General features: G+C 41.0%; 2 long non-coding RNA genes across 2 annotated transcripts; both read left to right on the top strand.

The window, feature by feature from the left end:
* Nucleotides 1-37,481: 37,481 nt before the first annotated feature.
* LOC118685151 (uncharacterized) lies at nt 37,482-45,522 on the top strand. Its single transcript, XR_004979934.1, has 3 exons — nt 37,482-37,667; nt 38,016-38,068; nt 45,383-45,522. It is a non-coding gene; the product is annotated as an uncharacterized LOC118685151 (long non-coding RNA).
* A 236-nt stretch (nt 45,523-45,758) lies between these two features.
* LOC118685150 (uncharacterized) lies at nt 45,759-52,718 on the top strand. Its single transcript, XR_004979933.1, has 3 exons — nt 45,759-45,913; nt 48,049-48,158; nt 50,448-52,718. It is a non-coding gene; the product is annotated as an uncharacterized LOC118685150 (long non-coding RNA).
* Nucleotides 52,719-72,089: the final 19,371 nt, after the last annotated feature.

Raw genomic sequence — 72,089 nt, 5'->3', positions numbered from 1 at the left:
TGATATAAGAAAAGATATAAAGCTACTGGAAAGCATCCAAACAAGAACTTCAAAGGTGATGACTCTGGAGGGGTAGTCACACAAGGGGCAGATGAGGTAATTTGGCTTGTTCAGCCTGGAAAAGAAAGGACTGAGGGGAGACCTAATAGCAATCTCCACCTTCATCACAAGGGGAAGAGCTGGGGAAGACACTGATCTCTTTTTTGTGGTGCCCAGTGACAGAACCCAAGGGAATGGCATGAATGAGGTTTAGACTGGATATTTGGAAGAAAATCTTCCCCCAGGCAGTGTTGGCCACTGGAACAGGTCCCCAGGGAAGTGGTCACAGCCCCAAACCTGACAGAGTTCAAGGAACATTTGGACAACACTCTCAGATAAATGGTGGGAATCTTGGGACCTTCCTGTGCAGTGCCAGGAATTGGACCTAGATGATTCTTGTGGGTCTCTTCCAATTCAGAATATTCCATGATGCTATAAATACTTCCTACACTAATTTCTTTAATCGGGGTCCAAGAAACATTAGAAAGCCTGAAATATCAGAGACATGTCCAGTCTGACCATTTTTGGGGGGATCTGCTCCTGTAGCTGGTGGTCATAGCTTCATCCTGCGCATTCACTGCAATGCCTGATGACTGAGAAAATTCTTTCAGATGATTGTCTTTAATTTCCTCTTTCTCCTCCCAGCTCTCAAGTATATTTGTGTTCAAACCAGGGTTTGCTCCTTATCATGCTCACATCCTCTTTCCTCCTCCTGTTTTATAGGCAGTGAAGTCTAAATGGTGAATTAGTGACATCTTCATTATTATGGAAGTAGAGTGCAGTGCCATCCAAATGATGTTCCCTGTAGTAGTGAGCAGAAGGAGAAGTAAGGGTGGGAGACATAATGATCGTATTCCGGTATAAACATCTGAAACGACAGACAAAAATTGCTGTGCCACATCCAGGCTTTTCCTGTAGCTTTGTTTCACCAGCTGAAAACATCTTGGAGAGCATTTGCTCACTTCAAGACTGCCCTCCTTCCTTAAGGTGCAGCTGAGTTTTTGCATAGCTGCTGAGCTATGTGGCTGGAAATAGAAACTGGTGCTTCAGAGAGCTCAGCTTGCTGAGGGGATCAACTCCAGATTTATAAAGAGCTCTTCCACCATGGTTCACACCTTCCTTAGGGGAAATGCCATAAGTAAAATTGCCCCAGAGCTTACCAGAAGAGTAGGAGCCACATGCTGCAGGGATTTGCTGCTCTTCCTTTCTCATGTAAAGCAGGGGAAATCTTTCAGTATTGGGTTGTTTATTTTGTCTGGTGGCATTTGAACCACAAAGGACAGGGTGAGTGAGATCTTAAATAATGTGGTGGTTCAGGCAGCTTGAAGGTGTTGAAGAGAACTGTGTGAAATCAGTTTGCAGCATTTTAAAATGTGGTTTTGGCAAAGCGAAATTGGCAGGTTCATTTCCCATCCCATAAAAGTTGTGTTTGAGCTCTGTATTTGTCCAAAACTTGAACGTCTCTGTGGACATCAGACAAATCTTATTTCTGGAGTGAAACTGGAGAATTCTCCTGTCTTCTCACTTTGTCCCCATCTGAACTTCCACAGGCACACCGGTGTAGCTCCTGGAATGTATGCTGAAGCCTGCCGCTGCATGTTTGCTCCAAAGGGATGTCCTTGCCATGCTTCACCCTCTTGGCAGACTGGGCCTGGTTCCAGTGAGGAGCTACAGTAGAGCTCTTTTGCTTCTCGATGCACCACCAAGTGCAAAAAAATTTTGAAAATGCTGTGCCTGTACTCAGCGGAGTTTGCCCTTTGTAAAATGTGGGTCTTAGTTTGCTCTGGGACAGATGATGTGCATCCTATAAGCTGTCCACTGGAAGGAATGGCAAATGAATAAAGCACTCTGATCCCAAAAGGCTTGCTAAGTTAAGGGGTGCTGGCAGCTGGGAATAAGGCAGTATTGCTGCAGCACCTCCCAGGCACCAGCACCATTCCAGGGAGAAGCTACAAGTCCCTGCACCCACAGCACATACATCCATGCAGAGCTGACCCTCGGTCATGAGGTACACAGACATCCACATCTATGTTTCTATCCATTAGCACTGCATCCCTGTGCAAACTGCATCCTGCCTAATTTTATACATTTACCCTTTTGCAGTCATTTGCTCACTTATGATTTGAAGCCTACAGTTCTGAAAATGTGCAAGTTTACTTTTTAATTCAGAGTTAGAGGAATTTGCTTTATTCACTTTTCACCCACTTAGAATTTTTTATTTCATTTTTTAATTAGAGGTCCGATTTTAATTAAAATTCTAATATTGTGCACCCTGAACAAAGCTTTAGTTTGTACTCAGAAAAAACACAGGCATATAAAGCCAACAAATATGATAGAGGGAAAACAATTGGTCACTTATAAGTAGGGAGACCTCTGTGTGATATCATCTGCCCTTCTGCTTTGAAGCCCCAGGGTCTTGTTTCAGGAGTGCTATTCATTGCTAGGTGGGACATGCAAAGGTGCTAGTGCAGCTGGCAGTCTCCCTCTGCAACCCAGCTCTGGCAGGCGGCCCTCATGATGAATTTCCCAAATATTTTTCCTGTTCCTCAGGAATCAGAGACATGACAGAGGGTCTGGCAGAAGGACAGCTGGCACAGCTCAGAGGTGCCAGAGCTGTTGTGGTGACCATCTGACCCAAGGATGTGTTGCCTGGCTCTCTCAGCTTCTCAGCTGCTCTCCCAGCCTCCTGCTCTCCTTTCTCTTCATGTGACATGTCCTCTTCAGCGTATTCATCCTGCCTTTGGTGTGTCATGGCAACTGTGTAAGATGTTTTATTAGTACTTTTTTTTTTTACCCTGCAACTGAACCCAGTCTCCTGGGAAATATGGGCTGAGCCCAAAAAACATTTGTGTGCCTGCCAAAATGTCATTTTTTGAACCTGTGGAGGAAGAGAAAACAAAAAAGGCAAAAAGATCATGTTCTAGATACAGCCACATTTTGTGGCTTTCATCATGTTTATAATTTGGATATTTCTCCAGTAGATAAGAGCTGCTGCAGAAGCAGCATTGCAGAAGTCATGGCACATGATGCTGGAGGAGACCTTGTGATATCACCAGGCTCTGTTCTTTACCTACACAGAAGTAGTCATTCCTGGAATAGACCAAAAAAACTCAAAAGGACTGAAGGCTGCTTTGCATGGTGCTCTTTGGACTTGTCTCTATAAATTCAGTCAGACACAAACACAGGGGGAAAAAAAGCAGAATTTTTTATGTCATCAAACTGGATAATAATCTCTTGTATGTCTTGTATATAAATATTACCAGGCCCAGTAAAGGAAAAATATCTAACTGTCCTTATCATGGTCCTTCTCAGTTTCACACTCGACACAGCTGCGATGACACAACTCAAGGTCCACCATTGCTTCAGCATTCAAGAAGACCATGTTTCCATGTTTGCTTTGTCATCCTGTCTGATTTTCTTGTGGAACCTGCTGTTTTCCTGCATGAGTTACTTGACACATACCAATGCCTTCCCACCCTAGAGCTCCATTCACTGGAGTAGGCCACAGTTTTGCAGGAGGTATGGGGTACCTTTTGTTGCTTTACTTTTTTTTTTTTTTTTTTTTTTTAATCTTTGTGATGTGGCAGCCTTAATGGAAACCCAGAATTTGCTCTCACCTCAGATCCTACAATGGCCTTCTGAGTGTGTCCCATAACAGGTAGGCAATATGGCAGACAGTAGCAGAGAAATATCAGGTAAGTCAATAAATTCATGGCAGGCAGCATAATGTCCCAGTGAAATTGCTAGTAGACACTCCTGGCCCATCATGTGAGAGAAACTGCAGCCCTCAGGGTGATAGCAGGCAAATTTTGCTCCTCTGCCAGGAGAGACTATTAAATACCAGGTTGGCACCAACTCATGTTTTTGGGAAGTAGGAGAACTGCAGGAATCAGAGCTCCTGGAGGTGGTTGACTGCCCCAGCAACAGTGTCATGTGCTGGAGATGCATGAGAGGGGGAGGACAAGTCACATTTTTTTCAGTGAATCTAATTGCACTGAGTGGTGGCTGGAGGGGTCCTGCAGTGCATTTTGTGAGAGTTTACATAGTTCAGGATCCTCTACCACTTAGAATGGAAAAAAGAAAGCCAATCTGTTTGATCAGGCCTCTCCCACTCGATATGTGTATTGGATTTTACATTAAAGCTTTTAACAGCTACGTACACATTTGAGCTGGAGCTATTGTTAGCCCATGTGATGGATTAAGATCAAGAATGTTAATGTTATCCAAAGGAACGCTTTTGAATGTATATTGCAATTGTATAAACAGGGTCACCAAAGCTAAATGGGATGTCAATGACCTATGAAGATCATAAAGTAAACAAAAGATCTTAAAATAAGCATGTAACCTGAACATGTCGGGGATTGTTGTATATCAAAGGCATTTGCTTATATAAAGTAAGGGAAAATTACTTACAAGTAATGTTATTTGCCACAAGTCTACCTCTTGCCTGCTCTGCAAAGGAAACCTATCCGAAGGGGCTGGGGTATGTCTCCATCTACCAGGAAGCACGGAGCAGAGCCTACATGCATAATAAACATGCTTAAATCCCAGGGTGTAGCAATAAGCTGTCATTGCTGGTGAACAGCAAGCTCCTCCGGCCCTCAGTGGAGAGGGAGGGAGGACGACACCAACAAGCACTGCTGCCAGGAGAATTTCAGAGCCCTTGTGACACAGGGAGACCATGGCACTCCATAAGACCAGCCAGTTGAGTGGGAATTAGCAGACACCAGATGATTGAAAAGAATGGGAATAGAGTAGGAGCTTATTTTTTTTTCCCATCAATCCATTAGCATTCCCCTTCTTGCTCCATATCATTGTAATTGAGAAGTAGGGGCTTTTTTGGTTTGCTTTGCTTACTGGGCAGTCCCTAAATAATTTCTGGGAGTGGGATGTGAATCCCTCCTTCAAAATGGCCTGAACTAAGTAATTTCTTGTGAAAAAACAGGGTTAAAATCAGAGGATTTGCCTGGAGAGGTTCTGGGGTCTTACTGTTCCATCCTTAGTGCAGTTGGTCATCCCACCAAAATGCAGAGCCTTTCATTTTGGTCATGGATTGGTTCCCTGTACAGGCCATTCACTTAACTTGATGAATCTTGTGGGTTCCTTCCAACTTAGAATATTCTGTGATTCTGTGATTTGTCCTCACTGAATTTCATTGTACCACCTTCAATCTGCTTCTGCAGTTTTGAGTTCTATTCCTATCCATAAAGTCCCTCTCAGTCTTGTCTCTTTGCAATTTTAATGTATTGTATCCCATTAGTTTGAGCACTAATGTAAATAAATTCCAGGGCTGGGACTACTCCTGGAGAATGCTTCTGCCATTGCAACCAGGTCTTGAAGACAACACCTTTCTGGAAATGGCTTTAAGAAATAGTCTTACACCTGAACCCAAAATAGTTCTATCATGACCCTGTTTTCTTGACTTGCTTATGAGAATGTCATAACAGTTTACTGAAGTTATATTGTCGTGAATGGCGGGAGAAATGTGACACACTATATGCGTGAATAGTAAATTTCGAAGTTTATTAAAAGCTTACACATATTTATATTGGTGTTAATGAAGCTTATACATATTGCAAAAGCTGAGTTTATTATTGGTTAAAGCACACTTAGATCAACTACACTTCTATCTTCTAACAATTATTTTGTTTCTATGTTTGCATTCTTCTAACTTTTTTACTTAAGATAACCACATTTTCTGGCAAGTGATTTTCTCTCTCGTCTTCTCGTTTCAGAAAAAGTCACTGTGATTTTTATCAGTAATTAAACACTAGTTGTTTAATTCTTAGTTTGTTTCTCTTATCTTTATCTATTAGTATCACATTGAAATGTCTTTTCTCAACTAACTAATTATCTAAAAAACTCTCTACATTATATCACTCTTTCTGGACATAAGAGTATCTTCTATTGGTCTGATAGTATTTGTTCTTGCAAGAAATCTGTGTTGGCAAGTTCACATTCCCTTATTGTCATCTAGGTTGTTTTTCGATGGTGTAGTTGTTCCAGATTTTTTTCCTAGCAGGCTAAATTACTGGTCTGGAGCACACCGTCTCTTTAAAAATTAAAACAAAATAAAATAATAATAAAAAAAAAAAAGACGGAGGAAAATGATCCTAAAAGACCTCCCCTTGCCTTCCACAAGGCCTTAGATTAGCATTTGAGAGATGGGCACAACTAGTTCCTTAATTACCAGAGGTGATTTTCATGAAGACCACAAGACCTGGAAGCATCTAACTTATTCAAAATTTCTGTGAGCTTATTCTACTATGACTTCAGACTGGGAGTTTACCTATTTGCTTCTAAAATTATTTGTTTGGAGACCTGAATTATGGTTGATCCCAACACAAAATGATGCAAAGCAGACTGGAAAACACAGGGAATTAATCAGCGATTTTTCCTTCCTATGTTACTATTTTGCTGGCTTTGCAGAAATCTTGCTGGATAGGAGGGCTGCAAGTGAGGCTTTATTTAATCCTTTAATTTCTGTCATTTTCTGCTAGAGAATGATATTTAAATGTCATGCTGGGTAACAGCGTGGATGAAATGGATCTTGGTACCTGTTACAAGGAAGGTGAAAGTCCTTCTCCCCAAACGCCTGGGCACTAGGACCCAGGGGTACAACTGCTCCCAGACGCTGTCAATAAATTGTGCCTTTGTCTGCAGTTCTGACCCTTTACCATATGTACCCTGCCTTGCAGTCCTGACAGGGACTAAGCTTGCAAATGACACCCTGAGACAGCACAAAGCTGCCCCTTAGGAGTAAGAGGCTGTGGAGTTACTATTCCCTGTGCCTTGTTTCTTCTCTTCACATCTAGTAGAACTTTCCTATGCCCTTCTCTTTCCTTCCATCAGGGGTAGGAATCTGGGGTCTTGGTGCCCTTAAATTCTCAGGAAGGCCAATATCCAAGTGTTTTCCTGCCACTTCTGGGGTTTTACGGCCATTTTATCTTCACTGAACAGATCCCCTTGTGGCCTATGCCTGATGTCCCACAGCTCTCCCCAATGGAAAGTGTGCCAGTGGCAAAGGAGGCCTGGGAACTAGGCTGTCCACTCTAATGTGAGCATAAATCTTCTTCCAGCTCTTGGGAGAGAGTTATGGATATTTAAAGTGGCTGTTTTGGTTGCCAGCTGCCCAGCAGCATCCCTCATTGTTCCCATGTTACCTCTGTGGGTTTCTTTATTTTGGGGTTATTTGGTTTTTAGTTTGTTTCAGAGAGAGTTCATTTCCATTTACCTTTGGGAATTTTCTGTTAAGTTAATATGAACTGGAATATCAACATTTTAGAAAAATGACATAGAGAAACATGGGCTAATTTCCTTGTCTACTGGAAAAAGAGAAAAGTTTGCAACATTGGTAGTCCCTTGCTTTTATTTTTCCTATTAGATATGGGCATATAGTTTTGATTTCTTCCTTAGGTATATGTACTAATCTACCACAAAGGAGTGAAAATGGCTCATATACAAAATGATCCTTGCTACTTGAGCAAGCTCTTCTTAGCATGCAGAAATTCAGCTGTTCTCCATCTCAGATATTACAATAGTAATCAGCAATTTAAAACTCTTTCAATAATTGTTAACCCAAAAGGTTTTGTTTGTTTGTTTATTGGCAGTGACTGATGGTTATTATCAGCTTTGAATGACATTCAGCATTCATTTTGCAGCTCTGTCTGTTTTCAAATATTTGGGTATGTCCTTGTTAGGATGTTTTCAATGCAATTCTATTCACAGCAATTCCAAAGCACGCGCGCTGTATGTGATCAATTAATCACCGCTTGTAATCAAAATTTTTTCTTAACATGCGGAAACACAGACAGTAAATATGCCTTAAAATGTCTTTGTTTTGTCAGGAAACGACCTCCCAATGTGCTTTAAAATATGTAAATAGGTTTGTGCTCTTTAATGAAGCTCTGTGGTTTGTCTAAAGGGACTTGTATGGAAGAGATGTAGTGACTAACATTTTGCATGACTTAATATTAGGGCTGTAATTTTGTGTGCTGTACCTTTGATCCACTTGGCTTCAGGGATTCTGACAGTGAATGTGATGGCTACTGTCTTGAGTTTTTAGAACTGGAAGCAGCAGGTTTACAAAAGGAGGAGACCAAAGAAACTTCTTGGCTGAATAAACTGCTTCACTAGATAGTAGAAATTCAACACATTTTTTAAAACTGGTGCAAATGACTTTAGAGCAGTGCTGGTGAAGTTAAGCATCAAGCTTCTTCAAGTGTTTCTGTCCCTTCAAGGTTGTTACTGCTGTTTTTGCATGATGTCTACACAGTCATTTTTCTTGAGAAGAATCACTGACCTGGAGTAAACCAGCTATTAAAACTGAAGGTGAATTTTGGGGTTAAGGTGAAGAACTGTTTGGGAGAGATTCGATTATTCCCTATCTTGCCATCATAGGGTTTTTCCTGTTTGTTTGTCTGCATTATCTTCAAAAACATCTGGTGTTGGCCTCTGTTGAGACAATACGATCTGCAGGTTAGATCCTGTGTGGTCTTGTCTGTTGAGAAAAAAGGGCATTTGGATAAGTTAAGTAGCTGGGAGTCACCGAAAGGACTGGTCTTGAAGGGAGTTTTCAGCTGAAGATGGATGAGCTCTCCTGCTTCATGGACCCGTTCCCCCTGTTACCTGATTTCTTTGACATGCTGGCAGTTGCCCTAGCTGGGCTCTCGCTGCGAGACAGTCAGCACCACACTCACAGCACTGCAGGAAAAATAAACCCATTAAGACCAAGCACAACACTTGGAAAAACATGCAGATGTCTTTTTTTTCCTTTTTTTTTTTTTTTGGTGAGTTCTGAGTTGTGCTTCCTCTTAAGCTTTGCATACAAAGACCTTTTTGTGAAGGTTGTCAGCCTTTGCACTAGATTTGGCAATTTTCTTCTGACTCCGCTATCTTAGAGGAGGAGAGGAGAAAGGGCTGATGACAGGAGCCCATTAATTAAAATTAGATACTGTTTTAATCTTGGTCACTGTCTTGAAACCATGGCAATAGCAAAATGCCTTGGCCTCTTTTATTTTCTTCTCCACCTGATTACAACTAGAGAGGTCAGGATTTTCCCTGTGCTGCACCACCATCCAAAAGCATTGAAATGGGAGTCTCAAGAGATCTGTTTAGACTTTCTGGGTTGTCCAGGCAATTGATACCATCTGGAAGTCTGGCTGGGCAGAGGATTTCAAATCTGGACCGTGATACTGGCTTTTTAGTCTTCCATTTTTCTAAAGTAGTTTTTCAGTGGGAGTAAATGATTCTAATTGTATTGAAGGAGCTTGACTAATTCACACCAGCTGGGGGACTGGCCCCTGAGGTCTGGGCTGGTCTGTTCTTTCTGTGTAATTTTAAAAACTCACTAACTTTTTGGATAATACTGTAGAAATGGAAGTCTTTGGCTGCTTTGCATTCAGTTTGAGATGGAGCAGCACCTTCTGGGAAAAATGTGTATTTCCATGGTGGCTCTGGCCAAGTAGATGTTTCCACTTAGAGAAATGAGCATCATTTGCCCTGTTCCACTTCCATCCAGGAGAGGGATGATAAGCTGGTGGGTTGAAGCTCTAGCAGCACATGTCTGATGGTCCTTGCCGAGAAGGCCGAGTGTGTAGCTATAGAATGAACAGTAAGCAAAACACATGTGGTGGCTTTAAGACTCCAGGCTGGGAACTGGGCTGGCAGAGTGCTTTTCACTGATTTGTACAGAATCTGCTTGGTGGGCATAGAACCCCCAAGCTGGAGGGGCTGAGTTTGGGAAGAACCATGACCCTCTGATGTCCCAGCATGGTATTGGTGCAGCACACATGTTTCATTCCCTCTTGGAAACATCTTGGAATTGGGCTTCTCTGTTCCAGGGTGCAGCGAAGTCCTGAGCTTCCAAGCCTTCCGATTTCTGTGATCCAGCAGAACAAAGTGTAGAAATCTATGCATAATTTTTGTGTACCTGAATACCCAGCACATTGGAGTTATCTTAACACAACCAGAGGAAGGAACATTGTGGTTGAGGTGTTAATACTGAACAGCGTCTTTACTTTGGTCCTTTTTTCTTTATTCTGCTTTAGCTGTAGGATCCTTTAAAGGAGGAAGAAAAAATAAAATACGCTGCTTGTCACTTTCTCAGATGATACTAAATTACCTTTCTGTGAAAGAAGGAGTTGATTCTAGGTAGCAGGACTGAAACTTTATTGTTAAAGTCAAATCCTGTTTGTTGTTTAGGCCAGAGGAATAAAACCATAAATATACACAAGTAGGAAAGCAGGAGAAGAGGGAAACTAAAAACCGTGATAGACAAGAAAAGTCAGTTTCTGATGATTGCAGGTCACTTGCTGCAAAATCAGTGGGTGATATTTTTGCTTGTTGTGGGCTTTAAAGGAATCAGACCAAATGCTCAGCACATGTATACCCTGTTCCATTGTACCACTCTCTACCTAGGCTGTTGTCTTAGCTTACCTCCCATCAAGGACTTGCAAGAGAGGATTTTTCCATGGCTGAACAAGCTTGACCTTTATTAGGCAGGAGGTTAAGAGGAGAGAAAATGGAAGATAGAAGAGAGAGACCTAGAGTGACTATTAATAGGAATTGAGGTTTACATCTCAGTTGCTGCTGAGGGGTTCAACAGAATCTGATAATCTGTATATCCTTACCTAGAGCAGAGCTGCACTGACAGGCATGCTTCTTGTTTTCTTCCCCTCAGGTGGCTGGGCTGGCACATCTTTTAATATCTGCAGGCAATGATTTATGGCTGAGTACCAGCAGCAGAGATGGCAGGATGCTCTGCAAAATTGCTTGCCATTCACTGAAGATTTGAGTTGTAAAGCACCTCTTGGTAATGCAATCTCCCAAAAGCTTGGAAGCGTTGTTCTAGCAGAGCTGGTCATAAAGCAAATATCAGCTCATCCTAGCTGTGGGCTAGCTTGTCTTTGAGCCAGCTTGGCCTTGGAGACTGCAATTCTCTGGTGGTGATGATGCTTCTCATCACTGCCATTTGTATTTGCATCTGGTCCTTACTCATATACAGGCAACCCCCTCCTTGTGACCACCACATTGATGTGGCTAAGAGGATCCTCTGACCTCACTGCACATTTTTAACAGCCATGTAGTTTCCTCCATGAAACCCATCAAGTTGTCATTACTTACTTCAGTTTATTTTTGCAAATCATTTTTACATAATATACATGTGTATGTTCAGTGCTGCCTTTCACCTGCTTAGGACATGGAAAGACATTATTTTGAACTTCAGAACAGTCCTTCCTCTGCATAAATATTTTATAAAGCTTGCAAGGGTCTTTTGGGGTTAGGAATGATTTGTTCTGTCAATTCAAAATGTTACCTAATACCAATAAATGTTAATAAAGAGCTTGTAACTGGCATCATATACCAAAGCACTGTGCATTCATTAAAAATCACCTATGCAAGTGCAAGGCCAGCCAAAATAATCTCCTAATCAGTTATAAAAAGTCCACAGTACTTGTCAGGAGTTCAGTGTGGGGCAATAGCATTGAGAGTTGTGGTTTCTGGCTGAGGCACTAAATCTGTTGCACATGGAGACAAGCCAGAGAAAGAAAGTCCTCTCTGGGACCCAATCTTTCCTATGTTTGGGGTGAAGGAACGGGGATTTGAATTTGAAAGATGGCTGGTATTCTGGGTTTATCACTGTTACAAAAGGAAGAGTATATGTCAGGGGTCTACTGTTTTGTGGGGACAGTTTTGTGTTTTCCAAAATACCTGGCTCCTTCAGTATGCCAGAAGTCTCCCTGCACGCCACTTCTTATGTGAGTTCAATGGTATGTGTGATTTGGCATTCATAAGGCTGCAGAAGGGATATTCAGGGTGTTATGTATTTTTCCAAAGGCAGTCTTCCCACAGTGGCTGAGGTCTTCCCATGTGAGGTAAATCCTGACTTTGCCTGTTGAAGTTTCTTCATGGCTCTTGGATGGTAGAGCAAAGCTTTTGCAGTGAGGAACAAGCCACTCTATCTTCCACGCTCCAGCTAAGTTAGTATTAAAACTTAATTTGTTATGTCTGGGTATTTAGGTATTTAAAGACCCCTTTGGCCAATCATCACTCATGAGTAAGTATGCCATCTCTCTGTGCACTTAAATGGAAAAGAAGTTGAAGTGTCTCCAAAGAATATACTTTTGACTGAGGCTGGAAAGCTTACATGGTCACTTTTCAGGCAGTTTTTAATATGAGATTAGATCAGGAAATGCCAGAATGGGGCTCATGAGGTGCATTCTGTAATCAAAGGGGACCATACACCTTTTTTCTAAATGCCCAATTGCTGTGATGATTTATTAACCAAGCAATCTCTTTCCATCTCAGAGTGATAGATGTTTATGTCCAGTGTGATTATGTTTGTTCCTGTCCTGATGGAGCTCCGAAGTCCATGTGACATGGTGGGACTGAAAATGCCTTATTACAGAGAGCATGCCAGGCAGCAGGGGACAGTGCCTAGTGCCTTAGTGCCTTCAGAGCCAGTGCTCCTTAGGGTCAGCAGCAGCCTTGACCTTTGGAACATGGTGTTCCATGCTGCGGTTCAGATCCAGAAGGTCATCTATGTCTTGCAGCTCCTTTCCACTGCTTCTTTTTTTTTTTCCGCCTGTCTGTGTGTTCTTGGGAGCTGTGGGCTGGTAGGGTTTATTTAGCTGTCTTCACCTTTCAGCCTAGGGCCCTTTTTGCAAAGACAGCATGAGATGTGTGTTGGGAGCCCTGTTTTGGCAATGTGTCAGGTTGAACATGCCATGTGTCAAGAATGGTTGCACCCATGTGGTACCAGCTTTCACACTGGTTACAGCCAAAAGCACAGCTCTGCTACGTCTTGGAGATGCAGAGTATGACTCACATTCCCAAATGTGTGGTCCTAAACTATGTATTTGAGCAAATGATGTTGGTTTGGCATTTTTAAGTTATATACATGCCTACCCACCAGTTGAGGCAGTCTGAAAGTTCAAGTTGTAGCTACTTTGGTTTTGCCAGTCTATAAATATTCATGGTGCTTCTTTCCTTGCACCAATGAGAAAAAAAAAAAAATTAAAAATTATTGTCTTCAGGAGAGCAGTGCAATATACTTAGGCATAGGCACTCCTACAAACTAAGATGGGCTGAAGAAGGCTTAGCCTTTGGTTTATGAGGCAAAGGTCAAACGTGACATGTTCCCAGATGATGGATTGTCAGGATTGCTTTGCCAAACCATGTTACCAAAATTCTAGTTCTTTGTGCATCAGCACTGTACTTATTTATGTTGTTTAAAAGTGCCAGAATGAAACCTGCTGCCTCTGCTGCTTTGTGTGTTGAGTGTAATAAAATATGCAGTTGGTATGACTAGATGCTGGCTTTTGTGCAGCTGCTCTCATGTTTTGTTTTCATTTTGTTGAGTTTTATACCCTTTTCTCAGCAAAAGAGGGTTGCAATATTTGTGTAGGCATCCATGAGGGGCTTGTGGAAAAGACACCTTGATCCTGGCTCTGTTTTTGATGGTGCATGGGTGGGATCACTCCTCCAAAGTCAACAGTTAAGTCACAGGTGCTGTGAATCCTTAAGATCCCCGTGCTAGAGCACAGGCACAAGAAGTTGGGAGTAGTTATGTTGAGAAAACTACTTATAACTGCATCTTCTTTAAATACAGACAGAAATGCTCCCTACTTATTCAGCAGCTTCTGCAATGTACTGTGGAAGTGGCAATCCCTAACAGGACTGAACAAATGGAGCCAAATTTAGAATATGCACCAATGTTGTTTGGACTTCCCCAAGTTGCTAGGCAGAGAATATTTACCACCCTCTTAACACTGATTCCATGTTTCTTGCCTTCCTCCTACTCTGGGCTTGGCAGACTGGAGCCAAACCATCACCACTCTCTTTAAGAAAGTTGCCCTAGTTTTCTGCAGGAACATAAGAATGACCCAAGTCGAGCTGTTACCAGACCAACACATGAAAAATCCATCAGCGTGAAAGGAGTGCATAAAGGAGAGGAGTGGAAGAGATTTTCCCTGTAGCTTGTCACAGGCTTGGTTATGATGTGCTTGTTGTGATGTCTTGCTCTCACTTCACTACTGATGCATGGGTTTTTTTGGCTAATGCTGCAATGTCAGCTCATGAATTGATGTTCACCATGCTATGGTTTCCTGTGCTCTGGTAACACTTCAACCAGGTATCTGAATACCACAGGACTTCTCAATTAAATTGAAATTATTTTGCAGGACCATCCAGAATAAATACTTCTGGACAACAGAACATGGTTAGCAATATGGAACATGTGATTTATTTTTTTAAGGAACCAATACGGGAAAACGTTTCCACACTGACAAAAACAGAACAAATGTAGGTCAGTGTCTGAAGGAGATGAAAGAAGCCAAGTGTAATGAGAGCCTATTGTTTCATGCTGACATATGCAGGAAGCTTGTGGAGAAAGAACATCAAACTAAAATGTGAGGAAAAAAGAATAGAAGGCATGAAAATCATCATACTCAAGAAAACAAAGAGATCAGAAAGTTAAGGGGCATGCTAAGAAATCTGCACTGGGAGGCTAAATAAATGAGTTTCATATTTCCCCTTCTTCCTTCCCTTCAGTTCCGGGTTTCTCTCTCCCATTTGTCTACTAGGTAGCAGTTCTTCTTCCTTCCAGGAATACTTTGATTTTTTCCTTCCTCTCCTGCAGATGCCAGGGCCTAGAGAGATCCAGATGGCAAGCAGACCAGCAAAAAAGGGCCTCTTTACTATTTCATTTCTCATCTTCCTCTCAAGTTAAAACACATGAAAGATCTATTGAAAAGAACAGACAAGTCTTATTTACTTTTTAATAAGTAAATTTAGTTTATGTATTTAACAGAAGTTAGTACACTGTTCAAACAGCTGGAATAAATATGAAGAAGCAATTTAGATTCTAATTCTTTACTTTGTTCACTAGTCTTACACTGATTTTCTCAGATGTCAGAGGCGTTTTTCTGACTTGGGCAATGGGCATAAGGAATTGGCCCTTCATGCTAATTATTTCTGCCACCCATTGTCATATTGAAACATCTTTCATAGCTCTGGCCAGCCAGTGCCTTCCCTAAACTTTCAGTGGATCTAGGAGGCTTAAATCTGTTCTCAGCTCTGTGCAGAGAAAAAGTGATTCCTTACCCAATAGGGCTGCACTGGAATGAAACTGCTGCAAGAGTACATAGTTATGTCCTGTGTTTTCACAGATGAGGCACTGGTGTATTTTTTTTTTTTACCAACTATTTCCTTTTCACATAGCTCTTCCCACCTCTTGTAATAAAAAAATATATTTGTGGGAAACTATCTGTCTGAATCCTATGATACCCCATGGACTTCAGTCATGTCATCCAGGGGCTCACCCAAGGGGGACTGTCCTGGTCACTGTTCAAGTGTTCCCAGGATTATCCCTTCCCATACCCTTGCTTAAACAGGATGGATACCAAATTTCCACTCTGTCACTATAATGAAGGGCTCCCGTGGCAGTCTGATGGATGGTATGGGTCTGCTCCTTGTGAGTGGAAAATTCATGGCACTGTGAAATACGTTGTCTGATGAAAGGTGTCACAGGGCCATTGCTATCCCTTAAAAGTTCAGTAGTTTCTGACAGTAAAATTGTGAGTCCAAGCAAAGAACAAAAAATCTCCTATCAGTCCTCCTTACAATATGTAGACATGAAGCCCAGATTTTTCGGTTGTGTTAGGGCACAGGGTGATGATGACTGTTTCACTTAGTGATACATTTGAATTGGTGATTTATGCAGCCCAACGTTGACTTTCATTTAGCTCATGTTACAAGCAGAGTAATTCAGTCCTTAATGAAGTGTACCTCATATGACATATTGAACATGGGATCTGACAATCAGTGGTTGCAAACCAGCCGAGGTTACATTTTCTTTTGTCATTGAATGTGGGCTGGCAGTTCATAAACTTAAACTGAGGCATGCAAACCGATCTCTCTCTCTTAAGTGGTGCTGAAGATGAGAGACCTGTGTTAAAACAAACTTTCCTCATTCTTTTAAAGGCAAAGGATGGAAAAAATCTTCTGCATGAGCTGCGTTATGCATCTGAGAAAATTGACATTCATGTGTGTATATACACACACTTATTGAGTTTTCTACTATGTGAGTATATAGAAAAAAAGGTGTTAACAAAAAGATTCATGCCCTGAACTATGCAAAACTTTTTGAATTGCGCAGTAGGCGAGTGAAAGAATTTGATCTACATGTTCCTGAGCAGACAGATCCAGCTCTGAAGTAGTATAAATTACGCTTACATCAGCTCTTACAGGGGTTCAGGGCAAGGCTGTTGGGTAAGCGATAGGCAGCACAGCCTGGCTGGTTTTGGGGGCAGCTGGTGGGAGGTGTGAGGGGGCCTTTCTATGCATGCATTGGAAAGGAATCAACAGAACAGCTCTGAACTGTAAATATGCAAATCTTTTTTATATTTATCTTAAGAGATTCATCCTTATTTGCCTGTGGAGAAAGAAGGAAAAGTTTTGAGTGCTTCCAAGAGGCAATATTTAAAAATGAGAAAACCTGTGCTGCAGCAGGCTAAGTCACAGCTTTGTTTTTCTCAGTGCAAAAAGTTGGCTTAAAGTAGCATGGCAAGTGTATTGTTTTTGTGTGCAAGTCTGCTTCAGACATCTATATCATCCACTCCTTTCCTTCTTCATTTTACAAAGGTGTAAAAGGATGCTTTTAGTATTTGAGTGTGAGAGTAGGGGAAAGAATGGAGGTAAGCAAAGAACATCAGCTTCTGGGCCACTAGAAAATGATATATTTTCCCTTTAAAAAAAAAGGGGTTGGGGGGCAGAAAGGGCGGATGTTATGTCCTAGAGTGTTTTCTGGGAAAAGGAGGAAAAATGAAAGGACAGGAATAAAAAATTGTAACAAGGGAGAGCTTGTCAGTCTGTGCTACAAGGGAGGAGTGTGGGAAAGATGCTAGTTTGGGTTAAAATAGCACTGCAACTGGACAGCCTGGGTTTTAACTCTGCCTAACGTGAAATTATTCCAAACTTCCCCACCAGCTTGGACTTGAGGTGCCAGTACCCTGACCAGTAAACTGCAGGTCCAAAATCGCCTGGTGGCCTGTGACAGCAAAGTCAGGTGTGGGGGGCAGGGTTGCTGGTCATAAGAAATTAGAGTGCTTTCATTCAAAATAGGTAATGTACTGTTCATTTTTGGTGCTTGGCCCATGGAGCTCTTGATCTTATGCTAGTTTGTTTTTTCGTTTTTTTTTTTTTGTGGGGGGGGATATTCTGAGCACTCCTTGTCTAGGAAGGGAATAGGGTTAACACGAGGGAAAACAGGCAGAAATTGCCACCGTGAAAATATTCAAGGGTAAAGGATTTCTTTGACGAAAGAAACCTCCAAATTAAAAAAAATACAGTGAAGGATTCTCAACTTTCAGGCTTATATAAATTCTTGTTGAATCCATTGGATCTTAAGCCTTAGAATGTATTTGATGCAGTATATTTGATACCTTGATGTTTTTGTAACTCTGCCATGAAAAGAATAGCAGGGGACAGGGATGGAGGATTCAACCCCAAGATCATGAGATTTTATTTTAATATTGGGCATGACATGGATTTCGTTTTCCAGGAAGAAAATGCACTATCATACCTCAATATTAAACTGCAAAATGGTCAAATAGGTAATATTTGATGTATCTGTGCATTACTAACTAAATAGCTGATTGATCAAGGGAGGGATCTTTAAATTTTTTGTAGAGGACAGAGTAATCATGTAGAAACCAAATACTTCACAAAAAAAATTAAAACAATCCCAGGAATAGACCACAAAATCCTAGGTTCCAGTTCAGCTCAACACTATACAGTTTCATATTTGATTTATTATGTTTTAGCCTGGGAGCTTCAAAAGTGTCTAAAAGTTTGATAGGCAAACCCCAGTGAGATTCTCCTGGCTCCTTTGAAAATGGTAGGAATTTTCTATTTACAGCATCACTAGTGATCAATGGAATTTTTGGGACAGTTCAAGAAATATTAAACAGGCTGAGTTTGCTCTTTATGAATTACTCTTGTGTTTATTCAGCAGCTCATTTTTCATCAAAGCACAGTATTAAAATTTCACTTGTTTGTTATAGGGTTGTCAGAAAGAAATCTATTTCCAAAAATATACATTTCCATCTTCTCGTACCCTTTCTTCTTGCTGTAGCTAAGGTTATGTCAACACTCCCAATGTAAACCCCCTCATTTCAAGGATTAGTAATGATGGCATCATCAGCCCACACTTAAAAATAGCAAAACCATGAAATAACCTCTCTAGGATTGTGTTTTGAAACAATTGTTTTCAGTGCCTTTGCTTTTTGTGTTAAGCATCCTTCTACATCCAAAGCAGTGGCATTCAGTTTCTGTTCAAAAGTTATAGTTGAAAGAAAGAAATTGTGTTGGCCCTCATATTTTCATGGCAGCATTAAAACATTTGTGTCTCAAGTTTTAACTGGATGCCCAACTAAGACTTAAAAATCAGTCCCTGCTCAAGCTCAGTAACTTTTTCCATGGTGTTGTTTACCACGCATAACCATAGTAACATCACAAGGGTCCATGCCAGGGCTCTTGGATGGTGTACTCTTCCTACTTGTTGCCATCTTTTAGATCCTCCTATAATATATACATTTAAAACAAGTATACAGCTGTATATTTGCTTAAACTGCAAATGTTTTGGCATGTGCCATGGAAAAATAAGAGCTAAACCCTGTATGAGTCTTAGGAATGCCGGTGTGATGCTGTGGAGTTCGTCATTCACTCCTCCTTCCCTATCTGCCTGGTTTCCCATCATGGAATGGCTTGAGCCGTGGAACAAAGTGGTCATTTTAATTTTCTCTGCCCCCTTTTTGGTACCAGCTAAGTGGATCAGAGAGAAGGTCCTAAAGTATGGCAGAGCTGCTTCAAGGTTCATCTTCATAATGCATGGCTTGGACATTAGAATGTGTTTTGTGTTCTGGAGAGCTCAAGGCTGGTCAAGCATTCCCTGGGGTCGCAGCCTGCTACAGGTGACAAAACTGGTTCATAACACAGCTTGGTTTGGTTTACATGCAAAATTGCATCTCAATTTTCCCACTCAATGATAAAGGACAGCCATTTCCGGGCTGGCAGAGGTAACTTATCCTTGGCTGAAGGAAGTCTTCTGCAGTCAGAGATCCTGGTGTGTCTGTGCTCTGCATGCAATCAATTACTCAGCTGGATTTTGTACAAAAATGGATTAAAAGAGGCTGGGATGGTGATAATTAGATCAACAATTTCTAATGCTTCTGTTGCCCTACTTTTCAAAAGGCTGGGATCGTACCATTAGAGCAGCAACAGCAGAGGTAAGGAGTGCCCAGTGTTTATCCTTGCCTCAACAAGACTTCAGAGCCAACACAGTAAATTTTCATGGACCTCATTGCCAGGTCCAGTTATGACACTGGTGATTGGGCCACCAGGTCTCTCCTCATCAACCTCCAGTTGAAGGTGATTGTGAGAGCATAAAATAATAGAATAGACTGGTTAAAGATTTTTCACAAGACGTTTTTAAAGAAAGAGGCAGCTTGTGATAGACAGTGGGCGCTGGTGACAAGAGCAAGGCTTGAACAGAAGAGTAGTGAAGAAAAGAATGAAACTTTAGGCCAGAGGAATGCTGAGCCTACTAGACAATTTTGGTCTTGGAAACACCTGATCAACAACCTTGGGAAATGATGGAAACTGTTGGAAACTGCAGGTGAGGCCTCTTAAAACACCAAACTTTCCTGGGAGTGTGGAGGCAGGAGCAGGTATTTTGAGACAGGATGGGAATGTGTAGTCATGTAACTAAAGGCTAGTGTCAGAGGAAAATAACACCTCACTGAATACCTGGAGGCTTGGGTGAAAAAATAATCATAGGAGTTGGAAATTTTGAACCCAGTTAACTTCCTAATCTGAGGAAAGACAGGGAGGGCAAAAGCAGCCACCTGTCAGATTTGCTCCCAAGGAGTGAAGCAGGGTCAGATTTCATGATGGTGTGGACCTGACTCTGTAGCCACTGGGCTGAACCAGTCAGCTTGTACAAATGTGCTTCTGAATGCCAGTTTGAAAACTAGTCTGGCTTTCAAACATTCCTGCTTGCTCTCCTTTCTTCCATTATTATTGTTTTAAGTCAAAGATGTAATTTCTAGATGTTCTTGACTGATGCATATCCAGTGCTTTGTACGCTGTGCCTGGAGTCTCTGTGATTTTTGCATGACAACAGGATTACATTTATACAATTAATTAACATTTGCTTGACCACTTTTATCCAATTTCATTCTCTAGCACATAAAAGAGAACCTGACATAAATTTCTCTTTCAAAACAATTGACTTAGCAACTGCTGACCTTCTGTTCTGTCATTCTGAGGATTGATTGGATATTGTTGAATTGTTTCATTCTGCAGTAATTAAACATAAAATTAATTATGCTAGTAACCTATTATTTCTTTGAACCAAGGACTAAGTCATTTATTTTTGCTTGGTTTACACTGTGAGTTTTAACATCAGACAGCAAAACCTTGCTGTTACAAACAAACTAAACAGTATAAAGGGAGCAATTTAATAACCAAAATAAAATATAAAGACTTCTAATTTCCGTACGGCTGGCCTATTGCATTAGGTTAATATAATTTGATCTATAAATCTTTTAAACCTTATGATTTTGTAATTTAAACATTTCCTGGATGGCTAATCATGCAGAGAAAGAATAATAATAATAAAAAACCCCCCTAACCTAAAACAAAATACAAGCCAAAAATATACCTCAAAAGTAGATTAAAAGATTAGATAGGAGGAGCGTTTGTTGAACACTTGGTGAGCCCTCGTATGTCTGGATATTTCTGGTGCTTGCTGCTTACACAAGTCTGTCTGCGTTCAGTCTGGTGCTGATGAAGAATTTCCTTTGTTATGATGAAAGTGTTGTTAGATATTTACATTGCTGGTATTTGGTGTAGAAAGGAACATCAGAATGACAAGTTGATATTATCAAAATGTATGTGCTCATAGACACCAAAATAGTATTTTGTGGTTTTCATTAGCATGGCCCATATTAATTTAATTAACATGATTGAAAGTTATGCTATACCATGAAGCAGATATAGAGCCCAGGCTTATTACTCCCCCATGGGCTGTAAAATACTATGGCTGACAAAAGGGGAGCATGTTTGTACGTGTGTGTGTTTCTAGCTGCAAGTTCACCTGTGTGCTTTGTTCCAGAGCTGGTGGGGATGGTGTGGTGATTACCATGCACAAGGCAGAATGTGGGAAAATAAAAATGGGTAACCATCCTGCTCCAGTGGCAGGTGAGCTTTTTCCAGGATTGTGTGCCAAGGCCCCTGTGAGGGGTGGTTGTCCCCTTTCAGGATCACCAGCAGCTTCTCAAGGCTCTGCCTCCATCACCAGCACAACCTGGGATGTTTTAGACTTCATGTTGGAACACTGCAGACAAACCTTTGATGCTTGTGATTGCCAGCATGAATTCTGGAGGTGGCCTTGAAGGTTGACTCTTCATACTCCTGATTCCAGTTGCCACCAATAGGGCCATCAGTCAGGATCTGCTGCTGTGCAGGAAGAAGGACATCAAGGAAAATGCTCTTATTCCTTCGTCTCCCTGAGGTTTTGGGCAGCTGCCTGCTTTGCTTGTACCCAGAGTCAGCTCTGGTGGAGTCCTGTAGCATCTCCAGGTTGCTCTGTGTATGTCTCTTTCTTTGTTCCTCTTCTGTTTCCTCTCAGAATGATTTTTGCTGGCAGCCAGCTTTTCATGGTGCTCGAATCTCTCTGAACTAGAGCTAAACTCCTGTGCTGTGACAAGGCATACGTCAGAGATGTGGGAATCTTGAACACAAATGACTTTTTAATTGTATGACTCCACATAGCCCATTGCTGAAAGATGTGGTGGGCAGGAGAGAGCAATCCTTTACAGACCAAACACAGATACCAATATATGAGCCCTTTGTTCTTGCTCCCCTGCCCTAAGGCTAGCAATACACTCAGGTCTGTGGACATCAAGACTAATTTGATCACACTTAGCCCAGTGAAACTATATTGACTTCAGTGGAGACACTGCTTTCCAGTGATATAAATGAGAGCTAACTAGTTCTTGAGGCCAGTAGCTATTACCACTCGGGATAAGAGCAGCATGCAGCAGTGACGGCTGCCTGTTCGTCATCAGCTGAGAAATGTCTGCTTTGTGGGCATGTCTTTCAAGGCTCATTTGTCACCTTTGTGTGGAGGAATTTTGGCCAATGAGTTGTGTTTCAAGTGTCTGAGCATTTCTGTGGGAATGGTTTGATTAAAGTCCTGCCGTCAGCTCATTGTTCAAACGTGCGGTCTCACTGCCTGCAGGAATAATGTGGAAAAATTTCTGAAGGATTCTGTTTCCTAATAATCTGTTTTTTTTTCCAAGGCTTTGACCTGTGCTCACTCTGTGTGAGATCAGTCATCCCTGTCTGTACTAAAGGATCTTCAGTCCTCTGCAGGCTCTGCTGGCTCCCATCCGTTCCAGTCCCTGAGCTCCATCTGTGCAGATGCACCTTGCTCCTTGCTTTTTAACCTTAAAAGCTTTATTTGTTCAGGGTAGTCTCAGAGATGTTGTTACTCTGTAACTCCCCATTTGTGAGTTTTCTGTGGAAAAGCCTGTCCTGGAATCTTTGTCTGTTTGCAAACTCACTGCTATAATTTAATTCAATAAATCAGATTCTCAAAGCTTTATCCTTACCAAGAGAACTGTAGGGAACTTTCTAGCATCCTTTCTGGATATAGGTATCCATTTTTTCAGCTTTCTGTATCCAGCAAATAGCTGGAAGCCTCTTGAGATAGTTTAAGAAATATTTTTTACAGATGTGATAGATGAAGAAAATATTCTGCAGCTTCAGGATCTCCAGTCTCAAGAGCCATCTCTTATGCTTAGAAAACCTTTTACATGACAAAGCTTTGCAGCATGGGGCTGTGAAGTTCTACCTGTTGTTTTCCTAAACACTATAGCCCAGATAGTGCTGGTTTTGATATATTTCAGCCTTTGGCCTTGGCATCTTGAAGGGTGTAACCCTGATGATCCCTTCTGCAGCCAACCAGCAGGGTATAGAGAACTGAATGCTGCGCATCCTTGTGCCCACCTGCCCTGCACACTCTGTTCCACACCAGCCTGCTCCAGCTGTGCATAAACAGCTCAGCAGTGAGTTATGTGTTCCAGCTGACTATTGCTGATTATAAACCTGGAGTTATTTTTCATGGCCAGACTTTCTGAAGCTGCTCTCGGTGTCTTACTTGATGATGGGAGGAACAAAACATGTTAGAAGTTTTCTCACAGGGAGTTTCTTGCTGCTCCTTATGGAGCCCTTATGGCTTTTAGGATAAAAGTCCTGACTCTGGGGCTGACCTGGCCCTGATTAGAGGGGGAAGCAAAGCTTGAACCAAGGCACGCACATTGCTGAAGTCAGAAATGGAGGCGAATGAGATACAAAATAATTTTTAGCAAATATAGGTCAAAGTAGGTTTGTACCACTGTCTGAAGCTGGGGCAGGGAAAGTAAAACTAACACAGGACAAAAGTGGTAGGAGAGCGGTAGTAATAGTAGGAGGAATGCAGAGTGAGAACATAGTGATTTCTATACTTTTTCTAGCTGAAATTAGGAGTTGATTTTTGTTGTTATTGGATAAATGACTTCAGGAAAATACTGCTTGGGATGACAGCTGAGTTTTATGTCAGAATGATGACTACGCATAAGCACCGAGATAAAATCATCTGGTGTTTAGACTTTATTGTGCCACGTTACAACTTCTCAACCTTCTTCATATCAGGTGTTTTGCTTTCTTGCTTTCTAGACTAAGTTTGCTTGCTTGTACTGATGAGGGTGTTGAAGATTGTTTCTCCTAGCCCAACCTCTGGACCACTCAGGCAAGCAGCTGCTGCATCCTTCCTCATGGTTCTCATGATGGAAAAGCTCATGTTACATTTTACCACACATGTTTATGGAGATGAGAAACTATGCCAGTTTATTCTTTTCTTGCTTTGTAATTAGTTTCTTTCTGATAGTGGAAACTTTAGGAAAGAGCAATTACAACTGCTCTGAGAACAAAGCACCTGAGGTTTCCCTCTGATGGCTCCAGGAAAAGGGGTGGCTCCAGGAAAAGTTAGCTCCAAATCAAACAGTGATGTCAATGGTGCTCCATAACAGACAAAAAGAGACCTCAGTGTTACCATGTGGCGTTGATGTTTTCAGATTAAGATGGGAGGATTAAGGAATTTTACTCAGCAATTTGAGATGCTTTGTAAAGAACGAAGGAGATTTGAGTTGCTTTGATCTCAAACCACATGTTAGTGAGAAAGCAAACAGGCCCTTAATCCTGACAGACAGCAGAACTTGACATCAGTTTGTCCCTGGAGAGGTGACCAGGAGTTCTTCATGCCCACTAAAATGGTAATTTTTTCTTTTTTTTAGGAGTCTTCTTGAATCCTCACACTCAGGGCTGCACACATCCATGTACTGCGCCTAACCATTTTCGGAGCCTTGTGCTCCCCAAGACAGGACAGCATTTAAAACCCCACACAGAAGGTGACAAAATGGTTACTGAATAGGGCTAAAATATGTTCTAACTTAAGGTCATGTCTTTAGTCTTAAACAGGACCATGCCAAGAATAAAAAGGAGCTGATAATTTTCCTGTTTGGGACTTTGGCTGGTTTCCTGTAGCAATAAAAACATAGCAGTCGACATATAGACAGCTGAGTATATACACGATTGTATACTACCCTCTGACACAAATGTTAATGTCTTATATAGATCTTCGAGATTCTTTTAAACATCTAGTTACATTTTGGGGTCATGTCCTCAGAGGTCATTGATGTAAGCATGTTTGTAGAAAGAAACAAACAGCTCATTGAATTTGGTTTCCCGTTTTAACATACATCAGTGAAATTAAATACACGACATTAGAATGTCTGGCAACTAACCCATTTTCTGATGTATAAAATTTGACTTTTCCCCTCTGTGTTTATGTCATAGCTAATACACAAAGATAAAGTGCATATACTATACTCTGCATATTTACTGAACTTTGGCAAGTCACTAAGAGTCAGTACTCAAATCAAATAAGAACCGCCCGATTTATAAAACACCCTTCTAAAATAATTTTATTGTATTAAAAAGAAACTCTAGGTTGATACAAAGCCAATCAATAACTCATGCTTCCCACTGTTCAGCAAATATCAACTATCCCTTTATAATCTTTGTGTTTTGTCACCATTGCAAACCTGTTGTGAAAAGCTGCCCTCATGTATTACTTAAATAAACAGTGTAAATGCACCCAAACAAGATTAATCTCTGTACATGCTTATTTTTTGCAGGCACTGAGTATCAAAACATCTTAGTTTTGTAAAGGGATCTACTCCAGGTAATTAGATTCATCTTCCAATTTGTTCATCCTTGATTTGCAGCTGGCATTACTTTTTTTTTTGCATTATTCTGCTGTCACCTAATAGCCTATACACAACAATTTAGGTGGAAGGAAAGCAGAGTTGGATTTTGTTCAAAGGCTTCTGAAAGATCTCCCATCTTCCTCCCAAAACTGCATTTGTATGTGAATAATCCATGATGTGTACAGGGCTGATTTAAATTCTTCTTGCTCTTCCAAATTTCCAGAGAGAAGTAGAAAAAAAATAGTTGGGTTTAAGGGGCTAGGAGGTTTGGAAGTGGCTAGGAGGCAAAGGAGAACTTGACCTTCCTTTTAAATTATCATATGAAAATTAAATTGGTAATATATAAATTCAAGAGTCTTATCAGTATCACCATTTATTCCTTGTAAACAGCATGGGAAACCTGGCAGTGGTGTAGCAGGATCTGAATAAGAGAATAGCAATTTACTAATTCCTTTTTAAAGACTAACAGAGTCCCCAAACACAGCTTTGGCACCCTGCTTGATTCAGTTGCTTCATGCTTCTAGGAAGGTTTATTGACTATATAAGGATCAAATAAGGGGTAAGCTGAAATCAGAAACACAGTATTCATCCATTTAACTGTGCTATAATAGAGTAAATTCAGGGTGACTCAAGGGACACAATGTCTTGTAAAACATATGTACTTAATATAAGGGTCATAAAATTTATTAAATTAAAAGCTAGGTTAAAAATAGGAAGAAAATTTATGCTGCTGTCTAAATGAGCAATAATTTCCCTTTGGCCTTTCCACCTAATATGGGTTCTAGGTTTTGTTGGGTTTTGGGTTTTTTTGGGGTTTTTTAATAGTTAACTGGTAAAATCTTCATTGTTCACATGTGAATGCAAGTCACTCTATCAGGTGAACTGGTATGCTAAACAGAGAAGAGGAGGTGTGGCCAGCTGGGAGAATATATTGCATCATGGTTTACCACACATGAAAACCTGTAGGTATACATTTATCATTTTGAAAGGAAGAGTCACTTGCTCCAGGTCAACAATGGACAAAAAATCTTTTTTAGCCTTATGGCTGAAAAAACCAAAAATTTTGTTATATCTTTCCACAAAGATGCCCCATTGCTAGTGGGATGTCAGCCAGGGGCCTCTTTCCCTAGGGATTCAACCATGGGTTGTGTAAGAAGACCCTCTTTTGTGAATGTTGAAGGGTTACTTGAACAAATGCTCCAGGGACTGTGAGACACTGAGAATCTTCTCCTGTCCTTGACAGATGTATCAGCAAAACCAGGTGCTCAGATGAAGTCAATGAAATTATCCTGCAGTCCTGCAGAATGACAGCAGAATTTAGCTCTTCGATCAAGACAACCATTTTCTATTAGAGATGTTGGGGAGGTGGGGTGGAAATCAAGCGTTGTGACCTAAATCCTCCTCTCTAGCCCCTAAGAAATCAAAGTGATGCTGGCCATCCTTGACTCATGACACTGGCCAGATCATTCGTAGCTGAGAGCTCTGCAATGTTTGCTCAATGGCATAAGTCATTAAGGAAGGCTGTGAAAAGCTTGTGTGTGCTAGAAGGCTACCCTTTTTTCCATGTGGTTTTAGACACACCACAACCAGCCTCAATTCCCATCCCCTGTGTGCTATGAAGGCTTCTTGTTTGTTTTTTTTTTTTTTTTGCATGCTGTTTAAACACTTCTGCACCCAAATCTGTTACCCGTGACCTCATTAAGTTGCATTTAATCACACAGAGATGCCCATCAGGCCTAACCCCATCATTTCCTGGGGAATTTTCCCCTGATTTACTTAATAGCTCTCAAACACTAAGCGGGAGACCTCCGGGTGCTATTCCCTGAGCATGTTGGTTTACTGGCATTCATACTGTGTTTTAAATAAACACTGTTTTGCAGGCCCACTTGTTTTGAAAAATAAACTTCTGGGTAGAAAGAGCTAGTTCACATCAGAGGCAGATTGGTAGCGATTTGGCTCTCCCCAGCAGATGGGAATAGGTCAGGCTTTTGGGTTTTGGGGGGTGGGGAGGGAAGAAGATGTCACCCTTCCTTAAATAGCACCTAGCATTTCACATTCCCTAGGGAGAAGAAAAGCCTGAAACCAAAGTGGTAGCTCTTTAAAGGGGTGCTTTGGGAAGAGGGCATGGTAATAGCCCTGCAATGTGCCCCCAAAGGGCATCTCATTCTCCATCTCCAGGGGTGTGACTTTGTCTCTTCCTCACCCCTGTCTTCTGCTGGACACTTGCTGGTCCACAACCTTCATCCTCATGCTGAAAGGCTTTTGGAAGAGTAAAGACCACTGCCCTTACCCTGACTATCCTGCCAACTTAGTAACCTATTCCCCTGCCCAGTCTGGGATGGGAACCATGAGGAATGAGGGAGGTTTATGTCCTCTTGGGCAAGGGTATCCCATGTGATTAAAAGATTTACTTTCTCCCTGAACTGAGGGTGTTTTTAAGAAAGCAAAACTAGGAAGATTCATCGTGTGTGTCCCCTCTTTCTTCTGGGACTCTCAATGTGGTTATCACAAATCCTTGGACAGTGGGAATAACAAGACCCCTTTGACTGCAAGTCCCACAGTGGACTAACCAAGAGGGGACTTGGCCAGTGGTGGCAGCTTGCTGGGACACCAGTGGGACAGGAAACCAACAAGGTTGTTGCACTTGTCCTGAGCTGGATCTGGCTGACTTGAGGTGGAGCTGCCCTGCCAGCAGGGAAGTCTGAGCAAAGCTGCAAAGTGGTGTTTACAAAATGGTTGTCTGAGAAGTATGAGATGAAGATCCTCCATGCTCAGTATGATTATATCTATATCATCTATATCTATATATCTAAATATGCACAGGTATGTTTGTTACCCAGTAGTTTGCTGCCATTTAGAGGAAGGAAAAGGGCAAAAGGGCTTAGGAGGTTCTGCTTTGAGGACCACTCTTGTGCCCTAGTGCTGTATCCTCTGATCTTCCATAAAATACACCAGGCTTGGTAGCACAGTGTGCAGCCAGTGGAATGAATGCAGGTATTTTACAGTGGGAAATATTTACCCCATGCAGTATCTTACACTGTGGCCTTCCTCTGAGAGAGCTCAGTTTGATCACCAGCTCCGAGCAGTACCTTGTCCTGACATTTGCACAAGACGTATTTCAGAGCTGACATTTCAGTCCTGTTGATAGGATCACAGCATATTCACTTCACCATGTTTGGGGTTATTTCTTTCTATTTTGCTCCACTACAGATCTGGGCCACGGTAGTGGATAAATGGGAACCCTCCCCTATTCGCCTGCATCACTGTCTTCTCTTAACTTATTGAGACAATTTATGAGGTGAATGGGATTAACGACATCCAGTTATTTTCTTTGGTCATTCTCTATAGCCAGCATTGTCAAAAATTGCTACTAAAGCCGTGCCCATGCTGCCGTGCCTTGGGAGGAAGTTTGGAGTGGCAGTCCTGGTAAAACTAGGTGGTTGGCATGGGTGCCTTTATGATTCTCAGATCAGAGGTATATGTCAAAACAAGGTGTTCAAACTTCTGAAAAGACAATCCTTTGAGAGCTCTGGGGCTAGGCTACAATGTGAATCATTTGTCTGTGGGAAGGGTCACCAATTAATTAGCAGTTTTATTTAAAAAAGAATTTAAACTGGCAGCCCTTCTGAAATTTAAGCACATTGTTCAGGGTGTAATTATAGATGAAATATTAGAGAAGTGGACTAATTACACACAATGCACTTGAGCCCAATTAAAATAGCATCTGCAGTGAACGTAGGGGTATTCTCTTTCACTAATAAGAAATACTTTCTTAACAACAGAAAATAAAATAGCTAAATTGGATATGCAGTTGAGATTATAAATATCCTATTAGCATATAAAATGAGGATTAACCTTATTTAATCACTGCTTGCTTGATCATCAAAAGTCATGTTTCACCTCTATAATGTAGCTGTATCCTCTTTGAAGAAAAAAAAAGCAGCATATTAATAAATTTGGCTAATTAGGTGCTTTTTCTCATCTGCTCAATGGAGCTGGTGGAGCAAACCGGCTGGCCCTAAGAACTTGGCTCTTTCATTTCTTGAAGTTAATTTCTCGCAGACATCTATTGATGAAGTTGCAGGGTTTAAGCAGATTTGTATGTGGCATTCTGTCCTGTATGGCTTGGTGGGTAATCACATCGAGGGGGACTTTGAGCTGTGAAACTGTTGGGAACAGAAGAAAGATGGGGGTAAAGAAAAGAACCTAAATTACAAGTTTTACCCGGTGCAAAATAAAGTTCTGCATTAAATGTCACAGTGTGAGGGCCCATTCTAATGTCAGTTACCCAGGAGGTTGGAGCAACTTGGTTTACAGTGGGTCTGTCCCCGCCGGTGTCCCTGGGAGCCAGCTGGTGCTCAGAGGAGGCTACGCTCCCGGCGCAGCAGGGAGAGGTGCTACCCGCCAGCTGGCGACTTGGCTGTGCAAAAGCTGGGCAAGGGGGCTGGGGCAGTGAGTGAAGCAGTCTGACCTCCAGTCTCTTCTATAAATATTCAGCTGACCCAGGATGCACAAAAAGAGACAAGCTCTGAGAAAGAAGAGGGCTTTGAATCCATTATTTTTGGATATTTTCTGTCCATGTCCCGTAGGGAATGAGTCCTGCAGTAGTACTGTCTGTTATATCTTAGGATTGCTTGGCAGGTTTCAGAGCTGGCCTTATTTACAGGGCTGTTCTGTTTCTGGCTCCATCACAACATCCTTCCGTTGGGTCTGTGCATGGTGGAAAATTATACTAAAGCAATGGTGGGGCAGGAGCAATCCTATGAAATATGGGCATAGTTTGATCTAACCCCGTGCAGCTCTGCTCCCTGGTTGTGTACTGTTTCCATTAGTGCCTCTGTGTTTTCCTGGCATGAGGGCCAGTGGCTGATAGCTTGCAGAAGCTGAGTTTTAAATGTGCCTGTTGACATATTCCCAGAGGAAAGGCTTGAGCAATACCATCCTCGCTGGGCTGAAGCAGGGCCCTGCATCACTGATGGCACGCGTTTGAGGGCTGGTAGCTGTAATATGGGCTCGTGGCTCCTTGGCTAAAGGTGAATGTTACCCCCTGCAGTTTGCCTTATTCCCAGGGACCATTTCAGCTTTTATTCCATTGTGTGTGTTCAGTTTTGATCTAAGTGTGGACCTAAACCCAACCAAAATGAGCCCAAATCTAGTCTCTCAAAATACTTGATACTGCAATGCCTAAAATGAATAAAGTGATTTTCTCAGCAGTAGCAATGGTGAAAAAGAGGATAGAGGCACAGAAAATCCTATATTTAATTGCAGCTTCTCTTTTGTGATTTGTCTCCACTAAGCTACGCTGAAGCATCAGCTGCCTCTGTCCTGTCCCTAGGCAGAAGTGTGAATTTTCCACAGATACTAGTCAAGTGCACTGAGGGATGGTGGTTTTATTTATTGTATTCAAGGAGCCACAATTGGATGTTTCACAATAAACTGGGCTCAGCCTGTGATTTACAGTAATGGGGAAGAGCACTCTGCTGGCATGGCCCTGGTGTTGCCAAGTCTTGTGATGGTTGCAATGATTTTTCCTTACTGCCACAGAGCCTGGAGCAAAGTGTTCATAAGCATTTCAGCTTGCTTTTTTCTCTTTTTTTTTTTGTTTTGTTGGTAGTGGCAATGGAAGGCTTTGTTTTCTTGTATTAAGAGCAGCCTTCCATCCCTTAGGGCAGAACAAAAGAGTTTGGAAGCATGTTCTCAGTGTCTTCACAAAGACTCAAAAGGCAGTATGAATTTTTTTTTTTTAAAGGAACCCCCAGTTTGTTTTCCCACGATTGGTTTAAGTCACTCTGGCATGAGTTCATATCCTTTCTAGCCTGATTCATGGAGACTGGAGAAGGGCAGCAGTAGCAGAAGCAGCAGCAGCTACCTCCACAGGGCAGGAAGTGGGGTGACACAACCAAATTAGGTCTGCAGGGGAATTTGGAGCTGATAGGGTAGATATACACCTTTTGTTGCTGCTGTTCCTGTCTTTAAATCTTGTTATTACTTATATTTTTAGGGCTTATACCCATTTTAATCTAATAAGCTGGTAGAGGGTTAAAGGAACCGGAAGTGTAAGTGTAGCTCAAAATATTAAAATCAATCTTGTGGTGGTCCTATTTCAGTGCTTTTCAAAACTCTCACTTCCAGCAACTCCTGGCTGTGGCACAGGCCATCTTCTCATTTGTAGCCTACCACTCTCCCCCTCCTCTTCTTTTGGTTCTAGAAATCACATTCAACTAAATCCTTCAGAGAAACACAGGAGGCAAATTGAAAGTGACTGGGAATAAAATAGACTTTGCCATGTGGGGGGATTTGAGGTGTTATGCTGTAGGGGAGGGCTGCGGGTGAAGTGACTGAATCCAGAAACATATGGAGAATGGAAAGGTCTGTGGCTGATCGTAACATCAAAAACATGAAATGAAGTCAGCTGCCATAGTAGAAATGCAAGTTCAGGGACTCTGCTGCAAAGAAATTAAGGAAAATACAAGTGGGAATAAGAAACATTTTTCTGGCTTTCATGGCTATTTGTATGGCAAAAAACCTCTCTTTGGGCTCTGGTTTGAAATTGTTTGTGTTTTTTTCACTGATGCTATAGCCTTAAATCATGGTAATATTCCTGAGCATAGAAAAGATAACTTTGGGGACTCTAGTTTCAGCAACAGGAGAATTAACCACTGCTTTCAATAAAGCTGCAGCCAAAATCCTGCCTTTTTTTCTTGCATCCTGAGCACTGATTCATTAGGCAAAGACAACATTAACAGCAACTTCTTGCCTTGCCAGGTGGGCCAAAGAGTTAAATCAAAATGAAGCTGGCAGTTGACTTTTATCCACTTACATCAAATTAAGGGAACTCTCGGCTCTTCATGTGTTTTTATTCCCTGCAAAGAGAGAGAGTTTGGGAAGTCTAAAATCCCCGAGTGCCACAGAAATGTTAGATTTGGGTCTGATTCCCTTCAAAGAGATCATTCATGTTGCTTGCTACTCAGCCATCAAAAATGAAGTGGCCCAATTTCCAGAACCACTCGGCAGCCAGCAGCTCCCTTTGAGATTTTTCTCGTGCATGCTCAGACCCTGGAGCAAGAAGAGCTACTGTCCCTTCTGTACTGCAGAGGGGAAAAATTTTGGCCATTTCATTAAGATGCCTAAATTGGGCTTAGAAGTAATTTACAATCCTAGTTCTGGCCACCATGATTTGTCACTTCTCATCATTCCCTCCAGTTCTTCAGGGAGGTTTACACAAGCAATTCAGCTTCAGCATGAAGTTGCTACATTACAGATAAAGGGTCCCGTTGCGATGCTGGATTGTTTTATGGGGGAAAGCAGAAACCAAGATGCTTCAGTGGGAGGGGGGAGAAATAGGTCTTTCCAAAGAAGATCAAAGGAGGCAAGAGAGGGGGACTGATTTTCAGCAAGAGGAGAGCAGGGCTCATCTCACTGCCTCTGTGGTATAATTTAAGGCTTGTTCAGAGACCCATTGCACAATTTCTCCTGTAACTGGATGGGGGGGGGAGTGTGGGGAGGAGAACTTGGTTAAATTCTAAATGAGTATTTCTTCAAGCGCTCCAAGGAAATATGTTCTTTCCCCGTAGAGCCTATACATTATTTTCATGTAGTAATGGGGCCTCACATTTCCTGGAACTATCAACCAGACCTTAATTCTCCTCACAAGACATTCCTTTAAAATTGTGAAGCTCTCTTAATCAACCTTTGTATCAGCAGCAAATTTGCAGTATGACCTAATTTGAAAGATGTCTTGAAGTGCTGACTCAAAGGGTTGGTGAATAAAAGCCAGTCATTGCCGCCGTGACACTAATGTGATGCAAAACAAAATCAAGTTGCATCAGCTGAACATTAGTTTGCAAAAAATATTAGTGATTGAAGCCACTTGCTGGTCATCTTTTATTTATACTTGTGAAATTTATATTTCTCGGGGTCTGAAATGGCTCTAAAACAAACTTCTGGAGGAGAAGCATGAAGAGACTCTTAAATGGTGAAAAATCCCAGTAGGATCTATACATCTAAGCTGCATCATTTGCACTTCATAATCTCCTCCCTTTTATAGAGCAGGAGGCAGACACATTATTTTAGAACTTTTATTAAAATATTTATACAGCAACAGATGAAAATTCTCATCCTAATATGTCTCTTTGCATTTTTCGATTACGTTCCAAGTCTTTATCTTTTTTTTCCTTCTCTAATTGAAACACAGATGATACTCCTTCATTCTCCGGATAAGTAACTGTCTCAAAATGACTAGCAGTTACTTTGGGACTCAAAGACATAAAAAGGAAAGAAGGGATTTGGGCCAGAAAGTGTGTGGGGGAAAAAAACATCCCTCACAAAGCAAGGAAACCCCGTTCCACTATAGTTTTATTTAACATCTCCAAAAAGAAAAAGTGAGTATAAATTATTGAGGGGTTTTTTGCTATAATTTTATGGCAACATTGTTTCAATTATTTTTTCTTTTTTTCCCTTTAGCTTCTCTTTTACATGCTTTCTTAAGGAAACTTATTTGAGCTAGAACAACCTGGCCAGATAGGAACAGAGTGCATTTCTTTACTGGTTTCTGAAATATTGGCAGCTAATTTACACTCTGAAGGGTTACTGAAGAAGCAGTGGTCTAGGGATGAATCAACTCAGCAGAACTATTTTTCCCTGCACTTTTTTTATTATTTTACTTTTAAATTGAAATATCAATAATGCAAATCATCTATGTGCTTATAAAATGTCTATGACTTTCCACTGTAGTGTCTGAAAACCAGATACATACAGATAGACAGAACAAGGGAGACAGGCCATTAATTTAAAATTTAGAGGACCAATAAGTTTTTGATAGCAATGGGTTACTGTGCTAATGATTATTTAACTTGCTTCATGTAGGGTTAAGTGTGTATGGCTATGCAAAGTGCAGTGCCTTATTGAAGTGAGACAATTTTGCCTCGGAAATGTTATATTCAAAGCACAGGGAGGAAAGCAGCCAGATTATAAAAAACAGTTAGTATATGATGGCAAATTTCAAGCAGCTGAGAAGCAGAAGCTGCTACAGTTATAGAAGTAAATTTTGCTACTGCAGGAAAAAAACCAAAACTTAAACAACCGTACACAAAACTAAAATACTTCTGAGTTTCTTCTCTGCTTCTTCTTGGAAGCTATTTTAATATGACTGTATTTATTGATGTGTGCAAGCACAGAACAGGGAGCATGGCTGGATGTTTTATCTTGCTGTTTATTCTCCTAATTGTTCTCATCCTTTCTTTTGGTTTGCCTTAATTTTCATGTTTTTAAAATTTTCTTGTCTTTTACTTATTCTCAAGATGCAGATTACCACAATAAGATACCGTGGGATCTGGGCTTTGCTTGTGTCTTTCTGAGCTTGAAGGGACATCTTATTGTAGACATATAATTCAATACTGTACATACTATTCAAGAAAACTCTGATGATTCAAGTAAATGGTAATACCACTTCTAAGTTAAAAAAAAAAAAGCTGAAAGTAGCAATAAATGTTTGATAGCCTGTAAATGATTTACAGATTTTTTTTTTACTCCAGCACTCTTCAAGTACAGTATGTTTGTGTTTTTTATGTTGTTTATTTTGTCTTTCTAAAGGGATTGCACTTGCTAACCTCACAATTTTGGGTTGTTTATTCTTTATGTGGCTGACTCCTTAACAGCACTGCCATTTGTGAGTGTTTTGTGTCCTTCAACCCTCCTAGGAAGTTGTAGGCAGGAATGCTCTGAACCCTCTAGTAGTTTTCTATGGGGAGAGGATGGCAAAGTAACAAATAATGATCTGGAAGTTAGCTTGAATTCAGAGACAAATACTAAACATAATATATCTACCTACCTGTAAATATATAAAAGAGATTTTTTTCCTAAAAAAGAAGTAAAAAAAAATGCAATGAAAATTTATGACCTTAACATTCCTTCAGGGTCAAGCAATTTATCAAATTCTCTCACTTTCTGGTTTCAATTACACAGCTATTGTGGAAGGAACTTATTTTAGCAGGTTCATTTGCCTCAGTAGGGAATACAGGACTTTGGCCTAATGCTTCACCTTTAGTGCAGGCCATTTGAGCCTTAGAACAAATACCAATCATCACTCTTAGGGGAAAAAAAAAGTAAAAAAAAATCTGCATCGGTATGGCCTATTGGAATGGGGTTTCTGTCAAGGTAAACGGTTGTCGGCAATGACTGTGGTAGAGTGGCGATAAATCCCATTTTATTGCTGAAAAATTCCAGCTTCTCTCCATGCCTGACAGCTCCCCACATTCTCGTACCCATTTGGGCAATTTCTGTACTATGTCCATCTGGTTCTTATTACCTCTCAACCTGCCAGTGTCTGATCCAGAAAAAGTGCAGGTCAAAAACAGGGGAAAGAAACCAAGGTGATGGACAAAACAGAAAGAGTGATTGAGAGACCAAGTCACGCTTCCTGTTCCTCCCTCCCCAGCCAAAAAAATATGTGTTTGAGTGGAATAAACAAACTTAAGGAAGGTTATTAGCCTAATTATGAAGTTGCTGTCAATGTCCTTAAAATACAAAATTAAATAAATATTAATCTATATGCTCCAAGCTTTGGTATTGCCACCAAATTTTTGCCCAGGACACTGATGACAACTGTCTAAGTAAAACCTTTCTGGAGAAACAGGAAAAGCCAAGACTTCAAATTCTTAAATCTTGGAGTCCTGGTGTGACCATTTAATCTGCAGCCTTTTTCACGGTGCCCTTGGAATTAAGAAGGACGAGACTTGTCTCCAAAGGTTCATTTGGGGGTTGCAAATTGTTTTAGGAGGGCATCAAAAGTATAATTTAATTGCAATTTCAAAAAAAACCCCAACCCAAAGTAAAAGTTATGCTAGCTTCTTGATAGAAAAATGAGAAAGGAAAGTCTTTATTTCCATGCAAGTTTTGTGCATACTGCTGAACTCAGACCTAAGTTAGAAAGTCCTCAAAATCCCCTACAATAAGTAGAGAGAAATTTGACAATTAAAAAAAAAATTAAAAATTAAATTAAAAAAAAGTAAAAATAAAATAAATTAGCCCACAACAACTGAACTGTCAATAAGTCAAAATAAAAAAACCCATAAGAGCACTTGCTCTCCTCCCAGCTAAAACTATTTTCTGTGGCATTTGTCAAGGACCCCCTAGTGCTATCAGGAGACATGCTGATCCCCTTTCAATCTCTCCCTTCAAGGGAGCCAAACGAATTTAATTGCAATTTCTGTATTTATTCTACCTGGAACACCTCATTTCCCACCCAAAATTTTGCTGGCTGTACTTTTTTTCCCCGTAGATCACCACTCCTCAGGATCATCACTCCTGCGGTCTCACGTTAGCTTACACAGTCTCTTCCCACATTCCCTGAAGATGCAAGGGAAATTAGACTTAACCTTTTGGAGCTAAAAAATCCTAAAATTCTGACTGAATTCTAAGGAGCAGAAATTTCAGAGTATGCCCTACCATCTATTCAGTGATCCTTGGGGAGGAGGGCTCTTGAGCATCCCATGCTGGGATGGGATACACGGTAGGATTTGCTGGCAGGTGTAATGGTCTGATCTGGTACCAAAGGGCTTGAAATTGTGGAGATATTAGGAATTATGTCCCCCCAGTTTGCACAAACCTTTTGGCTCCCAGAAGCTCAAGATGGGGCTCCAAGAGTGAAACAAGACACAGGGGTACAGTTCTCAGAGGAGCTGGAGGAAGACGTTGCCATTGAACAAGGAGACAGGACAGAGAATGTGTAGGAAGGAAAAGTTGGGGAGAGTTCAAGATTTTGCTCCAGAATAGGTGACCTAAAAACACCATGTGCAAAATGTGACATGCACCTCACCACCTGTCCTTGCAATTTCTCCCTCTGATGCTGGTGCATCCATTTAAAATGGGAATTTGGAGGAGATTGCTTTGGTGGGAAAAGTCTTCCTCTCTGCTACCTTTTGGTGTCAGTAATGGCCCTGAGAAATCTGACTGCCTGTGCTTAGGATTTGCTTGCATTTGTCATGGATTATATTATTATTTGTCATGGATAGAATAAGATTTTTTTTTAAGTATTATTTTCTGCATGTATTTTTCTTTGTTCAGTTGTGGGGGGCATGCCATGCAGATTTAGATGCCAAGATATAAGAGGGCCGTTTGAGACATCTTGGCTTGAAGACCAACTCAGCCACACTGCTTGGTTTGCCTGTGAAGCCACTGAATACAAAAGAAGCTGATATGAGGGAAAGCCCCAACTTTGACAATGAAAATATGTCAGCATGAAAATGGTTAATGGTGAGTATTATAGCTTCAAAAGAGCCCATTGGCTACCCCTAAAGGATGCCCTGCAATTGTTAAACTCATCAGATGCAACTACCCTTCCTCAGCTAGCCCTTACATTTGTCTGGCTAACAGTAAAAAATACTATAATAAATCGGTAACATATGTTGCCAGACAAGAATAAGTGATATAAATAAAGAGTCAAGAGACATAGCCCCTCAAGAATAATGTGTAAAGATTTAAACTTCCAATGTATTAGTTAAGCTAGGAACATTTTAGGAGGAATTTGAAAGTGGTGTTCTGTTTGTTTATATCATTCCTTCTCTTTTTTTTTTTTTTCCCTCTCTTTTTTCTTCTCTTCAGATTGCATTTTAAATCAAAATGTTCTCCATGACTGACTGCTTTGCAGCACTAGGGTAAGTCCCATTTTTCCACAGCTTAAACAAAAACTATGCCTAAGAAATCTATGCCAGAAAGGCATTTTGCTGGGTTTTGGTTTAGGAAATAAGCATAATGTTGTGGGGAAGACATCCTCTTTTTTTTTTTTTCTTCTTTTTGTTATTTTTTTTTCAATCCAAACATAGAAAATTGTGCATATGCAAACATAGCTGCTATCAAGAAAGCCAATTCACTTTAAACGTGACAACTCTCCAAACTAGTAATGCATTAACAGCTGCAGCATTAAAAAAGAAAATATAAAACCAAATATGCTTTGAGACTTGGCTGGATGTTTTATTTATCTTTTACTTTTATTGAGACATCCTTTGAAAAATGGCATAAAATAAATAGTTTTACAAAGCAACAACATAATCAATCTCTAAATGAGAAGATAAATCAAGGATTTCATTAACTGCTGGTAGCCAGTTTAAATTGTAGTCTTGTCCATAATGTCTATCTATCTATGTATGTCCAAGTTATATTAAAAACCTTTAAATGGCTTTGTAATATCAGCTACATCTAGCTATTATAATAATTAATGATACTGTTTTATAAATCAATATATGTATTCTTGATAAATTCATATCCAGTTAATGGTGTAATTTAAATAAAAAATTAATGTAATAAGGGACATACTGAAATAGGCAGGAAATCTTTAAAGGTTAAGAGGCAAATTTGTCTAAATTCTTTTCTTTGTACCTATTTTTTGAGAAAGCCTCCATTGAAATGCAGCTGATAGCAGGCTGGCTCTCCGGATCGCGCTCTCGCCATTAGTTTTGTTTTAACAGCACCCGGTGAGTTTTTGCAGGCAGAGGAAAAGGGAAAGCCCCTTCAGCAGCAGGAATACTTTCCTCCTTGCTTTCTCATCCTGCTGCAAAACTGCAAACAAAAACAAAAACAAAGACAAAAGTAAAAAGAAAGAAAGAAAAAAAAAAAACCCCCACCACTCCGGCATTTGGTCAGAAGCAGAAATGGTAAAAATGCTCTTTTTTTACCATTCCCCATCGATTCCATATTTGTATTATTACAAAAATATTTTGCTTCTTCTATACGGTGTCATTAAAAAGGTAAAATATGAACATTATGTTCCAGGCATGAAGTGCATTCAGAGGAGTCTGGAAACCCTGCAGACTGTTCAGTGTAGTAAAAAGCTGTTCTTTATCTCTTGTTTTAAATACAGTTAATCCTGTTTATTCAGCAAACACATTTAAGAGCAACTTCGAGGAAAAAAAAAACAAAACAGAAAAAGCTGGAAATTGCCTTTTTCTATCTGTAGTGGCGAGAAACCGTGGCTCTGTTCCTTTGCTTTTATTTATAGTCAGTAACCACAAAATATATCTCTAACAATAACAGGGATTTTAATAGGCAATATTAATTGTTCTTCCCTTAACTTTTGATCTGAAATGTTTCAAACAAAAGCCTGTTGCCTGTTTATATGATGAATTTGTTTGAAGAATATCTTTCTGAAATGATGCAAAACATGATACTTTGTCATTTGGACTGACATGGGACAGAAATGCCATTTTAATGCATTGAGTGATTTTTTTTGTTTTCTTTTCGGGGGGGGGGCAGTTTTTTTCTCAACATTGCTCTGCCTTATTTAGAGCAGCAGTGATCTGCGCAGTTTCTTTTGACACTGATGGGTATTTCAAACCCCTTACACTGAGAGGAGGGAGAAAAAGGAATTTGCTGCCAGCCACAGCGGCGATGCAGCTCCATAAGCCATCACTTATTTGCTAAAAGTTTACATTTCAAATGAGCTTGAAATGTAAAGGTGGGCTTTTTGTTGCTGGGACTGTATTTAGGAATGGAGAGAGAAAATAGAGAGAAGATGATTATGCTTGTATGTTAAAGACTATCAGGATATTGGTAATACAGCCATTTAAAATGTATTTTGTTTTTTGATGCAGCTAGGAGCAGGAGATTCACAACCATATCTGGGATGCTTGATTTAAGCTTTATAGGAAAAAACATCAAACAGCAGCTTACAGTAACATACCGAAATACATTATACATTTTAAATATCTTCAGTTAGAAATGCGTGTTATATTTTTTACCTTCCCCTTCTGGGATCACTAACATGCCTCTCCCCAGACAAAGCAAGGACAAGTTCCATCTTTAAAAATTATCTGCCTTACAGATCACATTCTCAGGCATGTTCCATGCTTTTTATTACCACGGATAACCTCTTAATGCTATCACAATTTTATACTTGTTAAGTGGACATCTTCCCTATATTTAACTGCAAAAAAAAGCAACTTCCTTTTGGGGGGTGGGAGGAAGGAGAAATGCTTTGGGATGATTAGAAACATAAGTTTCTATCTTCTGTCACACCAGCCTATCAATTATTCAAAACCCTACTAAATTTAGATGTCTGTTCCTAAAACGTTGTTTGCACTCGTTCCCTGGGAAGATGGAGGCAGCTGATAATTTGGCTAAATTATGCGTTTGAGCCCAATGGTTACAAATGAAAGAGTTGAATTCAGCAGATTTATTTGCCACTGATGAAAATCCTTGGTAGCAGGATTTTAGACCTCCTCCTTCGGGGAGCAAATCGAGGGGTGAGGTGGTGCCCACAGGTATTTATGTGGACCAAACCTCATTGTTACAGCAAATAACGTGATGCATCAGTGACTCGGTGGGAAGTTTTACTGATCAATTAGGGACTGGCTACTGGGGGCAAAGGGCCTAAAGCAGCCCCTGAGGTCCTTTGTACCCCAGGTAGTCATTACCTGAGTGTAAAGACCAGTAAAGGGGAAATTATTGCTATTATAGGATTACATGTGAAGGATGCAGGGTGGATGACTCTGGATTATACAGGGTGTAATGTGCTCATCCCAAACCTGCACTTTGAGCATCCCTGATGCAGCCTGGCTGCTGTGATGGTGTAAAATATCTCCCTTTTCCAGCAGTGTCGGGGTGTGATTGGCAGCAAGTCTGCACTGAGCATGGGCGTCCTCCCGTGCACACCAGTCACAGGACGTGAAGGGGGAGTTTTTTTAATTTATTTTATTTTTTTTATAAATAGATAGGCTCTGACAAATAACACCGCCTCTTCACAAAGCTCCTTCGCAGCAGCTAACAGACCTCTGCTGGGTTTATCAGTGACAGAACCTCCTTCCCTAAAGGAAATAATATTTTTGGTGAAGATAATTCAGCTGATATTGCAATAGCTCAGGAGGGCAAAAAGCTGCAGAGCAGAGCAGAGCTGTTTCCAGCAGCCCTGGGCACAGGGCAACACTGATTGCTGCATTGGGCATGTTTCAGAGGGCCAGGCACGAGAGCAAGAGGAGAGCTGAAAGAAATGCTGCTGACTGTGAAAAATAAGAGAATAAATAATCAAATAAAATCAAATCCATGCAAGAGAAACACCATCCTTTCTCTTGCAATGACAGTTGCTAATTGCCAAAACACAGACAGCCTTAGACCAAAAAAAAAACCAAATCAAACCCCTCAAAAATCCATAAAGAACTTAATTTATATTTAGAAACCAAAATGTTTCAGGCAAACAGCACGCAAATTGCACAAACCCTTGTGTCGTTCCCCACTACCCTGTACTGACTCTTAAGTTACACTGCTGAGGAACCTATGCCCATTTTTACAACTCTGGCATAAAAGCAGGCGAGTGGCAATGGGGAGGGAAAAAACCCAACCCCCAAAAAAACCCAAAACAAAGGACGTGTGAGGGCTTTCATTTATTTAGATAATCCTCCTCCTGCTCCACAGCGTTTTGCTGTCTTTGTCAAAGTGAATGACAACAATTTGGCCAACTCTCTCTGAGCTGCACTCAACAGTGACAGGCAAATTATCAGAGGCCCTGCACTCCTTATTATCAGAGGAGAAGTCATCAGGAGGACGTGCGGAGGATCCCTCTCCCCTGTCACTATTTGTCAGTGGGACAAGGGCCACTGCTATGGGTAGCTGACAGGTAATTTCAACAATAACAATTACTCCTATTACTGGTGTCATAAACAATTCGCCCAAGGCATGACAATAGCAAAGCTTTATAATTCAATGCCATATAAATAAATGCCAGCAGGTAACAAGTAATTTAGCTCCAATCAGGCCTTGGCCTTGGCATTAATATTGTTATTGCAAGAAAATAGAAAATTGAAAAAATTCAATATGTTAATGAATTAAGAGGGGTTCAAAGGCTAAAGGGAGGGGAGGCATGATCCAGAATGAGGGGAAGGAAGAAAACAAAAGATACAAAATCATGCTTTCAGAACCAGCCCCAATATGTGTTCATACAACCTTATAACTAGTTTCTGATATAGAACATGTTCTTGCTATGCTGCTTTTCAGGTTAGGGCAAAAGGCGTGCAGGAACCTGAACCCCACCCCTTGCCTCCATCTGCCACACTGTGAACGACGTGCATCGAAAAATAAACTGAATTTAACGGTTTTATTAAAAAGTGAATGATATTTGAAATCTCATGCAAGACATAGATTTAACAAAGATTAAAAGTTATTTACAACTCCATTGCTTTATTGTCCACTTCTTGCATGCTTTAATCTTTTTTAAACGAGCTCTGTTAAATCATTGATTCTCTATTTATCAAGAATTTTACTGCACTTTTTCTCTCCCCAAATGCCCTTCATAAGCCACAACACCCTAACTCTCTTACGAGAATGATGATCAGCAGCAAACAAGCTAAATACCAATATCTTCAAGTCCAACTTCTTTATCAACCCAATTTGCAATTTTACTATTTGTCCAGCAAGACAATGGGGCATCAGGCTGACAGCAGTAAAAGAATTTGAAAATCTCTAATTAGGAGAGCTGCAGAGCAATTAACGCATGTCAAATTTCACTTCATCAAGTGCCACTCTAATTTTCCCACTAAAAATTAATGGACTTTTCTTTGGGGGGTGTGTGTGTGTGTGTGTGTGCTTGTGTCTGTGTGTGTGTGTGTGTCCCCTCAAGGCAATGTTGATTCAAATCTGCTCAAGATGCAGCGTTGCACAGCTAAGCATCTTCTTGATTACAACCCGACACACTTCTAACTGCTTTCATTCTCACTGCCACAGATACTTTGTCAACAGTCAAATTACGCCATGCTGATAACAATGCATAATGGTCTTCCTCAAAGGAGGCTCCTGTAATGGAGCAGCCTTTCATAAAAACCCACCAGTTTCTTCTCTGGGAGATAGATCTGGATAAAAGGAGTTAAGCTTTTGTGGTTGCAGCCATGGTTGCAATGCATTTTTTTTTTCATTTCTCGTTTTTTCTTCTTCCTCTCATGCTATAGTTTATTTATTTTTCTACTCACCTGAAATTACGGCAGGGAGCTGTTTGAAGAGTGATACAGAATGGAAAATATTTATAGTCACTGTTTATACAGGCTTTGCTTTAACCACTTTACTCCAAGACGTTTTCAAGAGCAACATCCTCATTTCAGTACCACTCTTTTTTTTTTTTTTTTCCCTTTTTCTTTCTAAAGGTGCAGGGCAGCATCCTGCACTCTTTGCATAAGCACAAGCCCTGCTGACGTCAATGGGAGATTTTCCGGGGCGAGGGCTGAGTGCCTTGGCCTGCTGCTATAAACACATTTGGACTCTCTTTTAATGGATGGTATTTAGATTCTGTGTGGTGCTTGTTTAACAGGCACGGTTTCCAGAGTCCTCAAACATTGTGGGGCACACAAGACAAATTGTCTTTTTGTCAAAGCAGCATGAGGGCAGGAGAGAAGCACTGAGCTATCACAGGCAGTTTTTGCCTTCCACTCACTGCTCCCTGATCCGCACCTCTCTTTTCCTGGGAGATCAATAACAGCAAAAGTCAGAGGGTGTCATGGGGCAGGATTTCAAACAAGTAGAAGTGGAATTAATAAGAATAACATTCTACAGTGGCATTAATATATTTTTGCCTGTAAGTTTCAGAGCTGAAGTACAGTTGTCTGCTCCCTTGGAGAGAAGAAGGGTTAGCACCCACAGCCCTTGCCTATCACTGGGCTTATTGCTGCCAGCCACCCCAATGACATGGGTCTATAGTAGGGTGTATATAGTCCTTGGTGTGTGCATGTCTGTTTACACTACAAACAAAGCCAAAACCACACATTGCCTTTAATCTGAGCCATCTTTCCATCAATATCTTGTTTCTTGCCCCAAATAAATGACTGATATTGCAGTGCCTGGTAACACAGGCACTGCAATTTTCTGTATCCTCCCTTTTGTATATTCATCCCCACCCTGGCAGGTATTAACATTTTGCAATTAACTCTGTCCGATATACTAAGAAATGGGAAATTCAGGATATTTGGTTCCTGAATTTTGGATGTTCCCCTCTCTGTCCTCCACTTAGGATGAACAAATGAGTCTTCGTCTAATGACACAGCCCCAGTGCACACACAGTCCTCAAGCATCCCCAGACCAATGGCATGGCAGCCACTGGGTCTGCAGGTTAATACATTTGTAAGTGCATTTCTTTTTTTTTCCATGTCCTTGTCTAAACTTAAAAAGGTCTAACGCTGCTTTTAAACAAAGCAGTGATTATATACTTTGCCTCGACAACCTCTACTTTTTTTTTATTGGGGACACCCTGCCCCCCCTCCTCAAAAAATGCTTCCATAAAAACAATAGGCAAGGCCATAATTTAAAGAGAGAAAAATGTGATTATATAACACATCCTGCAGTAATCAATTTTACCTCCAATATCTGCTTTTGTTTTCAAAATGCTAAATAAACAATACATAATGCATCCCTCATCAGCCAAAACCATGAGGGCTCTGTGCTCAAATAACAGGAAACATATTCAATTTTCCTAACAGAAGACAGTTCATTAAGCTGTGCCACATCAAATAAAACTTTAATTTCTCCAGCATCAGAGTCGCAATGAAAGCAATTGAGGAAGATGAGCCATATGGTACTTCTATCAGCAAACACATATTGCTCATTCCCCCAAAGTTTTCTAATTCTGCTCCCCAGACCTGTGTAATATAGATAATGTGCTCTGAGCGCAGCAACCATGAGCTATCTGGTGTACACTTCTAATACTGTATTTAATGGGAAATAATGAATCATAAAAGCCTGCAGAAGACGGCTTTTGCTAACCTAAATCTCAGCTGTAATTTCATTGTTCTGCGCCTAAGATGCTGTTTGCCCTTTTCAAACAGCAGCAGTTGAACATAATTATGCTGCTACAAACCTGGGCTGCAAAAAGAAAGCCGTCCTAATAGAACCAAGTTTTATTAACTCTTGAAATCCTGAGCTTGGGGCAACTGCAAGCAGACAGCTGCCTTTCAGGTTTTAGGGTTCATTAAACACACGTACACGTATATCTTGATTTCCAGTGCGCAGCCCCACAAATTAAATTGATGATTCCCACATCGGGCCAAAAATGCAACAGGAGAAGGCTATGAAAAATTAGGACATCTTCTTGACATCAGGAAATCCGACACTTGTCTGCTCTAATATCTGTAAGTGCCAAAGAAAGAGGGGGATTTTTTTCCTTAAAGGTAAGTCTATTTTTCTTCTTCTTGCCAGATATAAAAATTGTGGTTAGTGCCTGGAGTAAAGGGCCCCTTAAACTTTATAGTGTTTACCCTTCATTTGTAAATCCATAATTATTTATTTAATGATATCATAAGGTTAAAAGTTAAACAGCACTGTATTTTCTCTGTCTTTTTCTCCTCTGCCTTTTAGAAAGGCAGGTTTGCCTATCTTCAAGGGACGATCGGTCAGAGTTGTTTTCTGAAGAAGAAGCCTATAGGTAAAGAGGCCTCCATATGTTCACACAGGAGGATTCATAAAGGCAAGGACAGGAACATAAAGGTATTATTTTGACATGATGACCCCTGGAAAACGTCTTTGACTCATCCCAAGTAAGTGTCTTTCTTTCCTTCCTCCACCCTCTCCCCCTTCCCTCAAAATACAGGGCTAATTGAAGACATTTTCTAGATATGCTAATTATACACATTGAAAATATATTTTAGTGACTGTGTTTGTTTTGGCAATATATAAACCAACACCCGCCCCCCCCCCCCAAAATTAAATTAAAAAGAGCAACTTTTTAAAGTTAGAGATTGCCTTTTAAAAGCTTATTAAAATCAGCATGTTAGATGTCTGTCTTTGAATTAGCTCCGAGGCTTGATTGCTTTCATTAAAGCTGCCTGTTTGGGTGCTGCTTGGTGAATGTTCAAGTCTGGATTTTTTCCCCCTCTTTTCCCACATCCCCCCTGGCTGCTTCTTACTACTTGTCAACTTGGATTTTCCCTCCAAATTTGAAAGCAAAACTTGGGTTATTATTTTTTTCTTTTTTGAGTAGCAACAGCCATCCCCACCCTGCCTTCCCCCTTGCAAAATACCATGACCAAAATCACTAGCAACCCAAGTCAGAGACAGACCAACAGGTAATATATATACTAAATATATATATATTAAAAAATAGCTTAAAAAAAGACACACCCAAAACACCCACCATGACCAAACCGACACCCCCAAAAAACCCACCGCAAGCCACCAAAAAACTCCAAGCTATCACATTGCTCATAGCCCATGAATGCCTTAAAAACAAATGTTTAAACAGGTTTTCTTTTTTTTTTGAAGCGGCAGAAAACCTCTGCCTGCTCCAATGGGTTACAATAACAATGCTCTATTGCAATGTAAAACAAGCTGGAGGAGAAAAAGGTGCTTTTTGTTACCATTTTATCAAAGCTGTTCATCTTCTAGCTGCAGGCAGCATTTTGCTGGAATTGCAGATATTTCTCTGTCCGGGCTCCTTTGTTTGTGCATCTCATTTGCATATATTTATCTCCAGCTGAGGGTGCTTTCAGCTCATTAAGGCCTCCCCTCACATTATTTCATAAGCCAGCTGCTAGGAGGGATTTCACCTGTGGTGACTGAGAAAAGAGGGGTGAAAAAACCAAATTCTTCATTTAAAAAAAGAAAAAGAAAAGAAAAAAGCCAACAACCAAGGAAATCTTCTGACTCTCTTCCCCTATAAATGGGCACCATTTGTGTTAAACAGCCTCTTGTCATGATAGATGCCTCCTGGGGTCAGGGGGGAAAGTTGATTTGAAGGTCAGCAGTAAAACAACAGACAAACCAGACGCCAAACTGGTTCTTTAGCTGTCGGTGGGAGCAGTGGTACAACCAGGTCTTGAACCTTTTTCAACCTCTAATAAAACAGGGGAAGAATCTGAAGTGGAGCAACCAGGTCCCAGAGGAAAAAAAAAAACAACCCACAAATAATATCAATATCGAGCAGCAACGGGAAACAACGGGGCAGCTCTCAGTGTTACGGGCACTCTGCTATTGTTTCAAGAGCTGGGGAATTAATTCCACTTATTTATTTAAGGCGTGTCAACTCACTGCCTAAACCTGTTTTGGTGTCAAGATGAATAAAACTTTTATGGCTCATAAAATAGAGCCATTCATCTCCATGGTCTTTGTGGTGCCTGGGTTGTTGGGGCTTTTTTTTTTTCCCCCCTTTCCTCCTGGTAGGCTGAGCTGGGCCAAAATCTCTGTGTCCCATTGCTACCAACTCACTCATAGGAGAAAAGAAAATTTAGACAGGGCATCTCAACCTAAATTTCTGGGTTTGATTAGAAATTGTAAATGTTAATTCATCATAGTCATGTGCAAGCCCCCATCTCCTCTATTTCCTCAGCCTAAAACCTACAATGAATTTATATCATCTATATGGAGCTTTGGACCAACAGGTAATAAAATACAATAAAGCTTGGTTTTTATCAGGACACACACACAAAAAAATCCCATTAATTATGGTTCATGACTACTCTAAACCAAATGTTCAAATAGTAGTTGGAAATGATGCATAAAATCTCAGCATGTTCTGATAGGTTATAGAGTCAGTGGTTTATTGCAATGTAAAACAAGCCACAGGAAGAGAGGGTGGTTTTGTTTACCATTTTCATCAAAGCTGTTCATCATGTTGATATACTTATGCTATATTGTGACCCTTACATACATTGCATTTCATATATTTATTTTCCAGGTTGTTGCCACTTTTGCTGCCTTTGCCTCTGAGAAGTTGAGTAAATCCTCTGGCCCCTTTCAAATATTTTCTCATCTGCACTGAATTTCTACTGACAAAGCAACTGATAGGTATGGACCTCAGAAATATTTATTATCATTGAGTAAAGTTTTTTTTTTTTTTTTTTTTTTTTTTTTACTTAATCTGAGGCAATTAGTTCCTGAATAAACACAGACTAAATAATCTACCTCCTCAAAAGATAATCAGACTTGAAAAGCGCTGTTTGGTCCTACCCAAGAAAAGCACAACTTGATTAAAATGCTCTGGAGGTTCACTTTCATTTCTTCCCTTTTGCCCTGGAAAACATTTTATATCATCCCAATAACTTTCATTTTCTTCCCATGCCAAACCTGGGGCCTCTGTTGGTTGTTGCTGTCCTTTTCCCCCACCTTTCCTAAATCTTTAACCCTGCTTCTCATTTTTCTTTGCCCTTAATCTAATCACTAATTCCTTGGCTTGGCCAAATAGTTAAAAATGTTAAGTGCTGCTCACAATTCCTGCTGCCTCCCCCATGTATCTGTCTCTGTTTATGGAACAGGCCCTGGTTTCCTCCTGCTCTTGTTCAGCTGTAGGTCTGCAGGTCAGTAGACTGTAAATACACACAGTGCTGCCCCAACCCATAAATCTGAGCAAAGGGCAGCCTTATATATTCAGATAAGGGATGTAAGGGGTAGGGGGAGGTTGTGGGGGTGGGGTGTGCAGGAATCAAAAAAAAAAAAAATGCAAGAAGAGAATGAGGAGATTCTGTGGTGAATGAGGTTCTTTGCCAGACCCTGAATCCAAGCTGCATGCCCTGCTACCTTTCAGGACATTCCAGCCAGAGATAAATCTGAAATATTCACCCTTCTTCCCACCCTGCCTGTTTATATATAAATCATTACAAAAAGCAGTTTGTTACCTTTGGGGCAAAGAAATTAAACATGAGATTTCAATGGCTTTCTCTCCTCCAGATCTTTGTTGGTCTATTTCCCGTCCTTCTCTCCCTGCCCCCCCCCCCCCCACTTTATTTCCTGCACCTCTGAAGCTTTCAAGGGAACAGTCCCCCTGTTATTGCTTCTCAGTTCCAAGGTCTTAGAATAAATAACATTGTTATTACTCACTTCACCAATTTCCAAGAAGAAATATTGCTGCAGCAAATGCAAGCAGCACTAATATTTGCAAAGTGATAAATGGATTGTTACATACCTTCCCGTCTGTGTGGCCTCCAGCCATCCTCTGGCCAGCTACATCCCTCCTAGGGGTGGGAGGGAGGCTGCCTTTGAACTTAGCAGGGTCCAGACACTTAGTGCCTTTCACCAGAGCCTGCCCCAAGCCCCCTCCCTCACCCTCTGATGGAGAGATAATTTTTAATGGACCATGCCAGAGATGGTAGTGGGACTGGGGGAGAGTAGGAGCCATGTACCAGGACCAAGCAGCCAAATGAAGATGCTTTTGGCACACAATCAGTGTCTGGTGGGTTTTCGTAGTGTTGGGTGCTGTAGGGAGAGGGATGAGAGACTTGAGATGTCCCCAGGAGACAACTGCTGCTCCACTGTCCTCCCCAGCTCCTGCACACAGCTGCTCTGGTGTGGCTACCACATCCCAGATGCCACAATAAGACCCACCTCTTCTTCTCAGCTTCCAGTGATGTGAAAAGTAGACAGAAAAAGCCAGCAGAGAAGAAAAATTATTTTCCAAGTTCCCCCCAGTCTGCCCCCAAAATGTCTCCAGTGCCTGAATGGGAACTGCAGTAGATACCCAAGATACCAGGGATACAGATGCTCAGTGGGGTGAAAACTGGAAAGACATACTTCTAAACACCACCAACCCCACTGCTTATAAAATTTCATTAATTCACATGAAATTTTCAGCAAACTTTCGTAACTAAAGCTGAAGTTAGGGAGGTGCTAAGGCAGGGAGCAGTCTCCTGGCCTCCCCATCCTAAACCTGGTTGCTCACCATGTAACTTCTGAGTTTAAAAAGAGATGGCAATTGGAAAATTCACATGGGATAAATAAAAAACAATAAAATTTTGGATTTTTTTTAAGCAGCAATTTATATCTAGCTCTGAGACATGATTTGGGCTCCTTTATTTTATTAAAAAAAAATCTCCAAATCAAATTATTCCTGGGCTGCAAGTCATGCTGAAAAAAGCTCCACTCTGAATTCACAGTAATTAGAAACAAACCATCACATTTTCCTTCAGACCCACAAGGAGTAAGTTGCTGACATTTCTTAGACTGAGTCTGTTGCATTTCCATGCCGTGGCACTCAGGATAGGGGAGGGTTTGGTTGGATGACTTGAATTCCTTGCTGTGATAAACACCCCCACATTAGGTTATTCAGGCACCAAAGTTGATGTAAAACCTTGTCCTTCACAGGTAGAGCAAAACTAAGCTGCTCCAGAAGCATCATCCCCAGTCCACTACTGCTGGTGTGGCATTGCCTCTGTGGCTGGGGCACCACCAGGAGAAGTGGTGAGAGCATCCTTCCTCATGTGCCCTCCCTGCACGGCCCCTTCCCTTCTGGAGAGGTTTTCAGAAGCTGAGGAGATGCTCACCCGTGTGTGCAGGTTTCATGCGGAGGTTAAACCCAGCAGTACCAGCATCTATGTGGTGCCAGCTTGAGGTGTGAGGAGACGAAGAGTGAGTGCAAATGTTTCAGCAGCCTGGGGTGGAAGTGTTGGCATGGTCTAGCAGTGCTGGCATGTGAACACTGTGCCCATGGGGATGGGGAAGGTGGGAGGTTGAAAGACTTGAGCTATTTATTAGGTTGCTTTTTCCTAAGGGATACCATGATCCATAAAAGAATGAGCAGAATTCAAGGATTGCAGGAAGAAAATTATTCAGAAACTGCTAGCAGAGGTATGAAAGGGTCAATCAGAAAAGGGAACAAAAATATATCTGACATGTTTTCTTCCTGACCAAGGTAAATACCATCTCTTTTTTTTTTTTTTTGTAAGATGAGAAATATTAAAAGGAATGTCACAAGTTAGAGGAAAGACTAGAAATTCCTTTGGCATGGGCTCTCATGCAAAATATATACAGTTCACTAGTAACAAAAACCAGATAGTCTTTACTGTTTTTTAAAAAAAAGAATTAATAGGATCATGGAATTAAAGAATCATAAGGTTGGAAAAGACCTCCAAGACCATCTATTCCAACCTCTACAAAAATCACCCATAATACTCTCTCATAAACATATATGTGTGTATGTTTATGCAGCTGTAGAAGGCATGTGATTGTGCACATATATGTGGGCATGCATATATACCTATAACAAAAACTCGGCATGCATCAAATGAAAATTAAAGTGAGCTGCAAAATTATTTAGGGGAGAAAGTGATGAAAGTGGGTGAGTGCTGAGGCAGCAGTATGGTGAGGAGCTACCCCACTGCTGGGAAACACCCGGAAACCTTCCTAAACATTTATCAGCACCTTTCCTAACTTTAGGAGAAGGGCTGGGAGTGCCCCAAAAGCATGATTCTTCAGGATATTCCTGTCAGGCAGGAAACCTTGTGAGAGCAGCATTGCTTGTTCTCTGTTCTGCTTCCAGCCCCAGAAAGCACACAGATAAGAAGAAAAATCCAAATAATTGAATATATACAAGACATCCACATTTGTATAAACAACAAGCTTTGAAAAGGAAAAAAGAATCAGGTCTTATTTTTTATGATTTCTTTTTCTCAAACTAAAAAAAAAAAGAAAAAAAAAAAGTCAGGCAGTTCTTATTTTATCCAGACCAGTTCATAAATCCCAAGTCATAAATCCACATGATATCCCAGGCTGCTGGATTTTGCATTTGGAGCTCTGAAAGACTGATAGCTGAAAGATTTATAAAATCCCAGGTAGCCGGAGTGCTCCCTATTGGCTCCACATCTGAGAGGTCCCTGCATCCTGCTTAGCCCAGAAATCTGGATGTATGGGATATATTGTGTTCAAGAAGCAGCACACCCCCACCCTGCTATTTTCAGATGTGACGAAGGCTAAAAATTTGATCATGCGAGATGGATGGGCCCTGTTTAGGGACTTTTCTGCACAGACTGGGGTTGTGGGACAGCCACAAACTGGGGTTGCCCAAAAACTGCTGCCACCTTCTGCAAAATTACACCATGGTTTGTGTCATAGATGTATGATTTACCTTGTGTGGTAGACCTGAACATAAACAGCAGAATTGTTTCAGCTGCTTTGAATATATGCTTGATTTTGTTTCTTGTAATATCCTTGAACAGGAGTGACTGCTCAGTAAGAACAGGGGATCATCACTGGGACAGAAGATAGAGGTGAACATGACAAGCCCCTCAACAAAAATTGGTATCTGAGATGCCTTAGATAAAGTACATGTTGCAAACAATTCCAGTGTCAAAGCAGCCAGCTCACAGAGCTCAAAGAGCGCTGAAAGATGATGATGTGAGGTTTTTCTCATCAGTTCAGTGGATGTTACATGTGACCATGTGTATTGGGGTGAAGGTTCCCCAAAACAGACACTCTGAAGACTGATTTGTACTATTTGTATACACAGGATGCTGAAAAAGTGCTTAAGCCTTCCCTCCTCTGCTTTCTTTATCTGTCCTCAATGACCTTATTCGAACCTAATACTTTTCTCCAGACTTGTAATGACAGACATTTCTAATATGCTTTTGTTGAATTAATAAAAAGATTTTAAAAATCCCTCTTCTGCAGTTACAAGATTTGTTTTATAGCTGTAACTAACATCGTTGTTGCTGAGAAATTAAATTATTTGCTTTATGTTTCATATATTTTTATTCATGAGTCTGAATATATTGAATATTTTCCATGAGGAAAATCCTCCTTCATCCTCCTGGAGAAGGAAGGTGGAATCAACCTGAGCTCTGCCTGTTTGGAGATTTATTAGAAGCACATTTTCCAGATAAATTTAGATAATTTTTGTTGTTGTTTGTCTGACTCTACTAGTGGAAATTAAGCATTGCAATGGTTTACACTCCCTGGGGAGCATATGTAATGGTTTATGCAATGGTTTATGCATCTCTTCCTTTGATCAGCCACCTGAAATGAGCACCTTGAGTGGCTTGGCTAGCACATTGTGGAGCTGCCTGCCTCCAGCACACTTCTTCCCCATCCAAATCCCTGCTTTCACTAGGAACAGTACTCATTTAAGAGACCAAACTAAACCAAACCAAAGCATTTATACTAGGAATAAGTCAAACTCGCGTCTGGAGTGGTTTTTCTTGGTTATTCTTGAAATCAAAGTTTCCCCAAGGCTGTTGGTGTGCCTCAGAGGGTGTCTTCCCTTTCCCAAGCAGAACACATTTCTTTCTAAACTCCAAATTCCTGTGGACTGTATTTATGCCATATTACATTATTTCTTGCTGCTTCCTTCCCTTTATCTCTCTTTCAGCTGGGTTTGAGATATCCTGAGCTCATAGCTATTGAGCGCAACACCACGGCCAGGGATGGGGCTGCCTACTCTATCCACCAGGTGCACCATTACTTAATCCAACCTGACTCTACAGGTCAGATGGCCCTGTCCTGCTTCAGGAGGGTGAATTTACTACATTTTGCCTCTTTGGCATTTCTAGCACCTTTCACAACAGCATTTGGTGTTCCACAGCCACTGATTTTGGAAGCTTTGCTTCTGTGAATATGCCTAAATCCCCTGATTTTATAATCTTGAAATGCTCAGATGGGCTTTGCTCATTGCTCATCAAGAAGATTGGGCTCATATTAATCCCCTGATGGAGAAGAACTACCAGAGAAGGGTGAAGGGCAAACACTCACTTGTTTCTATTGATCATCCCCTGCAGTCTGCATTACACTTGTGGTGCCTTTGGAAGCAGGAGATTTCTTTCTCTTTCCAAACAGAGATTTGGTATGTTGAACCTGATCAAATATTATATTTTGCAGTTTCAAATGTGCAGGCCATCTTAAAGTTTCCTTTTATTAAAAGCATCTACAGAAGCTCTTTTCTTGTAATTCTTGTAAGCACTTCACTAATTAAAAATGCTATACAAGGACTAGTATTGAGCTATAGAAATGAAAGGTCAATACATGAACAACACTTCATTTGTAAATAATACAAGTCTGTAATCAATTATCTCATTTTCACAGAAGACATATTAATCTACAAGCAAAGAATGGAGACATTTAGAGGATGTACAGGGGGGATCTTTAAATGTTAAATGTTCTTTAGCATGTGCTAAATAAAGAGTTTGGCAGAGTGAAAATGTAGCACTGTCACTCCAGGGACAGTCTTTAGGTCAAATGATTTGTACCTTCAAAATAGTTCTCCGTAGCACTGCAAAGGCTCTCTGTTTGTACCAAGGAGGTGGGTTAGTGTTATTTAGGATGTTAGTTGTAGCAGGGAAAATACTGCAAAAAATTAGAAAAAAGGCTGATATGCAAAGAAAAAGGTGCCTATTTTAATAGATGAATCAGCCATCTTTGCACTGCTATTTGCTTTTGTCAGCAGTGTGAAGTGAGTTTTCTTACCCCTAATTTTCCATAAAACCAGGCTGCTGGATGGCAGGTTGGAGATGAGTCACACTTAGGTAAGAAGCTGTGTGGCCAAGTGCCCTTGATACCTCAGGCAGGAGCTGGGAAATGCTGCTCCAGATCATGCAAGATCCATGCAGGATTGTTTCCTCTTCTATGGGTTCCAGTGGGAATCCACACAAGGTTTTAAAAATGTAACAGTTCCTGGGTGTTGGAGATCTGTGCATGACTTCTAAATATCATTAGGGAAAATTACAAGAAGATCCATTCCCTGATGTAAAAACAACTTCAGCTTTCCATCAAATGGAAAGGAAAGGCTCTTGCCACCTATGTTGGGAGCTGGGTTACCCTGTATGCTTGTGTACTGAATTTGACTACACAGAGGTGGTAGAAAAGCACGGGATGAATGTAATTTCAGTTTCACTTTGCCTGTTTTGTTTGTTTGCATTGGATTTGCAGTACATCCATCCCACACTTGTAGCTTTAAAGTTTCTATCACACACATGTTGGGAGACAAAGGGGAAAACACCTAACCCTGCCACCCCCAACTCTCCCCACACCCAGTTCTCATCATTCTGCTGATTTCATCCCATCCCTGCCTTGCCCTCCTCTATCCACGGCTGGGTGGGAGGAGCGAGGAGTGGGGTGATGGGATCATGGGAACAGCCCCACCAATGTGAGCCCTTGTACGAGGGGAGGATCTCCCTCCCATCCCCTTTGCCACAGTCCCCTCTTCCCTCCTCCCACACTTCCTGCCGGCCAAGTACATTGCCTAGGCCAGGAGGAGGCTAAAAAAAAAAGGAAAAGGAAAAAAAAGAAAGAGAGAATTCTTTTCAGCAGACTTCACAAGCCAAAGTGGACCTGGGAAGGGTGGAGGTTGGGGAGAAGATGCACTCTTTGGCATCAGTAGGACTCAAGGCTGACTCTAATGTTTTGCCTTACTTCTCTCTGTACTCTTTCCACAAACAGAAACACTTACCTGTCACATGCTGATTAAGCAAGGCATTATCCCAGCTCCCTCACAAGATGGCTGGGGCGGGGGGCAGAACAAAGAGCCAAGACCACCAACACCACTGGTGTGAAGGAGGAAAAGGCAAGCCAGGAATTTAGGGAGGCTTGATCCCCCTCTCTACACTTGGCTGATACAAAGGTTGAATCACCAGCAACATCAAAGTCCTCATGAAAGCCTTTTCTGGCTTGTGCAGCAGGAAAGCTGGTTATGGAATTGGCACTGCCAACGGAATGGCACATAGCAAGGTGGCAAGGCAGGAGCCCTGTCTGCTTCCTAATGGATATTGCAGGGAAATGTGAAGATATCCACTTCTTCTTTAAGAACAAAACTTAGGCTAGGATGGAAAAAAAAAAAAACAACCTAAAACCCCTAAGCCTAAATATTTCCAGGTTTGCTCACCCCGTGGGTTTGGTGCACTCTGTAGCTGCTTAACCTCCAGGGCCTTTCAAAGCTCTCTGCGAGTCTCTGTGCCAAAATAAATGTTACTTTACCATCAAGTAGGCAGAAGAATGAAAACTGTAAGATGTGTGAGTGAGAAAAAAAGAGCCCAAACGGGAAAACCCCTTTCTTCTGTTTTAAAAGTCCTGGATGATCAAGGCTGTTCTGTTCACTCTGATTTAATCAGTTTGCAGATACCCAAATACACATCCAGCCATGAAAAGTGCTCTCCCTTTGATTCCAGCAAAATCCTTTCTAATTCTCTTTAAATGTTCCAGGGCTTTTTGAAATGATTGCTATCAATGCCAACCAAATGCTTTAGATCTTTTTTTTTTTTCAGTTTGCCTGTCTTTAAGTACTTGCTTTATTTCTTGCTTTATTTACAGTTACAGCTGTACGTGGAAAAAGTATCTAGAAAACAGATCTGGTTTGTTTTAGCCTTTATGCCATATAGAGTTAGACACTTTAACCTTCTTTACATTTACTTAGTTGCTTTAATGTGATTTCTGTAACCCCTACACTTTCTTTTTTCCGTAAAAGTTATTAAATATTTATAATACAGTAGCCCATACATATTACATACGTTGGACTTTTATTACGTTAAGCACAACATAGCTATCTAGTAAATCATAAGTCACGTTCCTCCTTAAAGTTGAAAACCAGGATTTTTCAGCTGAGCTTGGACTGAATTTATGAGGGACTAGCTAAAAAAAAAGCTGAGATGGTTAAAACAATAGATAGACTTGTTTAACCAGAAAATAATAGATCTCCTAAAGTGCTGGATTTGCAATGTTTACCCTGGGTAGGAGCACCAGGACATGAGCAATGGGTGCTGGTGACTGTTTATGCTAAGGCATGGTCAACAGCTCTTGTAGCCACCATGAGGATGTTGCTTGCTTCTTCCATCACTGCTTCTCCATTCCTTCCCTCTCCATGCCAAGCCATGGCTGTACATGATTTCTCCCCAGCATGAGCCTGCATCCCTTGCTACTGCACTGATGCCTCATGCACCCCATCCCAGTGTGGTGTGGGGTGCTCAGCTCTGAAAAAAAAGCCCTCCCTATCTATGTCTACCCCACCTCAGTGGTGGTGCCTCAAGCGAGGCTGATCTCTATCACCTGGACTCTTCTGTCCTCAGATAAGTTTGGACAGATGTGCACTGGCTTCTGAAGTTTAGACAGAAAAACCTCTTCCAGGCTTCCTTCCCAAAGGGATCATTTTTGCATACAGTATTCCTTCACACACTGTCTGTTATGCCATTATTAAAGCACAGCTTTCCAAAAACTGGGGAAGAAATACACTCCCCACTCTGTCATGCTTCCTTTGCCCAGCTCAGAAGCAGGAACCGGGCGGCTGGGTCTGAGGGTGGCTGCCTCCCACCCGCCTTCCTCCAAATAAACTTTTTCTGTGGAAAGAAAAATGGACATTTGTGTTTCAGCAGACCATAAAAATGCCATCTGAAAACTTTTTAAGACTTTTCTGAGTTGGAACTGTCTTGAAAGACTTCAGACCACATTGCCATATGGATTGGTGGAATATGGTTTAATGCACACAACACTGCTGTTCCTGCATCACCACCCGCCCCTTCCATGATGAGGCCAGTCTTCCTGCAGGGATAAATTCACTTTAGGATGGTTCTTCACATGTTTCTGCACTTTCTCCAGTCACTCACACCATTTGTGCTCCCAACCAGCCAGGTACAGGCAACATAATGTGTACAGAAACAGATGGCCTCATCCCCACCCCATGCATGTTTGTTTTTTCCTCCTCATTCAAAAACCTCCAGTGGAAGCATTTAGAACTAAACAAAATGCTTATTTTGCTTCAGCTGGAAAGTTTTATTTATTTGTTGAAAAGATTTTTAGCGTATTTGATGTTTTCTCCTCTTTCTTCTCATGTTCCACACCATTTGGAGTGCTAGGATGACAGATACTCATGATGCTGCTGCTTCTTCCATCACCATTACTCCACTTATTCCATCCCCTTGCTGAGCCATAGGCGTGTGAGCCTTCTCCCCAACATGAGCTTGCATCCCCTGCTGCTGCTCTGAGGCCTCACTCACCCATCCCAGTACGAAGTGAGAGACACAGCTCTAAATAAAGGCCCTCTGGAGTTAAACTTTTTTAAAACTTCTTTATTTTTTAAACTCCTGTTTTTCTCCTTCCCCACTCTCCTTCCTTTTCTCTAGCTCCCTTAATTTTACCTTGCCTTTTGCACTCTGAAAAACTGTATATGAAGCTATATGGAACAGTATACTTGCCTCTTTGTGTGGTTTCAAAAATAAAGCCAAGACTAATTGAAAAAGACGATGGAACACTTTATTTGGGAGAAGGGTAGGAGGAGTTCTTCTTGAAAATTCTCTCTTGGCTGTTGGGTTGGGTTGTTATTTCACTTACACTACATAACATAAAGAAATTGTAGACCATGGTCCAGCTCCCCACATTTTTGCTTCGGACTGCCCAAACACTGCCCACAAACAAGCCACAAGAGTACAAGATATTTATGCCCAAGGGATTTAACACAATATTGATCTGACAGAAACCTGTTATTTGCAGGTGGAGTTGTTCAAGTAAGCACCATATGCAAAAAAAAGGAGATAGCCAGACTGTGGGGGGGGAAATAAATTATGATCTTTACCAACAACAACAAGAAGCAACCAAGAATACTCATCAACAGGACATCAAGGTGAAATGGCACCAGACAAGTCTAGTCTGCAGGAAGGCTGTCTTTCAGGCAAGATTTTTATTGAAGTTAAGGCTGAAATCTCCCTGCTTTGTCCAAGTCATATCCCATTTTTATAAAGGAAGTTGCCTCTGACTGTGCCTCAGGTGGCCCTGAACACTGTGGGTGTCAGTGAGATGTCAGTGGTTTTCAGAGAACAGGGTCTGAGGCTGGGATGTGCCATGGGGAAGGCAGGTGGGAATCAGGGGCATGAAGCCCTTGGAGGAGCAAGCAAGACCTTCTGCTGACTTCAGCACACTTGCTCCAGCCATGGATAGTGCTGATTCCCCGCTCCCCCCCGCTTCCAACCCCTTCCACCTACTGGGCATGAAAAAGTGCTACCCAGGCACCTATTTCCCAGAGCTCTCTTTCTTCACTCATAACAAATAACTCATTTAAAACCAATGAGTGCAAAAGTCAAATCACAAGCTGAAGTTAAAACTAATAAGAGAGTAAAAAACCAGCCCTTCCCAGTCTCACAGGTTAAGAAGGACTTGTTGATACTTTCATGTGCCACGTGCTTGCTGCTCATGTTTTGCACCATCTAAATGCTATATGTGAAGCTCTACTGTCTGTTTTCCACTCTCTTTTTCCCCTCCCCTGCTTCTTTAAAATAATTTTGTTTGGTTTGACGGAGGGAAGATGGGCAATTTTCCACTGAAATCTGCATTGACCATCTTGACAGTAGATTTTCCTGCCACAGACTCGTGACCTGTCATATCCCATGGGAATGAGACCAGTGTGAATTTTTGGACCATATTTGTCTCCAGCTTTTTGCTGCTACAGATCATCAGTGTGTTACCCCGCTCAGAGGTAATATATGGCACATGCTTGGACCTGACTGGAGAACACATTTCCATGGCATAATACACAAAGAATAAACAGGCACTCTCTGTTTTCCAAACCTTCAGGAGAGGCAGCTCTTATGGGCTGATTATTTCTTTATTTCCACATACCAATTTCCCCTTGCTTTCATTCTGCCAAAGAACTTTTCTATCTTATGCACCCACATCCCCTGCAAAAAAAAGGTTACTGAGAGAGGCAGTATGTGGGTAATGCATAACTCCTTTAAAATTTATTATATCTGGGGTTAAAATAATAAAAGTTTTTTTTCACCCTTTCTAAAAGGGGATTTCATATCCAAAGACACAAAGGTAATATTTTTTGCATTGTAGCTTCAATATTTTTCTCTTTTTTTTACCCAACAATGGTGAAAAGATGTGATTTTTACATGCAAATAGGAAGAAAAAGCCTGAACACACCATGGGAACATGTTTAAGAAGTTGATTTATGTTTCATACTGAGCCTTACACCTGCAGTTCAAGCAAAACTCAACTTTGCCGCCCCACAGAGTCTAGTTTATTAGGTATCAAGGAGTCACAAGAAGCCATGTAATTAAAACTGTAATTAACTGGAAAAGGAAAGTGCCACCTGAGTTTTGAGAGGCTGTCAATTTTCTTTCCCTTACAGCTTTCCTTCTGCTTCTTTTGTCTATAGGGTGTGTTTTCCCTTCATCTCGATAAAGAAAAATAAATTTGGTTGTTTTTTTTTTCCTCTCTTTATTAACTAGAGAAGCCACCAAATTCTCTTATGTCTTTACTATCAGGAAAAAATTGAGCCACTCAATTTTGGGCTTGGATGCAGGTTTCTCTAAGCAGCACTTGCAGCTGTGCTTGCCAACAGGTGTCAAGTGTGGCCCAGGCAGAAAAAAAGCCCTGAAACGTCCTACTGGCAAATGGGTTAGCTGAGTTCAAAGCCTATTTTAACAAAACCTAATCAATGCCCTTTAAAAAGGGGATTGGCGGTGCTATTAAAATGCGTGACCTCACTGCAGCGGGCAAGCCAAGAGCCAGGCGTCCCTGGATCCAGCACGTCCCTGGATCCTGCACATCGCTCCCAAGGCTGCTGGATCCCGACAGAGACCACCGTGGTGTTTCTGCGGGCAGGACCAGGCCACACGCAGAAGGACAAAAACACGCCCGGGAGAAATATGAGGTCACGTGATGAACTTTGTCAAGCAGAGAATTTAAAAGTGAAAAGGGGACCAATCCCCTGGCCAAGAAGAGTAAATTTCCCAAAGGCTTGGGTGAGAATGCGTCCAGTCCTGTCCTCCCTCTGCCTCATGCACCCACTGGGAGAAAAGTCCTGGGGCATCAGAAAAAAGTGCCAGAATAAACAGATAGTTATTTGAAAAGATTTAAAGAAGAAAAGACTTAGGTAAGCTTGAAAGAAAGTCATAGTAAAATATAGTTGAAAAGTAATTACCTAAAAGGATAAAATGATGAGAACGAAGATATGATCTATCCTAAGGTTCATTACAAGGGAGATTTACGAATATATAGAAAATTTTGCAGAGGAGATGTTTTTCTTAGACTGGTACATGAAAGGGGTGACTGACATTCTTCATTTTCCATTTAACAGGTGGCAATATGCCATCAAGTGAACTAACAGGCTTGAAAAGGGAAGTTATTATTGTAAAAGCAATTTTGCTTTGGTGTCATTCTGACAAGCTTAGGGCTTTTTCCCCCAGCCTTAATTATTTGTATCCTCTCCCCTCCTGAAATAGCCTCAGCTTGCAAGGCAAAGGCCTTGGGACCCTCTGGGTTTGAAGGCAGATCTTGACCAGCACTAATCTGGGGAAGTGAGCCAGAGGTACCTGCAGCAGATGACATGCAGGGCTCAGCTTCTTATTTGGCTACAAGTCAGCAGGGGCACCCCTGACCATCTGTGGTCTATAAATTACAGTAACACCGGCACACACTGCTTGTAAATCACCAAAGAACAGGCTCTACCTTATGACACATTACATGAACCCTGTTGGATATTCCAATAAACTCCCATAAACCATCCAATATAAACTCTGGATTATGTTTCTTTGGGGGGCAGGAGAAAAACCTGGACTTGTCTGCACTTGCACAAATTTCTTATGGGTGAAATGAAGATGTGGCCTGACCTATGTTGTGTGTTTATGCACCGTGTTTTCTTACAAAAGATATTTCCTTCTCTCTGCCATCACTATTACCATAAATATTTCACTTTCCAAGAGTGTATCAGCCTTGAGGTCACCGGGGTGGCCATTCTTCTGAAGAAGCAACTACTCATTTGAAAAATGCATTTTTATGTTAGCCCACATTAATAATCCTCCATCCTTGCTGCACCAAGCACAGGTAGATTAACAGGAGAGGCTCACCCATGTCCTTTCCTTTTGGAGGAGCAAGAAGATCCAACACATGACCTCAGGCCTTTGGATAGCTCTTCCCTGACATGATGGAGCCCATGTCTGCAAGGAGATAGTGTGAGCAGATGTTTTGGCACATGGTTGTGTGTTCTGCAGTACATGCCTGGTTGGGACCACAGACACTTTGCTGAGAAACCTGGTACTTGACTTCAGACTTTCTCCCAAGACCTGACAAAGGACTGCTTTTGAGAATTATATCAGTAAGCCCTGCATTTAGCCTGTCGTCTGGGGGAAAAAAAAGAGCCTGTAAAATAAGTTTTTCAGAACGTGGGGCATAGGCCAAGAGATAAATATTAGGCACTGTGATAAATGTTATTTGACCAGCTTTTTTGCTGACCATGAACAACTGTGGGCTGCAGTGTAGACGGCCTGCAATGACTATGTCACAACATTTTGGCAAGTTCCTTAGTTGAAGCTGAAATCCTAGCCCCTCTCAGGAGGCAGTGGGAGCCCTGCAGCTATCCCACTCACGCACAGCAAGGTTTCCTAAGGTGATGTTATTTTTATCTGGGTTTCTAAAGGCTGTTGGAGCTGGGCGCTCATCACGATCCACGTGAGTGTGTGGGTGCATGGGCACGCACCTTCATCAACACACACTTAAATTCATTGGGTGACTGCAGTCAGACTGGTCAGATATTCCCCCCTCATGGAGACAGGCAACCAAGGCAACCAGTGGCAATGGGATGAACTCAACTATCTTTAGACATCAGAGAATCCACATCTGCAAGAGGAATCCAAGGGAAACTACCATTCCCTGCTCCCTCCACTTCTGAGCATAGAGTTCATTAATGGTCATACCAGGACCACCAGCATTGCATGATCCCAGTGTTACCCAGCAAGGCTGCACCTGACTGAAACGTTTTGAACACTCTCAGGAGCAATTTTCAACTCCCCAGAAGTGTAAATTTGTAGCATTTATTGAATCTAGCTTGGACTTGTCTAGTTAGTTTAGTTTCAGAAAAATTGGTGAATAAAATAAAGTTGACTTTTAAATCTGTTTTACCCAGAAGAAAGCCCACTTCTATTTGAATATTACATTAAATTTTCCTGGGGAAAAAAGGAGACAGTTTAATATAGAAATATAATTAATCTTTATCAGCACAGAAAAATACTCAGTGATTTTCAGTCAGGGAATTTTTGCTTTGTAAACTTTTAAATTTAGAAGTAAGGAGCATTTTTGCAGTGCTTTTGCATCTGACAAGTAAACCAAAACCCCACAGTGAGGCAGTGGAAAGCCCTAAATCAGGTCTGGGCATCACGGCACCGAGGCTTTACTTGGGCTTCATATCCAAGAAGACCCCCACACTGGGGGTTCCTGACCTTTCAGCCTCATCCTTTTCCTTCCCACTGCCTTCTCCATCACTCCCTTTCTGTGCACTCTGACAAGAAGAAGTGATAGTGCTATTGCTGGTTTTTAACAAGATTTGGAAGACGTTCAAGTGCCTGACTAAGTGGTTGGAAACAAGGAAGCAGAAGGATGTTCTGGCATCCTGCGATGTGTGCATGAAGAGCACAGACACAAACACATTGAACGCACATACTGTAAAACAAGATAACAAGGAAACTACAAACTAATAAAAGCCTATTAAAACATTGTGGAGGCTATTGCTGCTAGCCTGCACGCCTATGTATTTAAAAAACAAATATTTCATGTGAATGTGCAATTCAAGCATGACTGATCACAGATATAACTTTCAGCAACCTTTAAATGCATCATGCCATCCTGTAATTAATGTAGCCTATCTTGAAATTTGAGGGATTTATTGATACTGGCAGAAATATTTACAAATAACTTGGGGAAGTTCATGACATACCTTTTGTCTCAAGGGATTTCATTCATTTTTTTCCCTTTTTTTTTCCCCCAGCTACCATCAATAATTTCATTCAGAGCCCTTACCATGTGATGACAAATGCTGTTGGAAATCCTCAGCAGAAAGTTTGAAGAAAGTAGCAGCACGGAGAAAGAGCCTCATTGTGTTTTTATTTGTTTTGTTCTCATTCACTTACAGTGAAATATATATAACCATGTCCAAGGGGATTGCTTTTGAGGTCTGCAATGAAAAAAAAAAAAAAAAAGCAGGCTATAGGCATAGAAAGCTGCAAAAGGATTTAATCAAAATTTTCCAGGAAAACCTATGGCCATCCCATTAGCTCCTTCCTGAGCACAAGGTAGGCCCCAGCACTGGAATGTTAACCTATTGGTATGACCAGACACACATGTATGGAGGAGGTAATACAACCTTTATAAGGCAAACTAACATACTTGCATAAAAATGTGTCCCTTTCCTGGAGGAATGTAGGTGAAAATGCTCTCATCTTTGGAAAGGTGCTGGTTTGTGGGGTTGACAAGGAATAAGAGACGAATCCCAATATTGTGGCGCATGTTCCTCATGCTCTACAATCACTGCAACTGCAAAACTTGGCCACAACCCTAGAGACATGTATTTAAAATTTCTGCAATAACAAGGATAAGAAATATCCCCTCCTTTTTCTAGAGAGAGTTTCAATACCTGAGGTCTGCTCAGTGCCAGCACACAGTCACAGCATCCAAAGCATCAGATGGCTGGCTATTCTGCTGTTACCAAGCTGCATCTAAGTAGGTTAGTGGAGCGAGCTGGCACGTGTTCCCCCTCGCCTGATCTTCACATTTCTCCATGGTTTCTCTCAATATTGCAAAGAATTGCTTATGTAGGACTATTTTATCACCAGGCAGTATTTTTACCTGTGAATATTTGTACACACAGTCATAGGATTAAACATGGAAAGGCAAAAGAATAACATTTATTTTAGGAAATTGTTCAGGATTTTTTTTCTCTTTATTTTGTTCTGCTTTGATTTTTAGAAAATCTTCTTTCTTTCTTCTATATTTTTTTTCCCTAGGGCCTATATTTGAGGTACTCCTGCCACATGACATGCAAATCAATCACTTGCACAAAAAAGAAGCCAGCAGTACCTGGACAGGTACACCAAAATGTGCTTCTCTGTTCCTTGTTTCATTCATTTGAATGCACTGAGTACATTTCAAACAGCAAGCAAGGACACACTGCGGTATGAATGGTTCCACTTCAAATACTGGGGGGAGCCCAAGCTCTCTCCACAGCTTTTCCAGCCCTTCCACCTGCTTCCCACTGTACTGCATTGAGTGGCCTGGTTTCCTCACACTTTGTCACATCTTCAAACATTTCCAATAAAGCAGTGGCTCCAGCTCAGTGTCCACAAGCCCCCACTCCAGTAAACTGGGGCTTTGTTTTTGTAGGAAAAAAGCACCATTTTGTGCTTTCTGCTATGTTTAGGGGGAGAGGAGGTAGGTGTCGGCCAAATGGAATTTGGCGCTTTCCCCCTCCAAGACTGAGGAGGAAGAATTTGTGAATGAGGGACATAAAAGCTTTTCACAGACTCCTGTCTGGCTTGGTAGGGGTGGGCTGACCAACCAAAATAGGCATCCCTGTTCCTGTGAGTAGCAGGAGGGTTCCTGTCTGCCCTGAGAGATGGGAGAACTGTGCTGACACTGAGGTTGGGAAGGGTTTATCCCACCAGCAATGAATTCCACCCAAAAATGGGAATCTGCTAGGAGAAGAATCACATGTTGATATTTTCCACCTCTCAAGGAAAATCAACCTAAAATAGGAATTAAAATGTAATTTAGCTTTTCACCGTCTCCCACTCTTTTCATTTGGTTTTATATATTTCAGTGTCTCTAAAGATAATGATTTAAAAATACTTATGGTGTGAAAAGCCATCTCTCCAGCATGTTTAGGCACCTGACTTCACCATGCTGCTTTCAGGGTGAAGCAGTGTACCAGGGAGTGAACTGAAGTCACCATCCAAGGTGCCTGCAGAAAGCAAACAGCAAGTGGGGTTCACCAAATCAGTGCCTTCTCTTCCTACCACTTTTACATAAGAAATTTTTTCTTTTGGCTTTTCTTCTGGCCAGGCCATAGATAAAACTGATGCTGTTTGAGGCAATTGAAAAGAAAAATTCAGCTAAACAAACCCAGCCTCTGTCCCCACAGCACCAGGAGAGCCCCACTAAGTCCTCAAAACCCTCCAGGAGCAGCACAGAGGGGTCTGTTGTGCCGCCATCAGAGGGTTGAAGTTGTCAGCTGCAGAGATGAAGAATTTGAGGTTGGCTGTGGGAGCACTCCCAGCTCGGGAGGGGTTTGGAGAAATGCAAGCTGGGGTTACGTAAAACACTGACTCATGAGAAATCACGAGTTTTGAAAGTTTCAGCTGAGGAATGAGCAAAACCTCAAGCTGCATGTTGCTTACAAATCAACAGGAACTGAGGGATGCTGGGGACCTCTGAAAATCTGGCCTTGGTGCAGGGTTTTGTTTTTAAGTTCTGCCACTACTCCCAGGAGGAGCCAAGAGCCACGTACACCTGTCAGGGGGAAAATATGGCCCTTTGTTATTTCAAGGGAAATCAGTGTGGGCATTTCAGTTTCACCCATTGGAAAAAATTCCTTAAGACACAGCAAACAGAAGTTAATTTTTTACCCTCTGTTTTTTTTTCATGCCACTGTATATGATATTGAAAAGTACGTCATCCAGATTATTTACTTTTTGTCGGGGTATCTAAGCATGCAAATGTTTGTGGTTTCATTTACTGGGCAAAAACAGTTGTGGAGTTTGGCAGTCTGTGTTGGTCTATGGTTTCTGTGAATGCCTGGATGTGGTTCTTCCTGGGGCATTATGGGTTACTCAAACCGTGTCCCATTATAGAGGTAATTTGTGTGCCACAAAGATGGTGTGTACATATGCAAAAGAAGTACAAGACTGAGACTTCCTGCCATGTGTTAGAAATACTGGCCAAAATAATTTGCACTGTGATATTTAAATCAGACTTTTAAAATCCCTGGTTGGAGACATATGCAAGCAGTTGATTTTTGGATCCTTTACAATTTTCTCTCTCTCTTCTTATTTACAGTAGGTACTCGGCATCTCTTTCTCTCTCTCTCTCTCTCTCACAGACACAGACACACATGCACATAAAGTCAGTTAAATTATTCAAGGGCTTCAATTAAGCCCTGGTTGCCTGATTGTGTTTGTCCAAATTTGAAAAAATTGTTGCCTGATATCGAGCCTTATTTCTCTTTTCTCTTGTTGCAGTCTCTCTCTCCCCTCAAGCACACTGATGGAAAAAATGAAGATGTGCAGATGAGCTATTCATTTCAATCAGGTTGATGTTTAGATATGGCATCAGGAAAATAAGAGTGTTAGAAACACAGTTGTACACGAGGCATCCCAACCACTGTGCTTGGGATGCCTCTGCATCACAGAAGCTTTGATTATCCATCCTAAGCAAAGCCAGATGAGGCCAGAGGAAATGTAGTTAATGGAGAAAAACTATTGGCAAATTGCATGCCTTTCAACCAATGGGATAAAAGAAATATGGATTAGTGCTGGGGTCAAAGTTTTTATTATGTGAAGAACTAGATATGCAGGTGCCTGAGTTTCTGACATAAAAAAATGGTGCTAAGTGTATAAATACACACATACGGATGCATATATATATATATACATCAAAAAAAAAAATATATGTATATACATCAAAAATATTTATATAAATACTTCTTTGGACATTTTTGTTTTGCAAAGCTCCCTTCAATTAGCTCCCAGCTAATTTCTCAGTCTGCATTGCAATTACTAACAATTTAATCACCTTATAAACTTTCGTAGTGACTAACACCACATCTATGCTTTTGGCACTCCATGGTCAGAAGTTGTTTTAGCAACAGCAGTATGTAAAGCAGACACACTATTTGTGAGGCTCAGAGCCCTTAAAAATCATTCCTTTCTCTCTGGGCTATCAACATTCCTGAGCACTCACGATGCAGCTGCCGAGCCGCTGGACAGCCCACATATGGCTGTGTGCTGAACAATAGCAACTCCTTGTTGTTCTTGTTATAGGCATCACCATATGTGTTTATTAGAAACAGCAATAAAATGATGACAGGCTTCTTCAGCTATCCCCACTGCCTGGGGAAAAGAAAAGCAAGGGAGAGATAAAATCAGAGGGTCCTCCTCAGCTTTAGGGAGTTGGACAGTGGGGTGGTACAGTCCCACTCTTTAGGGAAGCATGGGTGTTTATTAGTTGGTAACATTGCCAAGTTACTGCTGGTCCTATAAATGGACACTGAACCTAAATTCTCTTTCATTCCATTTATTAGAGAGCTGCTGGTACCTTGGAAAAACTGAATCCTGAAAGTGCTGGCATCTGAAGTCCTGTTCCAGCGGGGCCCTCCTGTAAACAACTTGCCAAGTCATGCAGGAGAAACATCCCAACCGTTTCAAGAGTTTTGGAAGAGGACCACCCTTGTCATGTACTTCCATCACAAACAGATAGTGTGGGATGACCCTCATCATTGGGGTGACTGAAAAGTACTTTCTAATCCCCAGTAATTTGTGCTGGGGATTTGACGTTTCTCAGATGGAGGGGCTGAGGGGGGAATCAGGAGCCCCAAAAAACCTACAGTAATGGTTTATGGCTGTTTTGACATCAGTGTAAAGACAAGGGGATCCTAGGGAAGGGGTGGTCAAAGTTGAAAGTGGAGATTAACTAAGGCAGTCAAACCAAACAACTGAATCCTCACATGCCTCAGGTTCTGTATTATTTCTTCATGCTTCCACTATTTGCTATACTTTAAAGAAAGAAGAGAAGAAAAGGAAGTTTGTGAGCAAAACCAGCAGAGTTAGTAATATGATGTATTTCAACATATAGCCTAACAAAATTTTGATATCCCTGATTGTTATCATCTGTATTCAGACACATGTAAATCAATGGGATTGAGTACTTATGCCGAAAGAGAGATGTGAATCTTAGCATGCATGATCCATATCATGATCCATATTTTTCATGTGCAAATCTTGATATTTTCTTGATAATTAGTAATTTCCTATTTGGTATCATTTTGAGACCAAAATAAAAAACCTTGGCCACTGTAAAAAAAAAAAAAAAAACAACCAAAAAAACCCAAACAAACCAAAAAAACAAACCAGTAATGAAACACAGCCAGTTTAAAAAAATGGGCTTGCAATGTTGACTTTTATTGATTTTACTGTGATCTTCTAGCTATGGTAAGAATGCCATTTCCACTCTTGACTTTTTTTTAACTTCCTACCCATAAAAGTAAACAATTCTAGACAATGTTTTACATCCTTGAAAAGTTCCCAAAACAGGATTTTCCACTGAGGCTGCAATTCCCTTGGGTTTTCCTTTCCTTTTTCCTTTCCTTTCCTTTCCTTTCCTTTCCTTTCCTTTCCTTTCCTTTCCTTTCCTTCCTTTCCTTTCCTTTCCTTTCCTTTCCTTTCCTTTCCTTTCCTTTCCTTTCCTTTCCTTTCCTTTCCTTTCCTTTCCTTTCCTTTCGTGACTATACCAAAACTGCAATGCTAAATTCTGTTATCTTTAATTGCATTGCTAACAGACTAAATTGTGTAGTTAACTTAAACCTCAGCAAAGTCTCTGCCTTATTCTGCATTTGCTCATAAGTTACTTTTTACAGGTTATTGTTTTCTCTCCTCAAAAATTCAAACTGCTTTTTCTTTTGAATGAACCCATCTACTGCTTCTCCACTTATCAGTTTGGAAATATTGCTGTATTGGTTTCACACAGTTTGATAACTTTGTCTTGAATGGATCTTTGTCCTGGCTTATTTTCTCAGAAGAAAATTTTGTTTTTCAGCAAGAACCTTCAATTCTGCTTCCTTTCAGTCTCCTGAAATATCAGCTTGTGTATTAAAAATAACCTGTTTATAACTCTTGAAGGGCAACAATGGATCAACGGCTTATTGTACTTCTTGTTTATTAGAAATAATCTCTATTCTGCACCTACAAAAGACAATCAGGGCTTTGCCAGTCAGTGAAATAAAAGCAGGATAAGACCATATGGTTCTTGTTAAACAAGCCTCATCTTCCTATTGTTGATACTTATCTCCAAAATAAAGTATTTCTGCAGAAAGCATATTCCCATAGTATATTCTCTTTCCAATGACCAGCTGGTTGCCAGTTTGTTATTTGCACTGCAATAGACCACTTTCATCTATTTCTATTTCGATCCAAGAACACCATTTGTACATTGTCCAACTTGGAAATGTTAATTTGACACCATTGGTCATGGGCCTTTTAACTTCAAGTGGCAAACTTCCAGCTAGCTGCCAGTTGAGTATTTACATTGGAATGTTTCTTAGCCCAGAAATAAACTATTTGTTCACCACAAGCATCAGAAACACACCAATAATTTCTACAACCTACATATGTAGAAAGGTGCAACCCACTCCACTTTGCTGTTGTCTCCTCAGTAACCTCTAAGAAGATCCCTGGGGAGACGCTGCTTGTCTTGAGCCAAGATAATGCATCTATTTCCCTCTCTATGCATGTACGTAACATTCATGGAAGTTACACATGCATATTAAACAGTGAGGAGCAGGACCAAAGTTGGATGGATGAGCAGGACTCTCACAGCTTCTCCCAAGACCCCAGACTGCCATAAAGCCTGAAACACCTGGAAGACCCCAGTACAAAAATATCCAGCTGCTTTGGCATCATCTAAATCTTCCTGAACACTAAGCTCCCTGCACATAACCATAAGAGTAGTGTTCAGGAAAGAGGCAACACTGCATGTAGTTGAATACAGCTTTTCAGAAAGCAGAGTGGCATGAGTCCCATTGGATTTTGCTTAGGAGATTGCTATTACTTCCAGTAATACAATTTAGGCTTCCTGAAAGAATATTATATTTTGAGCTCTTTTCAATGAAGTAAAAAACAGAGGCAGGAAAAAAAAGTTCTGCTTGGTTCTGTGATTTAACTTCAGGAATGTTATGCAGTGGCAAACATGTGTTTCATGTACTTTGTTTGACTCTGTTAAAATAAAACACTTCCTTTTTACTTATTCCTGAAATGACCTGCGGATGAGAGAGGCTAAAGGAAGACTTTAATGAGTTTGAAGTGTAAACTCCATGAATAGAAACCTCCTCCCTTAAAGAAAAAAGAATAGTGACAGTAATGCCCTGTTCTCCCCTTTGTTTTTCCTATTTAGTCAGGTAATATACCCATCAACTTTTGTATTAATCTTCTTCTTCCAATTAAAAAAAAAAAATTCAATTTACAGGAGAATTACCAACTGACCCTACAGAAGTACTTTAACAAAGCTTCAGAGGACTAACTGAGATGTACAATTTATACTATTTTTTAGCACCTAAAATGCACCTAGTACATTTAGCTCAACATCCCCATCCACCCGCACCTCACAACCTTAAGGAAAATGAAGGTTAAAATGAAAATACTGGCCAGTGTGAAGAGCAGGGTCCTGAAAATGCTTGTTACGTGAGCTAAGAGAAGGTGTCCACCCTGCAGCAGGCTGGACTCCCTCCAAGGCTCCCAGACTCTCCTCCAGAATCCAGAATGGAACAGGGAGAATTTTCAGTGCTAAGGACATTACTTACAAAGTGATTTTGTATCTTAAAGACTCAGATGCTAAAAAAATTCCCTCTGCCATAGAAGTCATGTGTAAGAGGTACATTTCCTACCCACCTACATGGCTGGACAGAAGAGTGATAAGAGACACTCACTGTTGTAAGAAACCGCAACACCTTGGGTAAAACACAGCTGTAGTGTGAAACCAAGGACTTCTGTTTCCAACACTGCAGCCTACTTGCTCCAGCTCCAGTCAATGTGATTTCTATGTAAGACATAGCAGTTTCAATTCTGACCTTTGCTAAATTCCTACTGCTTGAGTTTTTGTACCCTCAGCATCCTTTGGGTGGATTAAACATATGCAAGCATGTAACCATCTAGTGTGCATCAACATTTTGATAAACATACATTTTTCTTACCTCGCTTAAAGCTCCTCTTACAATCAAATGAAGGCGAACAAAATATTTTGACGTCTCAAAATACATTCTCTTTTCCAGGAGAGCAAATAAATAGACCTGACAAAAAATAATGTCATAACAATCAGAAACTACAACTTGATCCTTGCTGCTGTAACTTGAAACTTGTAAGAGAAGGTTAAAGTAACCAAAGTCTAAATTCCTGGCCAATATAAAAGCATCTACTCCTTTTGTGTTGTTTTTTCTCTATGGCTAATCCTATTTGGGGCAATCCCTGAGCTCAGTACAACAGCAAAGTACTTCCCCAAAACGAT

This window comes from Molothrus ater, chromosome 3, assembly GCF_012460135.2.
Source record: "Molothrus ater isolate BHLD 08-10-18 breed brown headed cowbird chromosome 3, BPBGC_Mater_1.1, whole genome shotgun sequence".
NCBI lineage: Eukaryota > Metazoa > Chordata > Aves > Passeriformes > Icteridae > Molothrus > Molothrus ater.
This window is presented reverse-complemented; position numbering and strand designations above follow the sequence as displayed.